The sequence below is a fragment of the Gossypium hirsutum genome, chromosome A05, assembly GCF_007990345.1.
Source record: "Gossypium hirsutum isolate 1008001.06 chromosome A05, Gossypium_hirsutum_v2.1, whole genome shotgun sequence".
Classification (NCBI taxonomy): Eukaryota; Viridiplantae; Streptophyta; class Magnoliopsida; order Malvales; family Malvaceae; genus Gossypium; species Gossypium hirsutum.
In genome coordinates this window covers 98,267,083-98,339,171 of record NC_053428.1, presented here as the reverse complement: position 1 = coordinate 98,339,171, position 72,089 = coordinate 98,267,083, and the positions used below count along the sequence as shown (strand labels likewise).

Sequence of the window (72,089 nt, the reverse complement as noted above, 5' to 3'; positions counted from 1 at the left end):
CAAAACACAAAATATTCAAAATTTCAAGGTACCCAGGTTTGGTCGAATATTCATAGTGTTCATACAAGCCCATATATTTCATTCATTTCACATTTTAGTCCCTCAAATTATTATTTTTTCAATTTAGTCCAATTACTCAAAATCATCAAAAACTCCAATACAAAATATGTTAACATCATCAAACAACAAAAATCACAAGCTATCAACAATGGCATAACTCAAAATATTCATCAAAATAAAAAATTAAAGCTTGGGTCTTGAAGATTACTAAGCAACAATCTCAAAAAAATGTAGAAATTATCAAAAACCGAACAAAATCGAACCTTGATTGAGCTTTACAAAGTGCCGAACCCTAGCCTTTGTTTTCTTTCTTTTTCTTTGTTTTATTTTCGGTGCAAGAACATGAAATAGAATGATTATGGCTTATTTTATGATATATTATCCTTAATGAAATAATAATAAAATTATATAACATATGTCCATTACCGTCCACCCATTTTCATAATGGCCTAATTATCTCTTAAAGGCTTCTATTTTAAAAGCCAAGTGCAAAATAGCCCCTTTTAGAAATAACCACCTAATTTTTATTTTATGCGATTAAATCCTTTTATTTAATCGGACACCTAAACAGAAAAATTAAATCACAAAAATTTCATAGATATAAATTCACACAAAATAAACACAGAAAATAATTTTAAAATATTTTTTGACTCGGATTCGTGGTCCCAAAACCACAGTTCCGATTAGGGTCTAAATCGGGCTATTGCACCGTGTGTCACACACGGCCTAGACACATGCCCGTGTGTTTATCCGTGTGGACAAAAATAAAGGCTATCTACCAAGCCAATTTGCCACCCTCATTTGCACACACATACACAACATCAAATGGCACAAATCATGGCATACTTAGACAACCAAAACATCTACAATCAAGGCTAAAATATGTCATTTCAATACCTAACATACTTACAACATCATATTTTATGACACCAAATTATACCACTCACATTCTACAAGCTTCAATATGGCTACCATTAATATGCTTTGTATCATATAGATTGTAACACCCCCTAACCCCGAACCATCATCGGAACAGGGTTACGAGGCATTACCGAACATATCAGACAACTTATGAATAATTCACAAATAAAATAACATTCATAGTATAATTTAATAACTAAGTCCCTATAATGAACTCTCGAAGTCTAAAACATGTATTAAAAGTGAAACGAGACTCATTCAAGTACTCCGAATTTTTTTTTTATAAATTTCGACGGCATTTCTGCTTATTTTTACATACTCATTTTTTATTCTAAATACCTTCTAATCAAACTCAATTAATATAATTTCAATTTAAATTTATCAATGTACTAATTAAATTGAAATGGATAAACTTCTTTCATTATAATTCTTAGACTTGTAATACTAACATTTTCAACCATTTATATTCAAAACATAAAAAAACTTTATACACATCCTATGTACATGCCACATTACCAAAAGAAAATATACATCACAAAAAGTTTGCTGAAGTCGGGTCTGGCTTTGGATGCTGGTTCAGTACTTGACTTCTACAGCCTGCGCACGGAAACAACCGTACTCTGAGTATGCATATACTCAGTGGTATCACTATAATTCAATTTATAATTAAATACATTAAATCACACTTATACTTTTATATTACAATTATCATCACTTAATGAAAAATTTAATCTTTTTATGTTATCATTTGATTATATATATACCATTCTTATTTCTTTATTTCAATTCTCACCTTTCACATATGTCATATCATTCAAATTTAATTTTATCAGTAAATTTATTTCATTTGTTCTTATTAACTTGACTCGGACTCGGCGGATACACGGATTACAACCAACACGCCAGTACGGAACATTGTACCTTAACGGTACATAGTACCTAAATAGTAATTAGTAACGGTAGCAGTAACAGTAACAGTAACAGTATTCAACACACAAAGTACTGAATCTATAATAGTAACGGTAATAGTATTCAACACACAAAGTGTCGAATCGGTAACAGTAATAGTAATAGTAATAGTAGTCGACACATAAGTGCTTGATCAGTAAGCCGACAAAAACCCATACTCTTCCATATCCTATGGCATGCCAACTATATCCGACTAGTCCGACTAGTTAATAGGGTATTCAAATCATTTTTCAGTATAATTTCCATTTCGATTCAATATTAATTATAATTTATTATTTCGATCAATTTTCACAGTAATATAGTAATTAGTTTCATCAGAAATTTTACAATTCAATGCAGTATACGTAACAATATTCAGTAATTTCACAGTTCAATTCGGTATTCAAAACAATATTCAGTACTCATAATTCAGTTCAGTATCAATCTCAATTTTAATACCCAATCACAAATTTTATCAGTTCATTAAATACTTATCTTAAAATACTTACCACACATACATATTAAATTAAACACATATTAATTATAAAGCTTGAGTTATAGTGATACAAACCAGAATTCTCTTCGTATTTAATTCTCGACGATCTTTTCTTTTCCTTTTTGGGCCGATGCTTCAGGCTCGATATTAGTAATTAAACTTCAAGCTTTAAAACCTCAATTTTCCCTATCTTCTTTCTTTCCTTTTTCTTTCCCACTTTCGAATAGCTTTCTCTGTTTCTTTCTTTCTTATTTATTTATTTATTTATACTTTCGTGCTTTATTTTATATTTATAATTAAGTTAATTTAATAATTACAAAATATCTATTTAATAACAATATAATTAATACATTTGTATACATGTATCTTTGTACATTTGTACACTATTATTACCATCCATTTGTCTTTCTTTTATTTATTTAACAAATAAAAATATTATAATATCAATATTTAATTAATAAATATCTTTAACTTAAAATTTAAGTAAATACATAATTATAATACAAATGTATATATTCATATTATTACAAATGTTATTATCTAATTTGTTTTTCATACCAAAAATCTTATAATTTTTAATTATTTATCTAATAAATATCTTTAACTTGTTAATAATAAATAATAAAGATCTAATTAATAAATAATACTTTTATTACAATTGTACATGATCCTACATTTGTCAACTTATTAATTTATTCACTAATATAATATCAATTAAATAATAATAATCAATAGATATCTTTTACTTATTATTTAAGAAAATATGAAAATATATTACAAGTGTATTTTCTTATATTTTACACATATATTTAATTATAACCATACAATTGGCATGTTTTGGTTTATTTACTTATTTAAGTTATAAATTCATAATACTATAAATTAACATACCATAATATAATATATATATATATAATAAAACAAAAATCTTAGATTTTAATGCATATATGCAGCATCATTTCATATAAATGGCTTAATTGCCATTTTAGCCCTTTTTACTTTCTTATAATCTATAATTAGACTTTCACTCTTTATTCAATTTGATCCTTTTTTCCTAATTACTTTAAATTAAGCTAAATTCACTAAATAAAAATCTAATTAAATACACTATTAGACTCATAATTACTCCTAATAATTATTTACTAACTCGATTTACTAAGATGGAGGCCGATAATATATTTTTCCAGTGCCCACAGATTTTGGGTCGTTACATAGATCTTCTAGCATACCAATGAACCAAGCTCAATCATTTAATAACAAAGCTATATAGCCATAAATAAACATATAGTGAACCATTACAAAACACAAAACAAAAGGCATTGGCACGTATACTTATATAAATAGGCTTACAACCATTTTAGTAAAAATAAGCCAATTACATGGCTAAATACCAAATCACCTTAAACAAATATAAGCCAACACATTTGGCCAAATTCATAATGAAACATATACCAAAATGACCAAGTCCCTATACATGCCATATACTCAAAATGTTTAAAATCATCGATACCCAAAATGACAGTTTGATAGTGTGATGCGATCTCCAATGATCTCCAATCCGAGCTAGCTTGGTAACACTATAAAACATGGGAAAATAAAATGGAGTAAGCTATATAGCTTAATAAGCTCGTATGAAAGAAATAAGCAAATCTTACCATACATTTTACCTTCAAGTAATATAATATAAGATAATGTAATTTACCATAATCTCGTGATCATAATTCATTCCATCACAAACTTACCTTGAAATCATTCATTTCACAAATTTAATAATCATAAGCTTTATGTACATACCTTACCATTTCATAATAATTTCCTACTTATTCTCATCGTTGGCATGCTTAATGAACCACTCGGAATAATAATACTGAATACTCGGGAAACTTTGCACATAAGGTGTCACATAGGTAGCCATTGCTACCTCTATCTCATAACACATATATGCTTGCTCTCGAGCCATCAACGGGCCTGCTCACACAAGCTGTCAGTCAAGAAGTAGCTACATGGTGCTGCTCACACAAGTTGTCAAGTAACCGCAACATATGCCGGTATACTCAGCCACCGATAGGACGTACAGGACCAACACATGGATCACATAACATAATACCCTAGTGACATGTCACTTGTATCCTAATCTATTCCTAAGGTTCGATTGGGATTTCCCGCTTGCCAAAACGTCGTCCAATGTGCCCGTAGATTCATTTACACAATTCATACGAAATTACCTCGAATGCAAAAACGACAAAAGGAATCTATTCGTTAATTATTTTATTTTTCCCCGATCTAAATCCGAACTTCGTTTTTCTTGATCTATAATGTCAAATTTAACTTATTTAATCATCACATTATTCAATGTAGTCCAAAAACACATTATGACAAAAATTACATTTTTACCCCTAATATTTCATCATTTTATAAATTAGTCCCTAGGCTCGTAAAATGAATTTTTGTCAATTTCTTCTCAACCCAAGCCTAGTCGAACCTTACCCTTACTCATAACAGCCACATTTTTCATTTATTCACATTTTTCTACACATTTTATAACCTTTTACAAATAAGTCTCTATTTGACCTTTTTACCAAAAATCACCCTACAAATGTTGTTTAACTAACAAATAACATGCATTTTCTACCATCAAACATCAAAATACAAACATATTCAACACGGGTAAAATTTTAGACTTTAAATTTCTCTCAAATTAGTTCTTGAAATGGGTAGATCAAGTTACCACGACCTCAAAAATATAGAAATCATTAAAAACGAAACAAGAACGGACATACAATCAAACTTAAAAGTTGGCCAAACCCTGGCTATGGTCTCCTTGAAATTTTCAACTATAGGGGATGAAATTGAAGAAGATGGACACTTTTATTTTAGTTAATTTTGTCTTTATTTACCAAATTACTAAAATTCCTTAATGCATAACTTCAAAATTTCACCTAACCATATCCATTTTAGTCCACCAATTTAAACAATGGTCTCATTACCACATAGGTACTTCCAATTAAAATTTCATAGCAATTAGACACATTTAATCTATAGAATTCAAGTTTTGCACCTATTACAATTTAGTCCTTCTAGTCAAATTGAGTACTCAATTGATAACATTTCTTAACGAAATTTTCACACAATTATTCTATCATGCTGTAGACCTTAAAATAGTAATAAAATAAATATTTTTACTTTAGATTTGTGGTCCTGAAACCACTGTTCCGATTTGACCCATAAATGACTGTTACAGGTGCTCAACCTTAACCTACTGACACATTAGATAATGCTAAACAAAGGTGATTACCTCCCGTTTTAGATTGGGCCACTAGTATAACTCTCGAATATCCCTACACATCTTATTTCCACTAGGATACATAACATAAGGGCTACCATACGCTTTTGGCTGAATCGATTGCCTCAACTCAGCATCGTTAGGTAGATAGACCTGACCTTGGAAAGATAAAACCCTGTCATTGCTAAGCCCAAAATCAGAATTCTTGCTATTCTCAACCTCTCAGAAATGCAAAATGAGAGACTCACCACTCAACTGTTTAGCTTTAATTTGATCAATCTGGATTGGTTTAACCTGTAACTCAGCCATCCTACTACCATCCTCAAACAAACTTAGACGAGCAAAAAGTTCTATCATATTGGTCATCACTCTACAACTAAGAGCATCGACCACAATATTGGCCTTACCAAGATGGTACTCTACAGTGCAATCATAATCTTTAAGCAAATCAATCCATTTACGTTGCCTAAGATTCAACTCTTTCTAAGTCAACAGATACTTGAGGCTCTTGTGATCGATGTAGATAATACACCTCTCACCATACAAATAATGCCTCCAGATTTTCAAAGTGAAGACAACTGTCGCCAATTGCAGATCGTACGTAGGATAGTTGCCTTGTGTAACTTAAGCTGCCGAGACGCATAAGCCACAAACTTACCATCCTGCATCAAAACGCAGCCCAATCCAACATGTGAACTACCTGTGTGAACTACCTGTGTGAATGGACACGGGCGTGTGAACTACCTGTGTGAAGAAGTCCAGGTCGTGTTGATTTCCCACGTTGACCCATTTTCTCTGTTTTTGGCCCGTTTCTCGCTCTTTTTACTCTCCTATGCTCACCTAAGTATAAAACATAAAATTAAATGATTAGGAGCATCGAATTCACCAAATCTAAGGATAATTCATCCAAAATTATGCTAAGCATGGGATAAAAATATGTATAAATTACGGTTTATCGAATACCCCACACTTAAGCGTTTGCTTGTCCTCAAGCAAAATCCTCAACTCACAATCAAAATAAATTCTTCTCATCTTATAATTCTAATTAATAGTTTCTCAAAATAATCCATAAGTAATCATACATTGAAAATTTAACTCGAAGAACATCAAAGTTTCAAACATTCCAAGTTGAGCATTTTATTGTGAAACCTAGGTGTCTTCCCTCATTTAAGTAATCACCTTTGATTCAAAATATCACAGAGTTTCACATCCTCACTAAAGATTCACTCAAATCACTCGAGGTGTTTAAGGACAAGAAATTTAGCACTCAACAGTCGATATGAAAAGTTATTACCATAAGCTTGTGTGAAAATCAAATCTCTACCACTATATATTGAGATGATACATCAATCAAAAGGTCTTTAGAGGGTTGTAATGTGGCTTTGGTTAAGGGGTGTGGTCATAAGCTGAAAGAGAAAGTTAGAATTGAGATTGAGTTGAAAAATTACCTGACTAGAAAAATACTACAATTGACAATTTACGTTCCTAATTGAGCTTTTCTTCATAGATAACATTGTTTTAATCTAAGCATTATATAATTTCATAATATATATTTTTTAAGAACAAGTCAAATAAAACATAGGTAAACAATTTATTCAAATCGAATCTCAACAAAAATAGGGATCAAATTAATTAAGGGGATTTCAACAATAATGGGTTATGGGTTAATATTGAGGGAAAATAAATGAATGGCTTGTTAGGCTCAAGGGGGTTCACTAAGGGTTAATTATGGAGGTAGGCTTTTTATGGAGTGAGTGGGTTAAACCTAAATGCCTTTATCATTTCAACATATCAAATCAAAGGTGTGGTCTTGACATGTATAATCAAGCAAGTTCTAGAATAACAATTCGATATTGACGCACTCAAAGCAACAATAAAAGTGAGCATGAAAGAAATAATATATGCTTTAAAAGCTCAAGATCTCACAAAAATTTTGGCTTTTTGATGTTTAACCTGTGAATTTCAACTCAAGATAATACCTAAACTTGGGGAAACAACCTAAAAATTTTTAATTCTCAAGAATCAACTTTTCATACTTGATTCCTTAATTCCTTAAAGTTTAAACATTCAATGCATAAATGCCTATATTTTAATTCAAGACATATCAATAAAAATCATAAATTAATCAAAATTCATTCTAATAGTGATATGAGTGATTCACGTGAGAATAAGACAAAATTCAAGGATTTTTCTGATAATGATATAAATAACCCCCCACACTTAAGATGTACATTATCCTCAATGTACAAAGATATAATTACTGAAAACTATAGATATAAGATCATAAGATAGGGAGAGAAGTGAAACTTCCTAAATGTTAATTGGAATCCTTGAATTGGATTAATAGAAAGTAGTCGGCTAAGGCAAGTATGAGATTGGAGGAGGATACTCTGGTGGTGTTAGAGGTTCGTTAGTCCATAAGTCTTGTGCCAAAAGAATATTATATCTGGTGGTAGCTATGGTCGTGGTCGAGCAGGACATGGTAGTCGTGGAGAACCTTTTCCAGTGGAGTTGCAATTTCCTAAGTAATAGTGAGCTTTGGGACTCTTTAGAACTGCGGTAGAACCAATAATTCTTTAAGAAATATAAAGTAGCATGATTACTTGTAAAGAAATACCCGAAAGTAAAAATTGTTTAATATAAATAATAAAACCTAAGGATGTAGTAAGAATAAAATTAAAGAAAAATAAAAAAAGTAGTTTTAAAAAGATAAAAATAAAAACATAAAAATAATAAATAACAGTCTTTAAACATCTTCATCGCTAGATGGTTCGCAAGGTGGGCGCGGCGATGAGATGTGAAGGTGCTAAAAAATCTGATGTAGAGTTGCATCAATGTGATCAAAGCACTGAAAATATTGCTGCCCGAATCGAGTGAGGCACTCAGAAATGCCCTCGTGAGGTGGAGGGGCATATTTGGCAACGTCCTCTGAGTCCTCCTGCTCAGCTAACTGGACGGGGCGGTACTGGGGAGGATCAAATCCACGTCGTCACTCGATCATCCTCATATGCAGCATACTCGAAATACCCTGTGGGGACATCTTACCGATGAGAGTGAGGGAGGATGCTTGTGCCACCGTGTTGAGGAGACCAAAGTACCGTGCCAGACGAGTCACATAAAGGGCGATGGATATGACTCTTTTCCTATGCCGCTCCGTCTGATGGCGAATGGCGAGGGCGATGAAATAGGCAAGGTCGAACACGTGCTCATTCACCATGCTCCATAAAAAGGAGGCGTCATTGGTGTTGACGACGTTGGTGCTCTCTCTCCTCCCTGTCAAGGTGTGGGCTAGGATGGCATGTAGATACCTCAGGGATGGGGCGAGAACCGATGCCTTAGAGCGGCTGGGGTCATAAGTAGCCAAAACAGGGATAAGGGCCCTCCAGTAGCTTGACGAAGAGTAGTGGATGTGGCAATGGAGGCTGGTGAAGTCATCGCCGTCCATGAATTCCTCCGTGTATAGTCCCAGTGCGACTCCAAACTCAGGCACACTCAGCTGGTGAACTAAACCCCTGAGACGAAACTGGACCATTCCAGGATCATCGAACTCTGTCATAACGACTTAGAGGTGAAAAATGGAACAGAGTTCGAGTATGAGTTTGAGGTACGTCGACTCAATGATCTCGAAGAATAGCCCCCACGGGTCAGTCGTCAGAAGGGCCCGAACTGCGTCAGCTAGTTGGATCTGCTCTAAAGCGGTCCAGTCGATGCAACGGCCCACATCTAGGGGTCGTGCCTGTAATATCTTCAAAAGTTCCTCCTATGGTCCCGGTGGAAATTGGAAGAATGGGTGCCTAATCTCAGCGGTAGGACTCGAGGAAGATGCTGCTCCTTTCTTCTTCTTCGAGGAGGGGACAGCGGCTTTCTTGTCTCGTGGATTTGACATGATATACTTGCAAGAAACATATATTAACAAATTCAAAAAGGAATTAACCATGAATTAAACTAACAAATGCAATAAAAAATTACTAACATTAACAAGATTCAACCAAAAGCAATCAAACTTGACAGAGATTTTATGGCAAATGGCAAAATGATAGCATAACTAAATTAAAAACAAACTAGATGGAAGTAGCTAAGCATGGTAAGAATATGGTACAAACTATGTGAACTAAATCCTAAGAATGAGGATGATAATATATACAATCAGTAGAAATATAAAAGAATAAAAATTAGGACTATCATGTTAGTAAGCATCCAAAGAAAGTAAAAGAGAAGAGAAAATTGTTAGAAGAGGACAGGTGGTCGGAGGAGCGATGACGTGAAGGTTGGGTACGGTTGGGGTTGGCCACAGGAGTGGGTGGTGGGGTCGTATAAGTCACGCAAAGGGAGAAGGGGGGAGAAGGGAAACAGAGTGGAGAAAAATAGGAGAAGAGAAAAGGGCTAGGGGTGGCCAGTCGGTGGTGGGGAAGAGGATTTCAACGGATAGGGTTAGGTTTTGGGGATGAGGATGATGAATAGTGAGGGGTTTATATAGATTTTGAGGCACACTGTCGTGAGGCACGCCCGTGTATCCTTAATTCAGCCCGTGTGTTTCGTGATTTTTAAATTTGGGCGCGTCTGAAATTTGGCCCACGCCCGTGTTCTTTGGGCATGTTGGTGCATACGGTCGTGTCGCACGACCGTGTCCTACTTCGTTCGCTTCTCCCACGCCCGTGTATGGATGCACACACCTATGTTAATTTCACATTCTTAAGCACGGGTGGTGGGCACGGGCATGTCGCATGCTCGTGTTAATTTCTCAGTTTCAACCATGGCTTCTAAACACGGACGTGGTGTAACGCCCCAATTTTTGGGTTTTCTGTATTTCTGTGATTTTTAAAATTTGTGTGTGTTTTGGTTCGTTAAAATATATTTTTTAGTAGGTTAGTGGGCCTTTGGAAGGCCCAAACTTAAGTTAAATCCGTGGTAGTCTTCGGAATTTTAATTTTATGAACAGGTGATGCAATTGGCGTTTTGGCTTTTAAGAGTAAAGGGGTAAAAGATGACACAAAAAGGAGTGCGGTGTAGTTGCAAGGTGGCGCCACTTAGGGGACAAGGAAATGATGCCATAGAGGAAGCAAGGGGTCTAAGGTTCAAGTCTTGGCTCTTGCAATATATTTTGATTTTTCTTTTCAATAAATCTGGAAGCAAGTAGGTGCGCTTTAAAGTTTAATGTGTTGGGTTTATGACACAAATGAGTTGATGGCCTAGTGGTGGTGGCATGAGTTGGCATGTGAGAGGACTTTGGTTCGAATCCCTTGGCACGCAAAGGTTGATTATTTTGCTATGTTGGGACGGCAAGAGTTGGTGTTGGTTTTAAATTCAGGTGATGGAGGGATCCCACATCGGGAAGCTAATATAAGAGTAGATGGAGAGCTGGCTTTAAATAGAGCAAACCATGAGGAGAGTAGGCATACCCTTCTTCGCTGATCCATTTCGCTTTGTAACGTGCTCGTTTGGGTTGGGCGTTAGCTAAGAGTGTTTGGAGCGCAGATTAACTGCAGTCTCCTAACAGGTGTATATTTCTCATTACTCTAGCACTAGGACGGCTATTTCGGGCCGCGATGAGCTGAAATGGGCCATGTGGTCCCAATGGGTCCGTAGGCCCAAGTGGATAAGTTGTAGAATTACTAAAATACCCCTGTAGGGTAGGACTACCGGTTTACCCCTGGAGGGTAAAATGACTATTTTGCCTCTCGTACGTAAATGGCTAACTTGTGTGATGATTGGGTTAGTTGACATGGATTTATATTAGTTATCGTTAATTCGTAAGTCTAATGTGTTAGTGATCGATTGTAGGATTATTGCGTGGGAGATATCGTCATCAATCGTCATCAACTAGATGTGTAAACAGCACCCTCCCTTAGACTGAATTGGTAAAAGCCGAAATACCGAAACGTTGGTATTTTGAGAACTCACGAGCGTGCGAGTGCTCGTGAGACAGTTATTAATGAATATGGTGCATTTGGATGATTAGAGTGCAGAGTGTGCATATTCGTGCACAATGGTATTTTTGGGCTTAATGGGCCGAAAACTAGCCAATGGGCCAACAGGCCCACTTTGGTAAAAAGATGAGGTAAGTACTTCTGATTACTTGGTAAATGTTAGAATAAGCATGAAACCTTAGCAATAGGTAATAATTATTGAAATACCCTTATGCATGCAAAATTATGATTTTACCTCTAGGGTTATTTTATTTCCGAAAAGCATGATGTTCTGTTTCTGTATACGTATGCTATGACATATTATTTATGTTGCATGGGACATGGGTTTATATTGATGGAGGAAGAGTTCTGGCAGCCTCACTGTAATCTGGTGGCCTCGCCACATATATCTGTTCTGGTGACTTCGTCACAATATCTGGCAGCCTCGCTGCAATCTGGTGGCTTCGCCACATATATATATATCTTTTCTGGTGGCCTAGCCACAATATCTGTATTAGGTGACTTCGTCACAATATCTGGCAACTTCGTTGTAATTTCTGTGGTGTGTAGCGGTTGGGTGGGTCGAGTAGTCTCCCCACATGGTGTAAGGCTGGTACGGGGGTGTTATGGATGGCTTTGGGTTGGGATTTCTGCATTCATGATATATTTGTTCTGTATTAGCTATGGGCCTATGGGTTTCATTCTGATTTCTGTACTGGGCCAAGGCCCAGATAAGTCTAACTCTGAGGTTTGATCTGTTTTGGGCTATGGTTGGGTTATGTTACACACTGAGTTTACCGAACTCACCCTTTATTTTCATCTCTGTAGGAAATCCCCAACCACAGTGGGCTTGGAGTTGTGAGGGATTCGGAGTAGCCACATCATCTACAAAGTTGGTTTTTCTAAGTTAGTTTATTTTTATTATTTTTATATTCTGATTTAATTTTGGGTTTTAAGTTGTAATAAAACTGCTATTTAAATTTCTTTTTCCGCTATGGTTTTAATTTCTAATTATATTTATACTATGTCGAAACTGCTAGTATTAGGCTGCGCGGGTTTTCAAAATTAATGAACGTTTCTAAGACTCAACAAGCACAACAAATGGATAGCCTAAAGATTGATAAACCGGCTTTTCATTCAACCGCTATTTTTATAAAGACCTCCTCAATCATTTAAACCAACGAATGCATACTAAGTCGTAAGTCCATGTGACACGTCAAATCTGGCATAACGTCTCGACCGGGTTTGGGGTGTTACATTTAGTGGTATCAAAGCCAAGTTGCAACAACTCTGCTGTGGAACGGGTCTAAAAACGGGAGTTTGTAAAGAAACACTGAATAAAGGTTTTCGAAAATTGTTTTTTCGGAACTTGATTATAAATTGTTTTCGAGAATGTTTCCAATATTTTCTCTTTACAAATAGATGATTTTAAAGATTAAAATCGGTTTTCTAAAATTAGGTTTTTTAGAAGGTGGCACACCGAATCTCCAGCCCAAGTTTGTAAGTTTTCTGAGCCTTTGTGATTGTTTTTGAAATATCTGTTATATGCTTGTACAAAACCTTATCATGGTACTTTAGTTAGGGTAACACTGGAACTATAGAAACTCTGATAAGTAGACTGAGACTGTAGCTAGGCTACCGCAAAAGGAAACAAACTCAAACTCTGAATTACTGTTATTCATAAGACATCTGTACTAAACACTGAAATATTAAATTGATTCATAAAATTCTTAATCAGATAATACGAAATGAGTACACGAGCAGCTCGTGGAAGAGGCTGTGGATGTGGCCGAGGTAATGCTCAGGCTGAATCTTCGTCTTCAGGACATGTGCTGGAAGCAGATGCACCGGTACCACCGGCAACGGAGGTAGAGTCTCATGATCGAGGTGCCGGGGACAATACTCTGTCCTAGACAATGCTCTGAGTTTTGGAAAGGTTTGCTGGGGCAAGTACGGGAAACGGAATTCGGAGGTCTATTTCTGAGCAGCTCTGGGCCAATGGAGAAGAGATATTTAAGGGCGTATCTGGTGTAGCTCCAAATGTGGCTGAGTAGTGGTTAGAAGCCACTGAGCGGATTATGGATGATCTGGACTACTCTGTGGAGCAGAAGCTGAAGGGAGCCATATCGTTACTCAGGGATGAGGCTTATCAGTGGTGGCTCACGGTGAGGGATGGAACTCCTGCTGACAGTGTGACTTGGGAGCTGTTTAAGACAGCCTTCAAAGGAAAGTATGTTGGGGCTAGTTACGTGGACGCTCGCCGGAAAGAATTTCTGAACCTGGTCCAAGGGAGTAAGTCAGTGGCTAAGTATGAGTCTGAGTTTTTGAGGCTGAGCCGGTATGCTTCTGGGATTGTCACTACAGAGTATGAGCGTAGCGTATGCTTTGAGGATGGTCTGAGAGATCAACATAGGGTGCTGATTGCTTCACAGAGGGAGCGTAACTTTACTGCTTTAGTGGAGAAAGCTAAGATAGCTGAGGAAGTGAAGGATACAGAAAGACAGAATCGTGAGAAAGATCAGAACTATTTTAGGAGAGATTCAGGACTTTCAGGTGGTATGAACAGGAATGTTAAGAGAGCAAGGGTAATGGAGCCAGTTCGAGCAGTACCGATGAATGTTGTTAGACCGCAGGGTTGTAGGAATTACGGGAAGATGCATATGGACGAGTGTCGGAAAACGTTCTGGTGCTTGTTCTCGATGCGGATCTATGGAGCATAGGGTTAAGAATTGTCCCCAGGAACCAGATCAGGTTCAAGTTTTAGAGCAGAGGGTCGCTCAATTAGTGAGGGGTGGACCACAATTTTCGAGAGGACGTGGGCAAGGTAGAGGTGGTAATGGAAACGGTTGAGGAAGAGGAGCGCCTGGCAGGGGTGCTGGATTTCCTGAGGCTCATCAGCCGGCGTTGGTGTATGCAGCTCGTCGCCGAGAGGAGGGTGATGCACCTGACATCATAACTGGTACGTTTCTGATTTCCAGTATGCCGTACATTACGTTGATAGATGTTGGATCTACCCATTCATATGTTGCATGTGCTATATCTGGGTCACTGGGTGTGCGCTCTGAGGAGACTGGGAGTGGGGTATCTGTACTAAGTCCTTTGGGTCACTCGGTTAGGGTAGATAAACTGTATAGAGATGTGCCTATAGAAACTTAAGGAAAAGTTTTCTTTGGAGATCTGATGGAGCTACCTTTCGGAGAATTCGATCTCATTTTGGGAATGGATTGGCTTGTTAAGCATAGGGCTACTCTGGATTGTACTGCTAAGCGAATGATGTTAAAGACCACAAAAGATGAGGAGGTTTTGGTGATAGACGAGCGTAGGGATTATCTGTCTAATGTGGTGTCGGTATTGAAAGCCAAGAAGTGGATTCGAAAGGGATGTGAGGCATATTTGGTATTTGTAAGCTAATCTAAAACTGAGGATCTGACAGTGGATAAAGTTAGAACCGTCAAGGATTTTCAAGATGTTTTTTCAGAGGAGCTTCCGGGTTTGCCCCCGAACCGAGAGGTTGAGTTTGGAATCGAATTATTGCCAGAAACGGGACCGGTGTCCATTGCATCTTATAGGATGGCACCGAAGGAGTTGGTGGAGCTGAAAGCCCAAATTCAAGAGTTATTGGATAGAGGTTTCATTAGACCAAGTGTGTCTCTGTGGGGAGCACCAGTATTGTTCGTAAAGAAGAAAGATGGGTCGATGCGAATGTGCATCGATTATCGGCAGTTGAACAAACTGACGATTAAGAACAAGTACCCACTACCGAGAATCGATGACTTATTCGACCAACTTAGAGGAGCTTCAGTATTTTCCAAGATTGACCTTCGATCTGGGTATCATCAGTTGAGGGTTAAGGAGGTGGATATTCACAAGACGGCATTCAGAATTCGATATGGTCACTATGAGTTCTTGGTTATGCCATTTGGGTTGACGAATGCACCTACGGCACTTATGGATCTGATGAATCGAGTGTTCTAGCCATACTTGGATCGATTTATGGTTGTCTTTATCGATGATATTCTGGTTTATTCTGAAACTGAGGAGAAGCATGATGAGCACCTTCATATTGTACTGCAAGTGCTGAGGGAGAATGAGCTTTATGCAAAATTCAGTAAGTGTGAGTTCTGGTTGAGAGAGGTAACATTCTTGGGGCATGTTGTCTCTGCTGAAGGGATCAAGGTGGACCCTCGAAAGATTGAAGCGATTCTGGAATAGAAGCCACCGAGGTCAGTGTCGAAAATTAGAAATTTTCTAGGTTTAGCTGGGTACAATAGAAGGTTTATGGAAGGATTTTCTATAATGGCAACGCCTTTGACAAAGCTTATAAGGAAGGGAGTACCGTTTGTTTAGACTGAGAAACAATAGGAATCTTTTGAGAAGCTGAAAAAAGTTTTGACCGAGGCACCTGTACTGATTTAGCCAGAGTCTGGAAAAGATTTTACCGTATGCAGTGATGCATCACATGTAGGGTTGGGCTGTGTGCTGATGCAAGAGGGTAAAGTGGTTGCTTATGCATCACGACAGCTTAAACCACATGAAGTTAACTATCCTACTCATGATCTAGAGTTGGCAGCGGTAATTTTTGCACTTAAGATTTGGAGACATTACCTGTACGGAGAAAGGTGTATTATATACACAGATCATAAGAGTCTTAAGTACTTGCTGACTCAGAAGGAGCTGAACCTTAGGCAACGGAGATGGATAGAGTTGCTTAAGGATTATGACTGCGCGGTTGAGTATCACCCAGGCAAAGCTAATGTGGTGGCTGATGCCCTAAGCCGTAGAACTGTATCTGATCTGAGAGCCATGTTTGCTCGTTTGAGTCTGTATGACGACGGTAGTCTATTAGCAGAACTGCAAGTTAGGCCGACCTGGGTGGATGAGATTAAGGAAAAATAGTTGAGGGATGAGTCCCTGGTTTCTCGATTCCGGTAGGTTAAGAATGGGGATACTTCTGAGTTCAGACTGAATAGTAAGGGAGTTTTGTGTTACCGAGGTAGAGTTTGTATTCCGAAGGACTCTGACTTGAGGCAAGCAATTCTGAAAGAAGCTCATGGAGGTCTGTGTGCTATGCATCCTGGAAGGATTAAAATGTATCGCGACTTAAAGAAGTTGTATTGGTGGCCTGGATTGAAGCGAGAGGTAACGGAAGTTGTGGGAAAATGTCTGACTTGTCAGCAAGTGAAAGCTGAACATCAATTACCTTCCGGACTTTTATAGCCAGTGAAAGTACCACTTTGGAAGTGGGAGAGGGTAACCATGGATTTTGTGAGTGGGTTACCCTTGACACCGTCGAAGAAGGACTCGATTTGGGTAATTGTGGATAGGTTGACCAAATCTGCTCATTTCATACCCGTCCGCACTGATTATTCACTTCAGAAGTTAGCCAAATTGTATGTGGTGGAAATAGTGCGACTTTACAGAGTGCCAATGTCGATTATTTCTGATCGAGATCCTAGATTCACATATCAGTTTTGGCAAAAGTTGCATGAGGCGTTGGGTACGCGGTTGCACTTTAGTACAGCCTTTCATCCTCAGACTGATGGTTAGTCGGAAAGGGTTATTCAGATTCTGGAAGACATGTTGAGGGGATGCGTTATCGACTTTCAAGGCAGTTGGGAGGATTACTTACCGTTGACAGAGTTTGCATACAACAATAGTTATCAGGCAAGTATTCGAATGGCTCCTTATGAGGCACTGTATGGGCGAAGATGTCGTACACCTAGTTGTTGGACCGAGTTGGGTGAACGACAGGTTCTTGGACCTGAGTTGGTGGCAGATACTGAGGATAAGGTCAAGTTGATTAGAGATCGGTTGAAAGAAGCATCTGATAGACAGAAGTCATATGCAGATTTGAAGCACAAGGAAATTGAGTACTCTGAGGGTGATATGGTCTTCTTGAAGGTTTCACATTGGAAGAAAATATTAAGGTTTGGGAGGAAAGGCAAGTTAAGTCCACAGTTCATTGGGCCTTATCGGATTCTTAAGCGAGTGGGTCCAGTGGCTTATCAGTTGGAGCTACCTCTAGAATTGGATAGGATTCATGATGTCTTTCACGTCTCCATGTTAAGGCGGTATTGTTCTGACCCTACTCATGTTGTGCCGGTTGCAGAGATCGAGGTCCAAATAGACTTGACTTTTGAAGAAGAGCCTGTGCAGATTTTGGATCGAGATGTTAAGATTTTGAGGAGGAAATCAGTTCCACTAGTAAAGGTGTTGTGGCGTAATCATGGCAGAGAGGAAGCTACTTAGGAGCCAGAAGTGGCGATGCGTCAACAATATCCTCATCTGTTTGATTCAGGTAAAATTTCAAGGACGAAATTTCTTTAAGGAGGGTGGAGTTGTAATGCCCCAATTTTCAGGTTTTCTGTGTTTCTGTAATTTTTAAAATTTGTGTGTGTTCTAGTTGGTTAAAATATATATTTTAGTACGTTAGTGGACCTTTGGAAGGCCCAAACTTAAGTTAAATCCGTGGTAGTCTTCGGAATTTTAATTTTATGAACAGGTGATGCAATTGGCGTTTGGGCTTTTAAGAGTAAAGGGGTAAAAGATGACATAAAAAGGAGTGTGGTGTAGTGGCAAGGTGGCGCCACTTAGGGGATAAGGAAGTGACGCCATAGAGGAAGCAAGGGGTCCAAGGTTCAAGTCTTGGCTCTTGCAATATATTTTGGTTTTTCTTTTCAATAAATCTGGAAGCAAGTAGGTGCGCTTTAAAGTTTAATGTGTTGGGTTTATGACACAAATGAGTTGATGGCCTAGTGGTGGTGGCATGAGTTGGAATATGAGAGGACTTTGGTTCGAATCCCTTGGCACGCAGAGGTTGATTATTTTGCTATGTTGGGACGGCAAGAGTTGATGTTGGTTTTAAACTCTGGTGATGGAGGGATCCCACATCGGGAAGCTAACATAAGAGTAGATGGAGAGCTAGCTTTAAATAGAGCAAACCATAAGGAGAGTAGGCATACCCTTCTTGGTTGATCCCTTTCGCTTTGTGACGTGCTCGTTTGGGTTGGGCGTCAGCTAAGAGTGTTTGGAGCGCGGATTAACTGCAGTCTCCTAACAGGTGTGTATTTCTCATTACTTTAGCACTAGGACGGCTATTTCGAACCGCGATGGGCTGAAATGGGCCATGTGGTCCCAATGGGTCCGTAGGCCCAAGTGGATAAGTTGTAGAATTACTAAAATACCCTTGTAGGGTAGACTACCGATTTACCCCTGGAGGGTAAAATGAGTATTTTGCCCCTCGTGCGTAAATGGCTAACTTGTGTGATGATTGGGTTAGTTGACGAGGATTTATGTTAGTTATCGTTAATTCGTAAGTCTAATGTGTTAGTGATCGATTGTAGGATTATTGCATGGGAGATATCGTCATCAATCGTCATCAACCAGGTGTGTAAACGACACCCTCCCTTAGACTGAATCGGTAAAAGCCGAAATACCAAAACGTTGGTATTTTGAGAACTCGCGAGCGTGCGAGTGCTCGTGAGACAGTTGTTAATGAATATGGTGCATTTGGATGATTAGAGTGCAGAGTGTGCATTTTCGTGCACAATGGTATTTTTGGGCTTAATGGGCCGAAAATGGGCCAATGGGCCAACGGGCCCACTTTGGTAAAAAGACGAGGTAAGTACTTCTAATTACTTGGTAAATGTTAGAATAAGCATGAAACCTTAGCAATAGGTTATAATTACTGAAATACCCTTATGCATGCAAAATTACGATTTTACCCTTAGGTTTATTTTTTCTCTGAAAAGCATGATGTTCTGTTTTTGTATACGTATGCCATAACATACTATTTCTATTGCATGGGACATGGGTTTATATTGATGGAGGAAGCGTTCTAGTAGCCTCGCTGCAATCTGGTGGCCTCGCCACATATATCTGTTCTGGTGACTTCGTCACAATATCTGGCATCCTCGCTACAATCTGGTGGCTTCGCCACACATATATATATATCTGTTCTGGTGGCCTAGCTACAATATCTGTATCTGGTGACTTCGTCACAATATCTGGCAGCTCCGTTGCAATTTCTGTGGTGTAAGGCTGGTACAGGGGTGTTATGGATGGCTCTGGGTTGGGATTTCTGCATTCATGATATATTTGTTCTGTATCAGCTATGGGCCTATGGGTTTCATTCTGATTTCTGTACTGGGCCAAGGCCCAGATAAGTCTGGCTCTGAGGTTTGATCTGTTTTGGGCAATGGTTGGGTTATGCTACACACTGAGTTTACCGAACTCACCCTTTATTTTCATCTCTGCAGGAAATCCCCAACATAGTGGGCTTGGAGCTGTGAGGGATTCGGAGTGGTCACATCATCTGCAAAGTTGGTTTTTCTAGGTTAGTTTATTTTTATTATTTTTATATTCTAATTTAATTTTGGGTTTTAAGTTGTAATAAGGCCGTTATTTAAATTTCTTTTTCCACTATGGTTTTATTTTCTGATTATATTTATACTATGTCGAAATTGCTAGTATTAGGCTGTGCGGGTTTTCAAAATTAATGAACGTTTCCAAGACTCAACAAGCACAACAAATGGATAGCCTAAAGATTGATAAACCGGCTTTTCATTCAACCGCTGTTTTTATAAAGACCACCCAAATCACTTAAACCAACGAATGCATACTAAGTCGTAAGTCCATGTGACATGTCAGATCTGGCCATAACGTCTGGGCTAGGTTTGGGGTGTTACACGTGGCGTACGCCCGTGTTGTTTTGACAGTTTCATCCACAGCCATGCCGCACAGTCGTGGCAACATATCGAATCCTGTGTTGGGGAAAACTTTCGCTCTATTTTCACACGGCCATATCGCACATTCGTGTCGACACTCATTGTATGAGCACGGCCTAAGGCACGCCCGTGTGCCTGACCGTGTGGATTTGGACAACCTGTGTTTAAGGACACGGTTAGAGAATTAGATGTTAAAAACTAAAATTCAAAGAAGTTAACCCTGTTAGTGCTCGGGTTGCCTCCTAAGAAGCGCTTATTTATAGTCTAAGCTCGACTTACCCCTCTGTTTTGTGGTCATAGTGGTGCGAGGAGTTTACACTCCTCATTCCTGGTATCAAACTCAAAAAAGTAAGGTTTTAGATGGGTACGATTTACCTTAAAGGTGCTGAATTTAGGGTGAATTACCTCGACTGTCCCATATGGAAAAATGCTGAGTATCGTAAGAAAGATTGCTCCATTAGGTTTAGAAGTGGCAATACGAGGGTCTGCTGCATCTAGTAGTACTTTGTCTCCAACCTTAAGTTGATTTGGTGAAACATTGAGCTCATCATGGCATGGTTTTGGTCTATCGTGTGCTCTCGATTTCTGTGTCAGCCATTCATCTAGTTCCTCGATTTATAGCCTTCGTTCTTTATAGATGGGTTCTATGTTGTTACTTGAACAAGGCTCATGTATGCTTTTCGAGCGTATTTATTGCAAAGAAGGTTGTACCACATGATCAGTATTAGTAGAATTTCGAGCTTGAAGAGTGATTGTTTCATCACCCATACGAAGTTTGAGTTCACCTATACCAACATCAATTATAGTTCCAGCAGTTGCTAAAAAGGGCCTTCCTAAAATTAAAGCACATCACTATCCTCTTCTATGTCTAGAACAATAAAATCTATTGGAAATATAAATTTGTCAATTTTAATGAGTACATCTTCAATAATGCCTCTAGGAAATCTAATTGTTTTATCTGCTAACTGAATGTTCATCCTAGTTTTTTTTGGTTTCCCAAGACCTAGTTGTTTAAACATTTTATAGGGCATGACATTAATACTAGCCCCTAAATCAGCCAAAGCATTACTAACGTCTAAGCTACCAACTAAACAAGGAATCGTAAAACTCCTTGGATCTTTCAATTTGTTGGCCAACTTATTCTGCAGAATGGCTGAGCAAACTACATTCATCTCCACATGCGACGCCTCATCCAACTTCCACTTATTTGCTAAAAGCTTTTTTAAAAATTTGACTGCGTTTGGCATCTGCAAAAGAGCTTCGATAAACAGTAAGTTAATATGCAATTTCTTTAATAGTTTAAGGAATTTACCAAATTGTTCATCTGTACGGTCTTTACTTGTCGCATTAGGGTATGGCACCTGTGGTTGGTACTCTTTACTTACCGATTTTTTATCACTGTGGACTACCTCACCTTTACCTTTACTTACCACAACTCCTTGCCTCTATTCTAGTTCAGGTTCAACTAACCCTTCCTTATCTTGAACGGTAATCGCGCTGAGTTGTTCCCTTGGTTTAGATTAAGTGTTACTCGGTAGGCTACCTTGTGGTCGTTCAGAAATTAGTTTAGTGAGCTATCCTATTTGAGTTTCGAGCCCTTGGATTGATGCTTATTGATTCTTAAGTGCTGTTTCGGTATTCTAAAAGTGAGTTTCTAACACCGAGATAAACTTTGTTAGCATCTCCTCAAGGTTTGGCTTCTTTTCCTGTTGGTAAGGTGGTTGTTGAAAACCCGGAGGATGTTGTGGCCTTTGATTCCCTTGACCACCCTACGAAAAATTGAGATGGTTCCTCCATCTTGCATTATATGTGTTACTATATGGGTTATTTTAAGATCTAGAATTATTGTTACCAATGTATTGGACTTGTTCCTCCTCGATGCTAGGGTTGAAAGATTGATATTCTGTGTGTACTCCTCCATTAGAATCGTACCTCATCACGGGATGTACCTGAGTAAAACCACATAAACCGTCAATCTTTTTATTTAAAAGTTTTACCTGGTTAGATAGCATAGTAACCGCATCGAGGTTGAAAACACCGGCTACTTTTGTCGGGTTTGTTCTCATGACTTGCCACTAATAGTTATTCAGTGACATCTCTTCAATAAATTCGTAAGCCACTTCTGGTGTTTTGTTATTGATAGTCCCACCAGCAGCTGCGTTGATAAGTTGCCTTGTTGAAGGGTTCACACCGTTGTAAAACGTTTGAACCTGCAACCATAAAGGTAACCCATGGTGAGGGAACCTTCTCAATAGATCCTTGTATCTTTCCCATGCATCATAGAGTGTTTCTAGATCCATCTGCACAAAAGAAGAGATATCATTCCTCAACTTAGCCATTTTAGCCGGTAAAAAATATTTAAGTAAAAAATTTTCGGTCATTTGTTTCCAAGTAGTGATTGACCCTCGTGGTAACGAGTTCAACCACTGTTTACCTTTGTTCCTAAACTAAAAGGGAAATAACCAAAGGTGAATGGCATCATCAGAAACGCCATTGATTTTAAATGTGTCACAGAATTCCAGAAAATTTGCTAAGTGAGTGTTTGGATCCTCTTCCTGCAAACCATCAAACTGAACAAACTGTTGGATCATTTGAATTATGTTAGGCTTCAGTTCAAAATTGTTTGCAACAATAGCAGGCCTAACTATACTCGACTCAATTCCTGTTAAAGTAGGTTTAGTATAATCATACATAGTGTGTGGATTAGGATTCTGATTTACTGGATCAGTAGCAATCGCGAGAGGTAGTGGATTTTCCTGATTTTCAGCCATCTCCTCGGCTGAGGTGTGAATATCGTCCTCTTGCCCTTCCTCTATGTATCTTAAGCTTTGCCTTATTTCTCTTCGGTTTCTATGAGCTGTATGTTCAATCTCACTATCAAAAAGTAATGGTCTTGACGGGTTTCTTCTAGTCATAAATTGTAAAAACCTACCAGAAGGAAAAAGAAAATTTAGTAAGAAAAATCAAAATAAAATTTAAATTGCAATAAAATAAATGGCTAAAGTAATAAAAATTAAGTGTTCCTAATATCTTAGTTACCCGGTAACGGCGCCAAAAACTTGATGTGATGTAAATCGTGAAAAGTTTTATAATTTATGAATGTCCGTTCTTGAAAACTAACTATTATCATGACAAAGGAAAGCGCCTTATCGAACAGTAGTATGGCTTATGGCAAGACCGGGATGTCGAACCCAAAGGAACTAAAAGTACTAGTATTAACTTTCTTTTTATTATCTAGCCTAAAAATAAAGGGGTTTGTTTTATCTAAACTAATTACTAAACTAAGAATGCACAGAAAGTAAATTGGGGAAATAACTTTTGGGAAAACTGAATGATTTGGACAATACCTAAGGGAAAAATCCACCTAGACTTCACTTATTATTTGACTCTGAATCATACGATTTATTCACTTGACTTGATCCGTAGAAATCCCTAAGTTATATTATTATCTCTCTCGAGACTAAAAACGTCTAACCCTAGGTTGATTAATTGAAATCTCTTTCTAATTAAAACCCCTAGCATTGCATTAACTCGATCTATAGATTCCTTTATTAGGTTTCACCCTAATCCGACAAAATTATGGCACCCTATGTCTGGGCGTACAATCAACTTCGCTTAATTATGCTAGATCTACTCCTAGACAGGGACTTTTGCTCCTTTGAATAAGCACATCAATACTTGAACCAATATCCTAGAATATTAAAGCAAGAATTAAGAACTCATAATTAAGAACAAGTCAAATATTTATCATATAATTCAGAAAATAATAACAAGATCCGTCTTATGTTTCATTCCCCTTAGGTATTTAGGGGATTTAGTTCGTAAGTATAAAAGAAAACATCTCAGAAGAATAATGATAACAAAACATAAAGAAAACCCAAAAACCCCTGAAGGAAATTGAAGGGAGATCTTCAGTCTTGAAGGAGAATCTGGCTTCTGAGATTGATCAATCAACTTTCTTCGAGTAATTCCTTGCCTCCTACTCCATGTGTCTCTTTTTAGTACCTCCTAGGGTGTTTATATAGGCTCTAGAATGCTTCTAAACCCTCAAAAGTGGCCTTTTCTGAATAGGACTAGACTTGGTCTCGACAGGGACACGCCCGTGTGCGATTTCTTCAAACCGTGTTCGAGTCTATTGAATGGACACGAGCATGTGAACTACCCGTGTGAGGAAGTCCAGGCCGTGTTTATTTCTCACGTTGACCCATTTTCTCCGTTTTTGGCCCATTTTTCGCTCCTTTTACTCTCCTATGCTCACCTAAGTATAAAACATGAAATTAAAGGATTAGGAGCATCGAATTCACCAAATCTAAGGATAATTCATCCAAAATTATGCTAACATGGGCTAAAAATATGTATAAATTATGGTTTATCAGCTCTAAAGTGACCAATTTCTTCAAACCCTTAAATGGTTTATTCTCCCTTCAATTTCGGCAATAACAAAGAAAGATGAACAAAATTTTAACTTTGGTTTTACTTATTATTAATTTATTACTAAATTACTTATTTAACCTTAAATATTACTATTAAAAGCACTTAATCTCTTGTCCATTTTTGTCCATTTAATATAACAATGGTACAATTACAACATAAACCCTTCAAACATTTAATTTCATAGCTATTAAACCCTTTTAACTTATAGAACTATACTTTTACATTTTACGCAATTTAGTCATTTTTCTCAAATTGACCATTTAAAGAATAAAATTACTTCACAAAATTTTCACACAATCATATATTCATGCTATTTAACTTAAAATAATAATAAAATAAACATTTCAACCTCGAATTTGTGGTCCCGAAATCACTTTTCTGATTTGACTAAAAACAGGCTGTTACAACTCTCCCCCCTTAGGGATTTTCGTCCTCGAAAATCTTACCAGTGAATAGGTTCGGGTATTGTTTTCTCATAGCATCCTCGGGTTCCCATGTAGCTTCTTCAACCCCATGACGATGCCATAATACTTTCACTAATGCGATTCTTTTATTTCTCAGCTTTTTGATCTCACGAGCTAAAATTTGAATCGATTCTTTATCATATGATATATCGGACTAAATTTCAACCTCAGTCGGGGAAAGGACATGTGAATGGCAGATCGGTATTGTCGAAGCATAAACACATGAAACACATTAAGTATTTTCTCTAACTCAGACAGCAAAGATAACTTATATGCCACTAGCCCAACTCGCTTAGTAATCTCATACGGTCCGATGAATCGTGGACTCAATTTCCCTTTCCGACCAAACCGCAATATCTTTTTCCACGGCGACACCTTTAGCAACACTCGATCCCCGACTTGGAACTCAATATCTTTTCGTTTCAAGTCTGGGTATGATTTTTGTTTATCCGAAGCTTCTCTCAAACTATCGCGAATTACTTTCACTTTTTCTTCAGTCTCTCTGATCAAATAAACCCCGTGAATCTTATTTTCACTGAGCTCACTTTAGTACAACGGTGTTCGACACTTACGACCGTATAGAGCTTCGTAGGGTGCCATAGTTACTCTATTCCATTTCTACTCAGGAATCATAATAAGCTGTAATAAAGCTGACGGCACTTGATGCTCAGCTTTGACTTGCTGACAAATTCTGAGATATCTCGTTTCATGTCGTGCCACCAATATAGCTATTTCAAATCGTTATGCATTTTCGTGCTTCCAAGATGTACTGAAAAACAACTACTGTGTGCTTCGTTTAGAATATTCCAAATGAGCTCAGAATTTCTTAGTACAAATATTCTATCATGAAACATCAAACAGTCATCAGGCCTTATTTGAAACTCTGAATCAGAATTCGGCTCACATTGAGCTCGTTTTGCTTATAATTCATTATTAAATTTTTGAGCCTCACAAATCTGCTGTAGAAATAATGGTCTCGCTTTCAACTCAACTACTATCGAATCGTCATCAGACAAAGCTAATTGTGTGTTCAAAGCACGTAAAGAAAATAAGGACTTTCGACTCAAAGCATCAGCAACTACGTTCACTTTCCCTGGATGATAGTCAAACACTAATTCATAGCCTTTTAGCAATTCTAACCATCTCCACTATCGTAAATTCAAATCTTTCTGAGTTATCAGATATTTCAACCTTTTGTGGTCGGTATAAATATGGCATTTCTCACCAAACAAGTAATGACGCCAAATTTTCAATGCGAACACTATCGAGGCTAACTCTAGACCGTGCGTCGGATAATTCTTTTCGTGTGGCTTCAATTGTCTCGAGGCATAAGCTACAACTTTGCCTTTCTGCATCAAAATACAACCCAGTCCATTTAACGATGCATTACTAAAAACTACAAATTCTTTACCCGACTTAGGTTGAACTAATACTGGTGCCTCTGTCAATAATGCTTTCAATTGCTCGAAGCTCTGCTGACACTTTTTTAACCACTCAAATTTAACATCTTTTTGAAGCAATTGTGTCATCGAGTAGCAACCATCGAGAAGCCTTTCAAAAATCGTCCATAATAGCTGGCTAGTCCCAGAAAACTACGGACTTCAGATACATTTCTCAGAGGCTTCTAATCTATAATCGCAGAAATTTTGCTCGAGTCATCTTGGATACCCTTGGCTAAAACTATATGTCATAGAAAACTAACCTCTCGTAGCCAAAACTCACATTTGCTGAACTTTGCAAACAACTACTTATCTCTCAAAGTTTGTAACACGATTCTCAAATGTTCGGCATGCTCAGATTCATAACGAGAGTAAATCAGAATATCATCCATAAATACAACCACGAATTTGTCTAAATACGGTCTGAAAATCTTATTCATCAAATCCATAAAAATTGCAAGAGCATTAGTCAATCCAAAAGGCATAACAAGGAATTCATAATGTTCGTACCTTGTTCTGAATGCTGTCTACGGTACATCTGAGTCTTTAACTCGCAACTGATAATAACCAGATCTCAAATCAATCTTTGAAAATACTGTTGCACCTTTCAACTAATCAAATAAATCATCAATTTTCAGTAGAGGATATTTATTCTTGATTGTCACTTTGCTGAGTTGTCGTTAGTCTATACACATTCTCATAGAACCATCATTTTCTTTACAAACAACACCGGTGCACCCTAGGGCAAGAAACTCAGTCTTGTAAATCCTCTATCAGTTAATTCTTACAACTAAGCTTTCAACTCTTTTAACTCTGTCGAAGCCATTCTGTACAGAGCTATCGATATTGGTGAAGTTCCCAGTACTAAATCAATAGCAAATTCAACCTCTCTGATTGGTGTCAAACTCGGTAACTCTTTTGGAAACACATCTGAATACTCGCAAACAGTTGGTACTGTTTCAATCTTTTTTTCTGGCACTTTTGTATCAAGTACATATGCAAGATATGCACTACATCCCTTTTTTACATATTTCAGATCTAAATCGACGAGATTACAGCTGGTAAACCCTTCAAATCATTTGATTCGATTCAGACAGTTTCATTATTCTGACATTTCAACTCAACTGTCTTTCGTCTACAATTTACCACTGCATCATGCAACGTCAGCTAGTCCATACCTAGAATAACATCAAACTCGTCAAACGATAACAACATCAATCAGCCATAAAACAGTAACCCCAAGTCATTAACGGATAATTCTTGCAAACTTTGTTAACCAAGACATATTTGCCTAAGGGGTTCGACACTTATATAACAAACTCAATAGAATTAACAAGTAAATTCTTACTAGATGCTAAGTTCACACATATATATGAATGAGTTGATTCGGGATCTATCAATGCAATTACATTAGTGTCATAAAGTGAGAATGTGCCGGTAATTACATCTGGAGATAACACTTCTTCACGAGTGCGAATAGCATAAGTTTTGGTAGGTGCTATAACCTCTGATCTCTTAATAGAATCTCGTGTTGTACCTCTACCACCACTCACATTTCTAGCATTACAGAATGCTCTTCCTCTCACATTCGTGTTGGTTTTTCTTGCACTCTGAGATTTATTTTTCTCATCTAACTCAGTGCAATCGCGACTGAAGTGTTCGTGTGAACCACATTTAAAACAAGCTTTATCATTCAGTCTACACTCTCTAAAATGCCATTTTCCACATCGTCCACATTCAGGTTTATTCGGTCTAGCATTACCTACACTTGCCATTGATACGATTAGAGTTTTTGAACCCATAAATTTCTTCCCACGATCTCTATTAGAGTACTCCACTGACACATTTGATCGACTATATGAATCTCGAAATTTCTTTGATGAAGAGTGATAAGGCTTATTCATCGATCTCTTTCTCGAATCTCTAGCTTTAGAATCAACCTTTCTATTTTCTTTTCCCAATTCTTTAGCTTTACAAGCACGCTCAACTAATAAAATGAATTCCTTTAAATCCAATATTCCGACCAAAAGTTTAATATCTTTGTTCAGCCTGTCAACAAACCGCTTGCACATTATCTCTTCAGTCAAAACATACTCTCAAGCATATTTACTTAACCGTACAAATTCTCTCTCATACTTAATTACTGTCATATGACCTTGTTTCAATTCTAAAAACTCTTTATGCTCTTAATCTAAAAACCGTTGACTGATGTACCTTTTCCAGAACTTTGTCTGAAAGAACTCCCAGGTAACTCTCTCTCTCGGCACCACAGAAATTAATGTATTCCACCACTAGTATGCAGTGTCTCTCAAAAGAGATATAGCACACTTTAAACATTTATCCGGTGTGCAGAAAAGTTCATCAAACGCTCGGATCATATTCTCAAGCCAAAACTCGGCTCTCTCAGGATCATCATCAACATTAGCCCTGAACTCTTCAGCCCTATGCTTTCAAATTTTATTGACTAGCTGCTTATTCAATCATATTGGGTCAATAACTTAAGGAACTACGGGAATTGATTGAGGATTTGGTGGGGGTAGAGGTTGTTGATCAGCCAGATTTGTCCAAACATATTGAGTGAACCACTCGTTCATCATCTGGAAAAAGGCTTCTTTAGGCTCACCTCCGTGACTACTCGACACAGGTCCAGATTCGGAAGGTACTGTGTCTTGAGCGGGAGCTGGCCCATTACTCTCAACATCATCTACTACAACTCGTTCAAGATCCATTACTATATGAAAACATAGTTTATAATGTCAGGATTCATCACACTATCACAGGTTATATATGTTATGTATAGCTAGACTCTTATATACGCTACATTAGTCTTAGAATCGACTAAACTGTAGCTCTGATACCAATAAAATGTAACACTCTTAACCCATATCCCTCATCGGCATAGGGTTACGAGGTATTTCTGATCAATACACATCATTTAACATACATAACTCATACATAAAGCATTCATTCTCATAAATCATTCAACACAATCACATTATTCCTTATAAGGGCCTACAAGGCCTTAAACATGCTTCAGAAGTGGTTCGGGACTAAACCAATAACATATGAAAATTTTGAAAACTTAGAAAAGTTTCAACCATATAGGGCTCACATGCCTGTGCGAATGGGCCGTGTGCCTCACATGGCTCCAGATACGCCTGTGTCACTAGCCGTGTGGAAACAGGGCATACATACTAAATTGGGTCACACGGCCAACCACAGGCCTGCGTGTCTAGCCCGTGTGCCTTTCAAAGTGGCCACACACGCTCGTGTGCTAGGCTGTGCCAAACTTGTAGGGTATACTGACTTATGCAACACGACCAAGTCACACGCCCATGTGCTAGGTCATGTGTCAATTAGGGGGTATACTAACTTGTACCACACGACCAATCAAACGTCCGTGTGTAAGACTGTTTGAAGCATGCTGACTTCAATTAAATTTCAACACCAGGGGACACACGGCAATGCAACATAACAGTGTGTCACACACGGCTAAGACACACGCCCGTGTCTCTGCCCATGTGGACAAAAATATGTCATTTACCAAGCCATTTTGCCACCCATTTTGCACATACCTATACAAGATCAATTGGTACCATTTTAAGACACAAATATGCAGCCAAAAGTCATCATCCAATACACAATCATACTATATCCATTTCAACCAATTCAATACTCAATTCAATGTCATTTACCTATTCAAATACCTATCAATTCAACTTACCTTACTATACATAATTCACATATATATTTCATTTAGTTAAACCATTCCAAACATGCATTATTAATTCAACCTCATTTACTCAATATAGGTCAATTACCTAACTTAAAACAAAGCCATTTACACATCTTTATACTTAATAAATTCATCATCACAAGCCAACTCAAGTGGCCTAATTACATGTTCATCAAACATACCAAAATGACACAAGCCTATACATGTCATATACCATATTTACACAACTCAAAAGTACCAAATAGATGTCCGATAGTGCGATGAAGTCTCTGACAATCCACGGATCCGAGCTAGATTCGTAAAACTATAAAACATAAAAAATTAAACAAAGTAAGCTATAAAGCTTAGTAAGTTCGTATGTAAATATGAAATAATCACAACATTCATTAACATTTTAAAATGGATAACATAATTAACATTTAAGCATCAAACAATGAGCTAACATAAAGTTTATCCATATCATAACTCATAAGTTCTCAACTTCATCTATCTTATTACATGAATTAGTTTTCCGTACATTCCTGTACCGATACTTATCTATTTCTCAAACATTCTCTTACCAAACCACTCCGGCTTATAAATGTTTATGATAAAAATACTTTGATTTTCCAATGCCATAGTCCAACTATGGTCTTACACATACATTGCCAAGGCCTTGCTGAGGTTTTACGTTCATGTGCCATAACCTGGTTATGGTCTTATTATCCAATTTTGCCATGGCCTAGCTATGGTTTTATTCAGCATCTTATTTAATTTAACCGTACATTAAATTTAATATCTCCACATTTATCTATTAGAATAAATACTATCTCAATTTCATCCATCAAATAAATAGATACACATTTAAGTTCAATTATATGAACTTACCTCGTATATAGAAATAACGGAACGGACTCACTATTCAATTACTTTGCTTTTTTCCCTGATCTAAGTCCGAATTCCTCTTTTCTTAATTTGCAAATGATCAAAATTAACTTATTCAATATACTATTCATTCAATTTAGTCCAAAACATACATTAAGGCATTTTTACACTTTTGCCACACATATTTCACATTTTTCACAATTTAGTCCTTATTTCATAAAATCACAAATTAATAAAAATTCAAAATAGACTTATGCTACCCAAATTACCATAATGCCCTTAGCAACATACAAATTTCATTTATTTCACATTTTAACTACTAACTTTACTCTTTTCTCAATTTAATCCCTATTTTGCATTTTTACTAAAAATCACTTAACAGAACTTGTATATCTATCAACAAGCATTCATAATCTATCAAGAAACTTCAAATACACATGTATTCATCAATGCAATCATTCAAAATCTTTAACAGTTTTGCAAAATAGTCCCCAGGCTAGCTAGAATATGGAACAACGATCTCAAAAACATAAAAATCATTAAAAATCGAGCAAAAATGAACTCACAATTGAGCTTTAAAGTGACTGATTGCTTCAAACCCTTAAATGGTTTATTCTCCCTTCAATTTTTCCAATAACAAAGAAAGATGAACAAAATTGTAACTTTGGTTTTACTTATTATTAATTTATTACTAAATTACTTATTTAACCTTAAATATTATTATTTAAAACACTTAATCTCTTGTCCATCTTTATCCATTTAATATAAAAATGGTACAATTACAACATAAACCCTTCAAACATTTAATTTCATAGCTATTAAACCCTTTTAACTTATAGAATAGTATTTTACATTTTACACGATTTAGTCCTTTTTCTCAAATTGACCATTTAAAAATAAAATTACTTCATGAAATTTTCACACAACCATATATTCATGCTATAGACCTTAAAATAATAATAAAATAAATATTTTTACCTCAAATTTGTGGTCCCAAAACCACTGTTCTGATTTGACTAAAAATGGGTTGTTATATGATGTATATATATAAGTAGTTAGATGTGAATGAAATGTTTGAGTAGTTCTAAATATATGCAATTAGGGTGATAGCTAAAATTGTAGTTATGGTTGATTGGCAAATTGGTTATGTTATTAGTTTTCTTTTGATGAATCTAAATATCATTTGGTTTGATGTTTGATTAGTGTTTGTTCTTGGTTCATTTTGGCTTACAAATTGTGATATCAATGAAGGCACATTGGTTAGACACCTAGGTTGATTGATTTTTGGTATGTTTTGATGTCTTTGAATGTGTTTTAACCATATGAAATTATCTTCAATTGGTTTGGTTTGGTGCCCAAGCCTTTGGGTTTGAATTAGCTTGCATTAGGGGTAATTTTTGGTGCACATGGCTTGGGACACGAACAGTCACACGGCCGTGTCTTACACACGTTCACCTTACACGGCGGTGCAATCTAAGTCAATATGTTACATGGTCTGTACACGGCTTACGACACGACCGTGTGAACTAACATTGAATCAAACATGGTCTAACACATGGCCTATGACATAGTCGTGTGAGAGTATTTTGAATGTTACACAGCTTGGCATGTGTCAATCCATTTTTTAGTGGTGTCGAAAATAGTGTTTTTGGGGCCACAAATCTGACGAGTGAGTCCGTAAATATTACTATTTAAATTTATGAGTCAAATATAAAATTATGTTAAAATTTGATTTAATGATTTTTGTTAATTGAAAAAATAATTAGGTTCAAGTGGAATGTCCTTAAAGTCAAGTAGTTTTAGAAAATGAGGTATCGAGACATCGTTTCTATAAATGAGCCAGTAAATATTTTATTAGATTTTTAGAGTGTTATTAGGGTCATACCAAACTTTGGTTAAGAAATTTTAGTGTTTATTTGGTTAATTAATTAAAAAGAACTAAATCATAAAGGTTACAAAAGTGGGTTTCTATTAGTTAAATGGGTTAAATGGTTAAAGAAATATAAAAAATGGACTTAGATAGTAATTAAACCATATAGATGTATAGTGGACATTTGTGGACAAAGACTTATTGTTTATTAACTAAATTATTAAGGTTAAAAAGGTAATTTAATAATAAATAAAACAAACAAATAAGAAAAGATGACTATCATCTTCTCAAAGTGGTTTTGTTCTAGCCGAAACACCATGGAATTAAGCTTAGAAATTTTGGTTCTTACTATTTCTTGCATGTAACTGATTTTAATTTCATTTTTAGTATTTTTTATATTTTTGTGATCGATTTAGCTTAATCTGGCTAACCCGGGGTCAATTTATAAAACTATTAAAGTTTATGGGCTTACCATGAATAAGTTTTGTTGTGTTTTGAATTTGATTAATATAATAATAAGTTTGGTTGTTGAATAAAGTTATTTTGATTTTTGATGATTTTAAGGTTTTGGGACTTATTTATGAAAATGGTAAAATTCAAGGAAATATTACGAATTGATGATAAATATGGGCTGTTATAAGACTAGGTAAAATCTCCTAACATGAATTTGAGCTAAAAATTGTAAATTTGCATGTTTTGGGTTTAGGGACTAAATTTTATAAAAGTTAAAAGGTTGGGGGTAAATTTGTAAATTGATAATAGAAGGGTTTAATTGCATAAAACTACTTGTTAGAATGCTGGAAATGTATTAATTAGGTTGAATTATTATTTAGATCAAGGAAACAATGTAATCGGATTTAAAACAAGGAAAAGCTAAGTGTTGGATTAGTCGTTGGCTTCGTTTTTACAACTGTATTTATCGAGGTAAGTTCGTATAAGGATTGAAACCATTATTTACATTTTGGATGAATAGAAATAGATATTTATGCTATGTTTAAATTATTATTATGGATCAACTAGAGAAACTAATCAAATTAAAGGATATGTGAACAATTACTAATGTGATTGGTGAAATTGTATTTGGTGATTAAGAATTATAGATTGTCTTTTTAAATGTTTACTTTGTTTAAGGTAAATTCATAGTGTTTTGATATGCAAATGTAAATATCTTGTTATTATATCATTGTTTGTTAGTTAGTTGATTATATTTTTAAGAAATATCATTTATTATTATTGGAAATTGATTATTACAAAGTGCTGTCTTTCAAACAGTTGATTGGTCTCCTATTATTCTCATGTCAGGGTTTTGTGATACAACCTCCATGAAGAGTCGTGTATGGTTTACGAAAGGAGAGTGCTTCGATCGGTGGAGAAACAATCTATAAGAGCTCACTTGAACCACCATCCTATGGCACACTTGAGCCAGAGACAAAACCCCGACATGGGGACAATACCTTCACTTGTTGAAGGATCGATCCATTATCAAACAGACACACTTCAAAAAATTCTCAAAAATATCAACCCTTAAAAAATCTTGAATTATATTTTCATTATAATTTAAACTATTCAATTATCCTATAAACAATTTTTTATTATTTTTAGTTATTTAATTGAGCAAAAATCCAAACATTCAACCAATTACAACATTAAAATAAATATATAAAAATAAATTTATTTATCCAACAATAAAATTATCTCCAATAAATTACTAGATATTTTTACACATTTAGTATTTCTACAAGCCTTTATAAGTTTTAAATAAGTAAATTCCAATACATATTGAATTAAATTTGAATTCATATTGATTTATACTTTTATTTTAATATAAAATTTATTAATAAATAATATTTTATTATTTTAAAATATTTTTAAAACATTGTAAAAATAGAATTTTTAATATTATTTAATTATTTTATTTTAGAATTGTCTATTATTAAGAGGATTTAGTTAAATATCATACCAACCTGAATATAATTAATATTAAGTAGTAAAATAAATAAAAGCACCTGTTTAATTGTTGCAAGGCTAAATAAGCATAAAAAGGAAAGGAAAAAAGACGGATGTTCATATTCTAAATTATTTTCAAATTCGTTCCATACTAAGGTCATCAGTATATTCTGGTTAGCCAATAGTAGTTTTTATTGGGTTTGATTAAAATCAATTAAAGCAGGTTAAACACCAGAGCAGCAGGGTCCCAAGCAAAATAAAATAAAGTGAGAAGAGGTGGGACATGAAGAACAGTTAAAGTAAAGGCTTCTTATTGACAAACTAGCAATTTAATTGGATATGAAGCAAGGAAGTTGATTCAATTGAGCTTTATTCTCTTTGAAATGACTATAAATAGGCTTGGTTCATGGGAATAAACACACAAGCCTCTGTCTTTCAATATATAAATATTGCCTTTGTTTTTCTGTAACTTATCCAATGGATCAGCACAAAACAACCGCAGGGGCTCTTCAGACACCAATGACTGGACCTATCAACAATCCCGCTGCTGTTGCTCAGGCACTCCTCCATAACCCCGGTGCTACTCAAGCACTCAATAATAATCCAACTGCTGCTACTGCTGCTCAGGCACTCCTTGGCAACCATGGTGTTACTCATAAGCCACACCTCAATAACCCTGGGGTTGGTCAGCAACTCATCAGCTATCCCGGAGTTGGTCAGCAACACATCAACAATCCTGGTGTTGGTCAGCAACTAATTAGCTATCCCGGAGTTGGTCAGCAACACATCAGCAATCCTGGTGTTGGTCAGCTCATGGGTGTTCCTGGATCTGGTCAGGGATCCATCAACAAACCTAGTACTGCTCAAGCACTGATGAGGAGTCCTAGTGATTCTCGGGCACTCATCCGGGGTGACCGTGGGAGCATGTTAAGCATGTCGGATGACAATGTGATGATGAACCAAATTTTGGCAACTCATGCTCCTGATGGTCGAGAATTTGATGTCAGACCTCTTCTCTATTTGGTTGAGGACATCCTCAACCGCGCCACCCAACATGTTGATTTCCTTGTTAAGGTATAACATGTATTGCATCTATCTTGTTAAATCAATGGTGTAAAATGTCATACTTCCTGATGCTTACTGCAGGGTACTCTAGATCAGGTTGAACTGGAAGAGAGAGCCCAAGCAGCAAATCATATAGCTATGCTTGAAGCTCTTACATATACTATTGATCGAATTGCATGCGAGGTTCTGCCATTTTATTATAAGAAACTGTCTTTGTTGATTAGTACAATCTAGGCGTATTTGTTATTCATGTATGCTAACATGTCGACATTATAAACATTTTTACATGCCAGCTATCATACAAGGCTTTGGGAGGTTCTGATGCACACGCAACAACAACTGCAATTTTCAACTTGCTATCAAGTTATACGTGGGATGCTAAGCTAGTGATATCCCTATCAGCCTTTGCCTTGAACTATGGAGAATTTTGGCTTCTTGCTCAGATTTACTCCACAAACCAACTTGCCAAATCAATGGCAGTCTTGAGGCAACTGCCATCTTTGCTAGAGCACGCTGCTCCTCTGAAACCTCGGTTTGATGCACTAAACAGTTTGATTCGGACAATGATGGACGTGACTAGATGTGTCGTGCAGTTCAAAGAGCTGCCATTAAAGTACATTTCTCCGGATGCACCGGCATTGGCCACTGCCATGACCCACATCCCAACTGCTGTATATTGGACCATCAGGAGCATGGTGGCTTGTGCAACTCAAATTTCCAGCCTTACTAATGCGGGTCATGAGTATGTTTTACTTCATTTATGTCCGATATTGTGAATTTTGAAAGTTAAAAATAGTTGGATTAACAGTTGACATTAATTTCAGGTTTGGAGTATCAACCACAGAGTCATGGGAGTTGTCAACCTTGGCTCACAAACTCAGAAACATATATGAACATCTGAAGCAGCAGCTGAGCTACTGCTACAAACATATAGGTTCATAAATAACCATTAAATATTATCTAGTACAAAAAAAAAAGGATTTAAAAGACTTACGGATGATATAATCATTGTTAATTGCAGATGAAAGGATGGATGTTGAGATTTATCAGATGCTTCTGGCTATCTTTGACCCGAACGTGTTGCACATTGACAACATGAAAGCTCTCAAGGCCTTGATTTATGACAAGGATGATAAACAGCCCCTCCTTGATGGTGCTACAAAGAGACAAGTATTCCATTCTTACAAAAATTATAATAGTTCGTTTGTTAATCATTTAGTTTGTAGGATATATTTCATAATGTTGTGCGACATTGAACAGGTTAGCCTGGACGTGCTAAGAAGGAAAAATGTGCTCTTGCTCATTTCAAGCCTCGAATTCGCCAACGATGAGCTAGCAATTCTTGAGCAGATATATAATGAATCAAGGATCCATGCAACGAGGCTCGAGAGTCAGTATGAAGTCGTTTGGATCCTAATTGTGGATCATTCCATCATCCCATTGCCTGAAGAAATGCAAACCAAATTCGAGAACCTACAAAGTACCATGCCATGGTACTCAGTGCAGGACCCTTTGTTCATAAAGAAGCCGGTCATCAGGTTCATCAAGGAGGTTTGGCATTTCAGGACAAAGCCAATCCTTGTGGTGCTTGATCCTCAAGGGAAGGTGGTTTCCCCTAATGCAATTCATATGATGTGGATTTGGGGAAGCACTGCTTTCCCCTTCACTAGTTTGAGAGAAGAAGCTCTTTGGAGGGAAGAAACATGGAGGCTTGATCTTCTGGTTGATGGAATTGACCCGACGGTCCTCACTTGGGTATATATTTTAGATTCAAGCTTACCAGTTTTCTCCATTGACCTGTTAGAAATATTGTTACATAAATGTTCACTTTTACCATAAGTCCATGCATCTAATAAGATATTTTGAACTTGTATGTGTTCAGATTAAAGAAGAAAAATACATTTTCTTGTATGGAGGGGACGATATCGAGTGGATAAGAAGATTTGCAAATTCAGCACGCAGTGTTGCATCTGCGTCTCGCATTCCTCTTGAGATGGTGTATGTGGGGAAAAGCAACAAAAGGGAGCAAGTGAAGAAAGTGACAGGAATTATCAATGCGGAGAAGCTTAGCTATGCTTGGCAAGATCAAGCCATGATATGGTTCTTCTGGAGCAGGTTAGAGAGCATGCTATTTTCAAAGATTCAGTTAGGCAGAGGTGATGACCAAGACCCAATGCTGCAACAAATAAAGAAGCTGCTTAGCTATGGCAGAGAAGGTGGATGGGCAGTGCTTAGTAGAGGGTCTAATATAGCGGTGAATGGCCATTCCAGCACAGTTTTGCCTGCTTTGGGTGGTTATGATGAATGGAAGATAAATGTGGCTGAAAAAGGTTTTGATGGGGCATTCAAGGAGTACCATGACAAGCTTCATGATGCTGCTCACCCTTGCTGCCGGTTCGAGTTTCCGAATACCATAAGAATCCCAGAGACGATGAGGTGCCCAGAGTGCCCCAGGCTCATGGAGAAATACACCGCTTTCCTTTGCTGCCATGATGAGCAAGGCATTCCAGGCTCACTATTTTAAGCGGGGATCAGCCCTTCACTGTTTTTCCTACTACTATTGCTGCTAAATAATGATGTTCCTATGGGACTCAAAATCAATAATTTTCTTCTAAAATTTCACTTTGCGTGTTAAGGTTGTGTCTGAGATGTATCACCAATAGCCACTATGGCCTAGTTGGCAACCTATCTATAACAGTTAAGAGTAAAATAATCATGTTTGATTTCCACATTATTGTCAGGGATATGAATATAATAAAGAATAAAGTTTATTTAACGATGACTCTTTGGGCTTTGCTTTTCATCCTGATTTCTGCATGTCTTCAGAAAAATGTAGCTTTTTCCCGGTTTCAACTTCAATAATTTCTCATCATGAAGTGAGCCAACCCATCAAAACAAACTATAATCTCAATTCCAAAATCCATATAAGTATTACAATTTCGAGTTTAAAATTCAATTATGAGTGATGAATAATAAAACAACTCAAAATTTATCAAAAGAAGTACGAAACTTTTACGACTCATCAGCGATATAACGTTTTTTTCATTTTGCTTGATAGAACAGAAAGAAAATTAAAAAGATAAAAAGTATTTGAATTGGAAATATATAAAATAAAAAAAGTCCCAATTAAAAAAAATAAAAAAACAAAATCACAAGGTAGGCTTTAACTAAATAAAAAAAATCAATGGTTTTTAACATAGGTTGGGCCCACAAAGCATCCACAACAATGAGTTTTGTTTGATATTTGGTAAAGTGTTTACTTGTAAACGGGTCTCCCAAACAAGGTTCGCTGTCACAAAAGAAATGCATTCCAAGAGACTTCAAATCAGGCATGGTTCAGAAACGTATCGTTATAAGCTGAAGTTCTTAAAGGTCAGTTTCAGCTTTGCAATAGTTGGTTTCAGTCTATTTGGTCAAGTTCCTTTTTTTGTGTTAAGTGGTAAGAAATTTAAAGTCTCTTGTCGAATTTGAATATTATACATCAAAAGATAAAATTAAGAGAATTTGCTCTAGTTTAAAATTTTGATTCAATTTCACGTCAAATCTAATCGAGATATAATATAATTACCAGATATCAAAAAATCTCAAAGAGAAAAAAGAAGAAAAAAAACTTTATATGTGTCTAGTAATGTGCCTTAAGCGGGTAAATTCAATTTTCTTTGATGCGTTTAGGGGATATTTGTTCTTTTCTGATTTTTTTTCCCTTTCATTTGGCCCATTGTTCTTAATAAAGGGGACAGCATCTCCTATAATGGACCAATTTAAATCACTCCAATGCTCACTTTGTTTATTGATGAAGTGTTTATTTTTCTTAGAAATAATTTAGATTTGAATTATTATATAGTTTTCTTTTTTTAAAATAGCTTAAAAGAAACTTTAATTTTTAAAACTTTTTTTGACTCATTTTAATTCCTAACATTATTAAACATTTCTAATTTAGTCCTTTGAATAATGGCTGGGACATTACAATAAAATTATTAAAAAAAAAGTTTGCATTAAATTTGTTTTTTTAATGAACCGGAACCGATTTGCTGAACCCAGTATAAGAGCATAACATCGTTGATTGCTGAAAATAGAAGCATATCAAAACTGAGAACCATCCAAATATATTAGTTGAATTCAAACTCGAAGTTGAACTGGATTCATGGTTTTGTTTTCTATTTGAAACTTATTTGCAACAGACGTGTCCATCATCTCATTAGAGTAACGATAATAAGATGGGGTTAAAGATGACTTGGGACCCTGGTGGCCCACTGCTTCTGTTTCCATTTTGCTTAATATTATGAACACCCTAATGAAACAAGCATCCCTTTATTCTTTTCATTAGTCTCATCTCTCATTATCCTTTTGATTATAATATATGAGTTGTTATCGAGTCATTTTCTCTCCGACAAAGTTAGAATATTTGGGTCCTAAGGTTAATGGTTTTTGCAGTTGTTCTTTGAAGGCAGGGTCTCCCATGGCCCAACTTGCAGCATTTCTAGACCAGATCAACATGACTTGTTTTGAGTTTTTACCAAATTAGCATTTTTCCTTGAATCTCAAATCAACTGAAAAGATTTCTCTACCCGGTTCATTATGAACACGATATCAAATCAAATTAAATCATCATTTGCTTTATTTGCTCCAGTGTTGGACTTAATAGGAAAAATGATTGCAGAGGCTAAGAATTGATTAGATTTTGTTCCGAAGAAGCTACTTTTAACACAGGGTTTAAAGTGCTGGAGAAAGCAACCCTCTTTGACATCATGAATCTTTTCCAGGGTTGAGGTCACTACTTTTTTTTTTTCCTTTCTTGGTAAACAAGCCAAAGTTCTTGATCCATTTATGGAGCTAGAATTGTTATATGAGGATTTCACGTGGTAGCCAGGTTTCAACACACATCGGGGTTGAAGCAATGCACAGAAAGAAGTGATATTTTTCTATTGATACACAATTATGTCCTTCCATTTAAGCAGGAAGAATTTAAAAAAAAAAAGCAGCTTTTGTGCCCATGTGACTTAAAAAAGTTTACTGATAAGGGTTCCTCTGTCACCTTGCTGGTAATCCAAGTCTCATTTGTGGATTAAAAAGTCATAGACCTTTCTTCTGCACTTTTTGTTGGCTTAATATGGCTAAAACATGTTGTGCGAACCCCACCTTCGACATTTAAGTTACTGCTCCATTGTTAAACTAACCATTACTGTAACTTATAACAATGAATCTAGCAAAATTTTTATGACGGTAGCATTCCAATCTAGGTTTGCTAGTTTTGGAAGTTCTGAGAGATTGGTCCTATTGACTATCTATCATTCTCACCTTGAATATTAGTTGCCATTTCAAATCAGCCACTGAAGCTGCAAGGGAAAATAAACACACACACTATCTTGTCCAAAACAATCCTTAAAAGTGTTTGTGTTTGTAGAATTTATTCAAATATATAATACTATTCTTTTTATCGGGTCATAATTATTTTATGATTCAAGATTTGTGACTGTCATTTCTAAAAATATTATCTTCAAGGTTTGAATCTGTATCTCTTCTTTAAGAATGCAACATGCTTTACGTTTATACTCAACACTTGATGGTATATAATACTAATTTTCATGGCATGTGTTGTATACATTACCTTATCCAATCATAATATATTAAATTTATTTAATAATTTTTATAGAAATATAAAGCGTTAATTGCACTAGACATCTCCAAACTATGATCCTTATTCTAAATAGACCCTCAAACTTTAAAATATTCTAATCTCATCCCTAAACTATCGTTATTATGTCAATCATGTCCTTCTATTATTAAAATTATTAATTCAACCATTAAATGACATGTAAAACCTTATGTGATATAATTTAAAATGAAAATTTTAAAGAAAAGTACACATAGCTGTTAAAATTAAAAGCTAAAATAAAGTAAAATCGGAAAAAAAAAAAGAAGAAGAGAATGAACGATAATTTCTATGAAAGATACAAAAACCTCAAAACCAAGATTTTTACAAAAGATTCAAAAACCTCAAAACTAAGATTTTTACAACATTCATTTTTGTAATAGTCATTTTCTTTAAATTTTTTATTTTAAATTAAGTTACAAAAGATTTATCGTCTTATTTAACAGTTAAATTAATAATTTTAGTAACAAATGGACCTTATTGATATAACATCAATAGTTTAAGGATATAATTAAAATGTTTTAAAATTTAACTATCAATTTAGAATAAAGATTATAATTTGAGAATGCTTGGTGGAATTAACTCAAATATATATAAATAAAGTAACCATCATTATATTACATCAATATAAAATATAAATTTGAATTCAAAATATAAATAAATATAACAAAAATTCAAAGTGTAAATCAACCAAATAAATAAATATATAATCTTTATCTATTTTTATATTTTATATGCATTTACAGTGAATTGTTTAAAACATGAATATTAGAATATTTTACAATAAAATTATATTAATTAATTTGGTCTGACAATTTTAAAAACATATAATCATTAATTTAATTATAAGTTAATCTTTTAAAGAATAATTTTTAATGTAAGTATATATCTTTAATTAGTAACAAATATTATGGTATTAATATAAATATATAATTGATTTTACTTAGTTAATAAATATTACCGCAACCGATAGATGTTACATTTTCATGTAACCTAACTATTAGTGAATAGTAATTGAGTTATAAAATCTTGAATGTATAGATGTTACATTTTCATGTAACCTAACTATTAGTGAATAGTAATTGAGTTATAAAATCTTGAATGTCATTAAATTTATACTTAAATTGATGTGAAATCAAATCTCTAAAATAATATTGTGATCATAATTATAATTTACGTTTTAATTATAAATTATATACTACTATTTTATTGATGGTTTATTACTTTTAGTATTCATTATTATTTTACAGTTACTAATCTTTATATTTACAATCAATTTTTGCTTTTATTTTTCAATTAATTATAAAAGGAATTATTAAATTTATTTTCAATAGGTTTGCAATTATACAAACATGCAATGTAATGGTATATACTTGCTAGCTAACTTAAAAACTTGATATAATTTAAAATATAAAATTGAATGTTACAATAATGATGGCATTTGTAAAGGAATAAAAAATAATACTTACAAATTGTTTATCCAAATTTTAAAATTTTAATCATGAAATTTATAATTATTTTCTTATTTATCATAATTATTAAATTTTTCATTATTACTGTAGTATTTGTTATAATAGACGTCGATAATGGCAATAGAATGATCTCAAAAATAAAAAAAATACGCAGATTTTACGTGAACACCCTTTCGAAAAAAGCTACGAGCAGAGAAGAAGAAATTCACTGATGTTGAAAAACAAATGATACAAGAGGAGTTTCGATTAAATTTATTTAAAGGTTGAAAAACCTTATTCTAATTAATATCAAATAGAAAAAGTGTATTTCTATACGGATTCTACTTGTGCATATTGTCAAATACAAGAGGAGTTTCAGCCCTCGGCCTTAAGCGCTACACAGATCCTCTTGTTTTGCCACTGTATTTTATTTCTTTAACAATGATTCGGGTCACACAACTTTAATAATCTCCACCTTGACACAAATTCTCAAAGAAGAAGTTCTTCACCTCTTCCATGAAACCCCTAAAGGGGTATTCTTCAACAATGAACACCAACCGAGTCCAAGCAATGCTCAAACATGGTTATAGGAAGTGACTTAGTCATCATATCTTCAGGATTATCATGAGTACTAACTTTGCTCACAACAATATCACCACGAGCAATAATATCACGCACAAAATGATACTAAACATCAATGTGTTTTGTTCTCTTATGAAACATTTTATCCTTCGTAAGGAAGATGGCACTTTGACTATCACAAAACATTGTATTGATTTGAAGGTTTGTACTGTAACAACCCGGTTTTAGCTAAATTAGAATAGTAGTTTTGGAACCACTAATCCGAGGTCATAAAATTATTTTAATATGATTTTTTGTGTTTATAGCATGTGAATATCTATGTTTGAAAGTTTCGTGAAATAATTTTATCGTTTGAGTGTTTAATTTGATAAAATGACCAAATCGCGTAAAATGCAAAAGTAGCATGCTAATAGTTAAAGGTGTTTAGTGGTTATCAAATTGAATTGTGGAGGTCCTTATGTTGTTATTAGACCATTGGTAGTGGAATTTGACATAGGTAGCCTTATACTTGATGATTTAAATGTGTATTAATAAGGTTATTTAGGTAATTTGTTAATTAAATGATAATTAAAGTAAAACAAAACCAAATGTTCATCTTTATTCATCTTTTTGACAGAAACTAAGGAAAGAAATAAGGTTTGGGAAGCTTTCATGCATTCGACCATCTTCAAGCTTGATGGTAAGTCTGTTTTAGCTCGGTTTTTTTATGATTTCTATATTTTTATGATCGTTGCATCGAGTACTAGCTAGTCCGTACCTTTAATTTTAAAATTATTAATTATTTTGTGAGATTCCATTGATGAATATTCAAGATTTTTTATGTTTGATGATAAAATATGGAAGTTTGATGATAGTTTTATATGTTTTACATAGTGGTTTTTGGGTAAAAATCCAATTTAGGGATTAAATTGTGAAATATGTAAATTTCGGGGTTAAATTGTGAAATAAATAAAATTTTTGGGCTGTTGGGGACCTACTTGAAATTCGGCTAGGCATAGGTGTAATGAAATTTTGTGAATTTTGTGATATTATGCAATAAGGACTAAATTGTACAAATGTGAAATGTTAGGGGCAATTGTGTAAATGTGCCTTAAATAGTGTTTTGGACTAAATTGAATAAATATGTGATTGAATAAGTTAATTTTGAATACATTTAGATCAAGAAAGGATGAATTCGGATCTAGATCGAGGGAAAACTAAAGTTATTGACTGAACGATTCGATTTGTCGTTTTAGTATCCAAGGTAAGTTCGTACGTGATAAACATTGTTACAATTATGTTTTAATGCTTTATTATTGCATAAATTGTATATATGAGACTACGGTTGTGTACGATGATAAATCAACTATGATTGGCACTTAGTGTGCGTTTCGAGATAGCTTCAGCTATATATATAGCACTTAGTGTGCATATTGGAATAACTTCGGATATATATGGCACTTAGTGTGCGAGATTGAGATAGCTTCGACTATGAAAGGCACTTAGTGTGCGAGATTATAATACCTTCGATATGTTTTGGCACTTAGTGTACGAGATATCGAGTATTCGACAGTATCATGTAAAGGTATGAATTCGATATGAATTTGTATAGGTATGTACATATAAAGCATGAAATCCAAATAGAAGAAGTTATGAACTTGTTCATAAACACGTGAGTAAGTATGAGGAAAGTTTGTTGGTTACCATGATTTAGACATTAATTAGTTCAAATTGATGATTTGTATTTTATGAACTATTGTGTATATTTAGTACAAACTTACTAACCTTTATAGCTTATCTTGTTTGTTTCTTCCATGTTTTATAGTGATTTCAAAGCTAGCTCGGACTCAGGGATCGTCGGGAAATGTCATCACACTATGGATCATTTTGTTGGTACTTTTGAAGCTTATATATATATATGGTATATGGCATGTATAAGCTAGTGTTATCTTGATATGTTTTGAGTTATGATTTTGAGCCATGAGATTTGGCTTGTAAATGTTGGTAAGTATTTGGCCATTTAAGTTAGCTCAAATTATGTGTTTGATAAGTGATAAATATGATGTATATAATGCCTTATATGTTGGTTTGTTTGGTATGGTTATATGATTGCTCTTTTGGATAGTTGTAAGTTGGAGTATTATTGCTTGGAAGTTGGTATATTGGGGTTTGATTTTGAGGTGATGATATGGTATGTTTTTGAATATGGAATTGAGTAGTTGAAATGGTTGTGGATAGATGGCATGATATGTGTATGACTTGGCTGCCTCTATATGTATTAAATTGGTACTATTTGGGTTACTTTGTGTGCATGAGAGTAGGATGGCAAAATTGGCTTTTCAAATGGCCTATTTTTGTCCACACGGGTAGAGACACGGGCGTGTGTTTCAGCCGTGTGCGACACACGGTTATGCTACACGGCCGTGTGTCCTATAACAACCCGATTTAAGGCCAAAATGGAATAGTGGTTTTGAAACCACAAATTCGAGATAGAAATAATAGTTTTATTATCATTTTAAGGTCTATGGCATGATTTCATGATTGTGTGAAAATTTTGTTTAGAAATTTTATCGATAGAGGGTCCAATTTGGCATTTAGGACTAAATTGCAAAAGTTGTAAAATGTGTGTTCTAGTTCACAAAGGTACTAAGTACTTGTGAGTAATGGGTTTTTAAAGTGGAGGTCCTTGTATAGTAATTAGACCATTATACTAGTTTGGACAAAAATACCTAAATGAAGATAAAACATCATAGTTTTTAATTAAGGGTAATTTAGTCATTTGGTAAATAAAATAATAAAATGGGAAAACAAAGCCAAAATTTGGTATCATCTTCATCAAGTTGGCCGAAACTCTCATAGACACCATAGCTAGGGTTTTTCCAAGCTTTCAAGCTCAATAGTAAGTGCATTAAAGCCCCGTTTTTAATGTTCTTTACATTTTTGAAATCCTCGTAGCTCGGTTTACCTATTTCTACGATTATTTCGAGTTAGGGTTTATGTTTAAAAATTTACCCATGAATGATATGCATGTATTTTGATGTTTTATGGTAGAATATGAATGTTTGAGGTTAGGAGAATGATCTTTTCTAAGTGATTTTTAGCGAAAACGAGCAAAACGGTATAATCGGTAAAAATACCTAATGCTCATAAGTACATGTTAGACTGAGAATTTGATGTTGTTATAGAAGAGAAAAATGTTCATCATGTCATAAAACATAAGAATAAGGGCTGAAATTAAATTTCCGAGCCTAGGGGCAAAATCATAATTTTGTAAAAGTTAGGGGGAAAAAATGTAATTTTTTCATAATGTGATTTTTGGATTGAAATAAATAGTGTGAGTGTTAAATGAGCTAAATGTGTTGTTATAGATCAAGAAAGGCGTGGAATCGACCTCGAACGGAAGAAGGAAAAGGTTTTGGACTAAATTGCAAAATTTCCATAGTTTGCACCGAGGTAAGTTTGTATGTAAATAATACATTAACTTCATTTACATTTTTTTATTTCAGCCTATTTTATATATTTTAGTTGATTGTGAATCATAAATCGACTATTGGAAGAATGGAAATAAGTAATAGTGAGAGAAATCGCGGTTGAACTTTTGGAAAGGTTGAATAATATAGATGAAATGTAGCTAGATCACATGTATGGTGCTGAGTGCACATAATGTGTACAAGAGAGCTACGAGATACTATGTAGTAGCTAGGTCACATGTGTGATACGGGATGTATCCCATGTAGACAAGAGAGCTACGGGAGAGGATAAATGTAGCTAGGTCGCATGTGTGATTCCAAGTGAAGGACACCATGTAGACAAGAGAGCTACGAGATAAATCGGCTAGGTCACATAGGTGGTACTAAGTGTTCACCATGTGTACAAGAGAGACGAATTATATGAAATATGATGGTGGAGCTGTGTGCTGAAACCACCAAGTATCGAGGATTGATCCGAATTGTTCAACGGGATGATTTTATAGTGACATTGTAATCATGAACCTACACTTGTGATGTATGAAATGTGGTGAAAGTGAATTGCGATATGTAGGCTAAATGAGGTAAATACAAAGAAAGTGTGAAAGAGTGAATTAGTAATAATACTGTTTTGGACAGTTGCAGTAACATGAATTTGAAAAATCACCAAAAATAGTAGAAATTTAATTAGAGGCTGAATGAGATATGAATATAAATCTTAATGAGTCTATTTTCATGTAAAAGAAACAGATCAACTAAAGGAACTCTATGTTTTGAGATATTTATATTTGTGTGTGACTTGCTCAGAATGACTATGTGATCCCCTGTTCTAACTTTGAAAATCATTAAAAATTTTACAAAACTAATTAAGAAATATAGTTTATATGTATATATTCCTTATTGAGTCTAGTTTTAAATGAAACAAATCCCATGGCTATTTGAATTGTGTACTAGGAGAAATTAAATTCGTAGTGAACAGAGGTCAGATCAATCGAGTTGTATAACAGGGGAAATTTTAACTTAAGTAATATGAGTCTAGTTTCAGGAAAATTTTATGGATTTGAATTTCGAGTTTTGTAACTCAAGTTATGATTTATTTAGTGAGTATGATGCAGTAGAGACAGCTTGACCAAAGTGGAGTAAATAGTGAAATTAAAATTAGATACACTTGAGTTATTGTGTAAACATATTAGATTCTTTATTCATTATTTACATACTTGCTTACTAAGCTATAAGCTTACCTTCTTTTCTCTCTTCTGTCTTATAGTGCCGTCCAGCTTGCACAGGAGTCAAGGATCATTGTAGATCTGCCTGCACTATCAATATTTTTGGGTATTTGAACTAAACATTTTGAATTATGGCATGTATAGTAGACTTAGTTATTTTGTTACGTGTCATAATTGTCTAGGTTTTAAAATATTAAGTATAGTATTTGACCAATTATTTTGTACGAAGCCTTTGAAATTTGCTAATATTATTAAAGGAATATGTTATAATGATTCATGATCTAATTGTATGCCATATTTTTGCCTTGGTTTTATTTAATGTTATGTACTATGATTCGGTAATACCTCGTACCATGTTCCGGCGACGGATACGGGTAAGGGGTGTTACATGTCCCCTGGGATGCCCTTCAAATTAAAGTCAGTATACCCTACAAGTTTGGCATGGCCTAGACACATGGGCGTGTCTACTAGTCGTGTGTGGCACATGGGCTGGTACACGGGTGTGTGGCCAAGTCAGTAACCCCTTCTAGATTTCACACGACCTAACACACGGGCGTGTCCTCGGCCATGTGGTACAAGTCAGTATGTATGCCCTGTTTTCGCATGGCCTGTGATACGGGCGTGTCTGGTGGCCGTGTGAGGCACATGGCTTGTTCACACGGGCGTGTGACCCTTAAATGTTTGAAAATTTTCTAAGTTTTTCAAAGTTTGCATATGTGATCGGTTTAGTCCCGAACCTTATTTAAAGCATGTTTAAGGTCTTGTAGACCTAATTAAAGGATATTTTGTATGTGAATGAATGTTATTTGATAATGAATATTTACTGAGTTGTGAAATGTTAGTTAAATGTTGAGTTTGATTGGTAATACCTCTTCACCCTAATTCGGTGACAGACACGGGTTAAGGGTGTTACATGTACTGAGTTTACCAAAGAGTCCCTTTTACTAAATAGCTTCTTTAGAAGCCTTAGTAATCGTCAAGTACTCAACTTCAGTAGTAAACAAAGCAACTGCAGTTTGCAAAGTGGCTTTCCAACTAATCGCACAACCCCTAATAGTAAAGACATACCCTGTGAGAGATTTTCTTTTATCAACATCTCCAACAAAATTAGAATCAACATACCCAATTACTCCATCTCTATTTCTTCCAAACTATAAGAAAACATTAGTAGCACCTCGTAAGTATAGGAAAATCCACTGAACTGCTTTCTAATGTTCTTTACTAGGATTCGCCATATATCTACTAGCTACACTAACTGTATATGATAAATCTGAACGTGAGCAAACCATAGCATACATAAGAGATTCCATTGCACTAGAATATGGAACATGTGACATGTAGTCAATCTCATCATCTGATTGCGAAGACAAAGCCGATGAAAGTCTAAAGTGGGCTGCTAATGGAGTACTAATAGGACTGACACTCTACATATTGAACCCACAAAGAACTTTCTCAATGTACTCTTTCTGACTTAGATACAATTTACATACTTTTCTATCTCTGAGAATCTCCACCCTGAGTAACTTCTTTGCTGCTCCCAAATCTTTCATCTCAAATTCTTTACTAAGTTAGGCTTCAACCTTTCTTATCTTTCCTTTATCTTTGGCTGCTATCAACATGTCATCAACATAGATGAGTAAATATACAAATGATTTCTTAAAATAAACGCAACAGTCAAAGCTACTTCTTTTGAAATCATGAGTGGTCATAAATGAATCAAACCTCTTGTACGACTGCCTAGGTGACTATTTCATAGGGACTTTTTCAGCAAGCAAACATACTCCTCCTTTTCTGAGATATAAAACCCTCTAGTTGTTGTATATAAATATCTTCCTCAAGTTCTCCATGCAATAACGCTGTTTTTACATCTAACTTCTCTAGCTCAAAATCATACAAGGCCACAATACTAAGCAAGCCTCAAATCGAACTGTGCTTAACAACTGGAGAAAACACATATGTAAAGTCTACACTTGGAATCTAATTATAGCCTTTTGCAACCAAACTTGCTTTATATCTAGGTTCTTTAAATCTTAAAGTCCTTTCTTTCTTCTTGAACACCCATTTACAACGAACAATCTTTTTATCTTTAGGAAGCTTCACTAGGTCCCATTTTTCATTCTTTTGGAGCAATTCCATCTTTTCTTGCATGGAAAACATTCACTTTCCTGAATCTTCACAATTACCTGCCTTAGAATAAGTACATGATTCTTGATTTGCATATATATATTTTCATCTACGTTTAAAGCATAAACAACTAGATCAACCTCGGTGAACCTTTTTGGAGGTTTAATTTCTTTTCTAGATCTGTTCTTGACAATAGAATATTATTGTGAAGAAGCAACTCTACTTTGAGTTTCCGTACTAACCTGAGGAGTAAACTCTATTGTAGATCCTAAGTCAATTTGAAGTTTCACCTGCTTCACATGTGTGTTTGAACTTTGCTGGTATTTATTGGAAGAGTCTTTAAGAGGTAAGTTAGGTAACATAGCAGTTTCATCAAAAATAACATATATGTTAATTACAACTTTCCTTGTTTTAGGACACCAAAACTTATACCTTTTAACACCAACTTTATAACCAAGAAAAACACATTTAATAGATCTAGACTCCAATTTACCATTATAAACATGAGCATACGCAGGATACTCAAATATGTTCAAATTAGAATAAATAACAAGAGTACTAAACCATATCTCTTATGGAGTCTTTTTCTCAATGGCAACGAACGAAGATCGGTTAATGAGAAAACATGTAGTAGAGGTCACTCTGACCCGAAAAAACTTTGGTAAACAAGCATTCGAAAACATACATCAAACAATCTTCGAGAATACTGTTACCCTTTTCAACTGATCAAACAAGTCATCTATTATAACTTTATTAAGTTGTCGATAGCCAATACACATTCTCATTGATCCACCTTTCTTCTTCACAAATAACACTGGCGCACCCAAGGACGAAAAACTAGGTCGTACAAAACCTCTATCAATTAACTCTTGCAACTGAGATTTCAACTCTTTCATCTCTGTCAAAGCCATTCTATACGGAGCTATCGATATTGGTGATGTTCCCGATACCAATTCAATAGCAAACTCAACCTCTTTGATTGGTGGTAACCTAGGAAAATCTTCTGAAAACACATCCAAAAATTCACAAACTATCGATACTTATTCATTCTTCGATTCAGACAATTTTGTATAAAAAAATATAAGCAAGATAAGCTTCACAACCTTTTCTCACATATCTCTGAGCTGACATCAATGAAATCACAACTGGAAACCCACTCAACTCATCTGATTCAATTCAAATGATTTTACTATTCTAACATTTCAATTCAATAGTCTTTCGTCTACAATTCACAACAGCATCATGTAACGTCAACCAATCTATACCCAGAATTACATCGAACTCATCAAATGGCAAAAGTATTAAATCAGCTGAAAAATAGTAACCTCGGGTCATTAAAGGATAGTTCTTGCAAACTTTATCAACTAGAACATGCTTGCCTCAGGGGTTTGATACTTTAATCACAAACTCTGTAGACTCAACATGCAAATTCTTACTAAACACTAAAATACGAATGAGTCGATCCAAAATCAATCAATGCAATAACATTAATGTCATAAAGAGAAAATGTACCGGTGATAACATCTGGTGATGAAGCCTCTTCACGAGCGCGAATAGCGTAAGCTCTAGCAAGTGATATCGCCTCGGATCTCAAAGTAGAGTCTTTTTTTGTACCTTTACTACTTGTCACGTTTCCAGCATTTCTCAGTGGCCTCCTAATAAACCATAATTTATACATATTTTTACCCCATGTTTAACGCATTTTATGGATGATTTCCATTAGAATTGGTGAATTCGATGCTCCTAATGCTTTAATTTCATGTTTTATACTTAGGAGAGCATAGGAGAGCGAAAAGAACTAGAAATGGGCCAAAACGGAGAAAATGGGCCAAAGTATGAAATCAACACGGCCTGGACTTCTTCACACGGGCAAACCACACGGCCGTGTCAATTTGACAAGCTCGAGCACGGCCTGAAGTAATCACACACGGGCGTGTCCCTATCGAGCCCAAGTTGAGTCCAATTCGGAAAAGGCTAATTTTGAGGGCTCTTAGGCATTCCAAAGCCTATAAATACACCCTAGAGGAGGAAGAAAAGGGGACACACAGGGAGGGAGTAAGAAATTACTCGAAGGAAGCCAATTGATCCATCTCAGAAGCTGGATTCATCATCAAGACTAAAGATCTCTCCTCAATTTCCCTTCAAGAGTTTTGGGTTTTCTTTATGTTTTTTATTCTTTATTATTCTGAGATGTTTTCGTATTTAGTTATGAACTAAAACCCCTAAATACCTAAGGGGAATGAAACTTAAAACGAATCTTGTTATTATTTTCTGAATTGTATGATAAATATTTAACTTATTCTTAATTATGTGTTCTTAATTCTTGTTTTGATATCCCTGAATATTGATTCAAGATAAGCTCTTATTCAGAGGAGGAATAGACCCTGTCAAGAGTACATTTGTCATAATTAAGCGGAGTTGTTTGCATATCTAGACATAGGGTGACAAGATTTTGCCGGATTAGGGTGAAACCTAATAAGGGGATCCATAGATCGAGTTAATGCAACCCTAGGGTGTTAATTAGAGAAAAGTCTCAATTATTCAATCTAGGGATTAGACATTATTAGTCTTGAATAGGGATAATAACATAACTTAGGGATCTCCACGGAACAAGTTAAATGAATAAATCGTCCGATTCGGAGCCAGAATAACAAGTACAGTCTAAGTGGATTTTTCCTTAGGTATTGTCTTAATTCAATTGATTTTCCCAAAAGCAATTCCCCAATTTCATTCTCCGTGAGTTTTTAGTTTAGATAATTAGTTAGTTAAAACAAAACCTCTTTATTCTTAGGCTAGATAATAAAAAGACAGTCATTAGTAGTACTTTTAGTTCCTTTGGGTTCGACAATCCGGTCTTGCTAAAACTATAATACTATTCGATAGGTACACTTGCCTACATAGCGATAATAATTAGTTTCAAGAACGATTAATTATAAATATTTAAAACCTATCACAAAATAACGCGATCAAGTTTTTGGTGCCATTGCCGGGGAATTAAGATATTAGGAACGCTCAATTTTTATTTCTTTAGCCATTTATTTTTCTTGCAATTTAAATTTTTTATTTTTTTTATTTTTATTATTATTTATTAATTTACTTTTTCTTTCTCTTGGAAAGTTTTTATAGTTTATGACTAGAAAAAACCCGTCAGGACCACTACTTTTTGACAAAAAAATCGATCGTACAGTTTGTAGAAACCAAAGAGAAATAAGGCGAAGCTTAAGATACATAGAGAACGAGCAAGAGGACGATACTCAACCCCCAACCAAAGAGATGGCTGAAAAACAAGACAATCAGCTACCTCCTGTAATTGCAGTTAATCAAAATCCTGCTCCACGCACTATGTATGATTATGCTAAACCTTCTTTAACAGGAACTGAATCGAGCATAGTTAGACCTGTTGTAGCTGCAAATACTTTTGAAGTAAAATCTAACACTATTCAAATGATACAACAATTTGTTCAGTTTGATGGTTTGCAGGATAAGGATCCCAATGTTCACTTAGCAAACTTCTTGGAACTATGCGATACATTTAAAATCAATGGCGTTTCTGATGATGCCATACATTATGCGATACATTTAAAATCAATGGTGTTTCTGATGATGCCATACGTCTTTTGTTGTTTCCGTTTTCATTGAGGAACAAAGCTAAACAGTGGTTGAACTCGTTACCACGAGGGTCAATCACTACTTGGGAACAAATTACTGAAAAATTTCTATTAAAATATTTCCAGCCGGCTAAAACGGCCAAATTACATAATGATATCTCTTCATTTGTGCAGATGGACTTAGAAACTTTTTACGATGCATGGGAGAGATACAAGGACTTACTGAGAAGGTGTCATCACCATACAACTTTGGCTTCGGGTTCAAACGTTTCATAATGGCCTGAATCCTTCGACTCGGCAAATGGTTGACGCAGCTACTAGCGGAACCATCAATAATAAAACACCTAAAAATGTCTATAAGTTTATAGAGGAGATGTCACTGAATAACTATTAGTGGCAAGTCATAATGACAAAACCAACGAAAATAGCCGGTGTTTATAACGTCGATTTGGTCACCATGCTCTCTAATCAGGTAGAACTCTTGAATAAGAAATTTGATGGTTTTCTTAGTTCTTCTCAGGTACATCCAGTAATGAGGTGCAAGACGAATAGAGGAGGAGCATGCACAGAGTATCAACCCTTCAACCCTAGCATCGAGGAGGAACAAGTCCAATATATGGGTAACAATAACTCTCGATGCCAAAATAACCCATATAGTAACACTTATAATGCAAGTTGGAGGAACCATCCCAATTTCTCGTGGGGCGATCAAGGACATCAAAGACCACAACATCCTCCGGGTTTTTAACAACCACCCTATCAACAGGAAAAGAAGCCGAACCTTGAAGAAATGCTCTCAAAGTTTATCTCGATGTCAAAAACCCATTTCCAGAACACCGAGATAGCACTTAAAAATCAACAAGCGTCAATCCAAGGGCTCAAAACTCAAATAGGTCAACTTTCTAAACTAATCTCCGAACGACCACAAGGTAGCTAGCCAAGTAATACTGAACCTAACCCAAGGGAACAGCTCAACGCAATTAATATTCAAGATAACAAAGGAGTCGTTGAGCCTGAGCTAGAACCGAGGCAAGAAATCATGGTAAGCAAAGGTCAAAGTAAGGTAGGTCATAATAAAAACAAATCAGTGAATGTTGAATATAAACCTTGTGTGCCATACCCCAACGCGACAAGGAAAGACCACTCAGATGAACAATTTGGTAAATTCCTTAAACTCTTAAAAAAATTACATATTAACTTACCGTTTATTGAAGCTCTATCACAGATGCCAAACATAATGAAATTTTTCAAGGAGCTTCTAGCAAATAAGGGGAAGTTGGATGAGGTGTCGCATGTGGAGCTAAATGCAGTGTGTTTAGCTATTCTGCAAAATAAGCTACCGAACAAATTAAAAGATCCAGGGAGTTTTACAATTCCTTGCTTAATTGGTAATTTAGATGTTAATAATGTATTAGCTGATTTAGGGGCTAGTATTAACGTCATGCCTTACAAAATATTCAAACAATTAGGTCTTCGGAAACCCAAACAGACTAGGATGAGCATTCAGTTAGCAGATAAAACTATAAGATTTCCTAGAGGTATTATTGAAGATGTGCTAGTTAAAATCGATAAATTTATATTTCCCGTGGACTTCATTGTTGTAGACATAAAAGAGAATAGCAACATTCCTTTAATTCTAGGAAGGCTCTTTTTAGCAACTGCTAAAACGATTATTGATGTTGGCGCAGGTGAACTCACACTCCGTGTGAGGGACAAAACAATCACTCTTCAAGCTCGCAATTTTGGCAACACATCAGAAATTGAAGGTGATCGTTTCACCCATTCTACTAAAATTGGCAATATGGTACAACCTACTTTGCAGGAGATGAGTCTGAAGGAAGCACATGAGTCATTCTCAAGCAATAGTAGAGGACCTGTTCATGAAGATCGAAGGTTACAAATCGAGGAGCTAGATGAATGGTGGACGCATAAACCAAGAACACACGATAAACCAAAACTACGCCAGGGAGAGCTCAATACCTTTCCAAATCAACTTAAGGTTGGAGATAGAGTCTTATTAGATGCCGCAGATCCCCACATTGTCACTACCACATCGAGCTTAGACTATAAATAAGCACTTCTCGGGAGGCAACCCGAGCACTAACTGTATTAACTTCTTTAAAATTTAGTCTTCAACACCTAACTTACTAACGGAGCTCTTGAATACAGGTTTTCCATAGAGACACGGCCAAGAGCACGGGCGTGTTTAGGGCTGTGTGAAAACAGGGTAATGATTTTCACAAACACGGGCTACAATAAAACGCCACGACCGTGTGACATGGCCGTGGTTGAACTTGGCAAAACAACACTGGCCTGTGACACGCCAGTGTGGAAGAACCGTGAGTGAACCTGTTAAAACAGCATGGGCGTGCAACACGCCCTTATCCAGCACCCCCGGTCAAACCTGTTAGATTGACACAAGTGTGGGTCTACATACACGGGCGTGGGAGAAGTGAACAATGCCAGACATGGCCGTGCGACACGACCATATGCACCCACACGCCCAAGGAACACAGGCGTGTACTAAATGTCAGACGAGCCCAAATTCAAAATTCGCGAATCACACGGGCTGAAATTGGGGAACACGGGCGTGTTTCCTAGCCGTGTGCCCCAAAATCTATAAATACCCTGCACTATTCATTGTCTTCCCTACTCAAAAACCCTAACCCTAGCCGTTACAAGTCCACACGGCCTCCCTGCCATGCCCGTGCACCGCTTCCAACTTCATTCCTGACACTTATTCTTCAATCCTGTAGTGTTTGTTCACTCTTTTACCTTTAACTCCACTCATTTTTAATGCTATAATCTTTATGTATCTCACACTATGCTATCATTCAAGTTTCATTTCGTTTAGATTAGTTATCATTCATTCCACATGACATGCTTTTATGAAACTCTCATGCCTTATTCACTTATTCTAAATCAAAATTCATAATTTTCAATTGCTTCTTGTCATTTACCATTACAACTCATACCATGTGCTAAATTTATGCTCTTTATATTTTTATTAAATTCTTTACCATTTTTACTCATATCACCATCTAGTGCCACAAAAGTATGCCATTGAACTTATTGTTTTAGTTAGTTTTAGTAGTTGTGGTCTGAAATTATGATTTTTATTTAAAATTTGTCTTTGTTTTACTTTGACCACTCATCAAGATGACTTGATGATTCTAATCGCAAGTACCATGTCATATTCACGTGGTAAAAAGGACGCTGTCCCTGCTTCAAAGAAAAGGAAGGGAGCGTTATCTTCCTTGGGTCCTACTGTGGAAGTTCGTCACCCTTTCCTAAGGTTCCTCATCGGGCCCTAAGAAGAACTATTCCAAATACTCTGGGCCCGACCTTTAATTGCGGGCCGCTACATTAACTGGACGGTAGTAGAACAAGTTCAGTTGGCTAAAGCGATTCGGGCCCTCCTATCACCGACCCTTGGGAGCTGTTCTTTGGGATCATCGAGCCAACATACCTCAAGATCACGATGGAACTATGCTCAACATTCCATCTTCAGGCCGTAATGACGAACTACGATGATCCCAGCACGGTCTAATTTCGCCTATGCGGGTTAGTCCACCAGCTCAGCGTCCCAGAATTTGGTACGGCGCTGGGTTTATATTCAGAAGAATTCAATGAGGAGAATGACTTACATACTCTCAACCGCTACATCCATCGTTCTCCTTCACGGTGCTGGGACGTACTAGTACAAGGTGGGGCCACCTACAATCCTAGCCGCTCCAAGGCATCAGCTCTCCATCCATCTCTGAGGTACCTACACACCATTTTGGCTCACATGATTACAGGAAGGCGAGAGAGCACCGACGTCGTCAACACTCACGACGCTTACTTTTTATGGTGTATGTAGCATGGACACGTCATCGACCTTGCCTATTTCATCGCCCTCGTGATTCAGCACCAGACGGAGCGGCATAGGAAGGGGGTCATCTCCATTGGCCCCTATGTTACTCGGTTGGCTCGACACTTCGGGCTCCTTAGCACCGCAGCCCAAGAATCATCTTTAACCCTCATTGGCCAGATGTCTCCACAAGGCATCTTGAGCATGCTTAGTATGAGGACGATCGAAAAGCGCCGAGGAACCTACCCTTCTCAATATCGTCTCGCCCAATCTACTGAGGAGGAGGCCTACAAGGACATTCCTAATGATGTCCCTCCACAGCACGAGGACCCACCGACTCAACGACCACCACCCTCTCCTCCAGTTCATGTGGCGGCTTCATATGCTGACATCTCTAAGCGCCTCACTCGATTTGAGTAGCAGTGTTTTCAATGATTTGACAGCATTGATGCTACTCTACAACAGATTTGTCAGCACCTCCACATCTCATTGCCAGTCCCACCTCGCGAACCATCCAATGATGAAGATGTTTAAAAATATTTATTTATTATTTTATGTTTTTAATTTTTAATAAAACTACTTTTTATTTTTACTAAGATTTTAGAATTTTATTTTATTATAAATTTCGGTTATTTCATAAAGAGTAATTATTCTTACTAATATCCCCTAAAAATTTCCTGATTTTATCACAGTTATATAGAGCCCCTAAGCTTATCATCGCATAGGAACTAAAAACTCCACCGGGAAAGGTTCTCCACGACTACTATGTCCTGATCGACCACGACCATAGCTACCACTGGATATAAATATTATTTTGGCGCAGGACTTATGGACTAATGAACCTCTACCACTACCGGAGTATCCTCCTCCACTCTCGCACCGATTACTCTCCAAAACTCTAGTTTGAGGAATTCATCATACAGGAAGTTTCACTTCTCTCCCTATCTTCTTTCTATATTCTTATATCTATTTTTGTACATTGAGGGCAATGTACATCTTAAGTGTGGGGGGTATTTACTTCATTTCCCTATCAGAAAAATCCCTGAATGACTGTCTTGTTCTCTTGAAAAGCTCTCATATCATATTTAGGATAAATTTTGATTGATTTATGATTTTTATTGATATATCTTGAATTAAAACATAGGCATTTATGCATTGATTGTTTAAACCTTAAGACATTAGAGAATCAAGCATGATAAGTTGATTTTTAAGAATTTAAAATCTTAGGTTGTTTCCCCAAAGTTTAGGTATTACTTTGAGTCAGAATTAACAAGTTTTAAACATCAAAAAGCCATAATTTTTGTGAGATTTTTGAGCCTTTTGAACATCTACTAATTCTTTCATGCTCACTTTTAATGTCTATGGAATATTAGTAAGGTTGTATTAAAATTTTGTTAAGAAATTTTGATGTTTGCATGATTAATTAGGTAAAAATGACTAAATCGTAAAAAAGTATAAAAGTGGAGTTTTATTAGTTAAAAGGGCTAAAATGATATGGAAATGAAACCAAATAGACTTAAATGGTAAATAGACCATTTGTATGGGATAGTGGAATGGGCAAGTATTAATGAAATTATGATGTTAATTAAAGGTTAAAAGGTAATTTAATAATTAAATAATAGTAAAATAAAGTAAATGATGGTCACTAAACTAACTATAATTACGACAAAGGCAAGCACACCTACCAAACAATAGTATAGCTATGGTGAGTAGGGAATATCGTATCCATGAGGACTAAAAGTACTATTAAATATCATTTTTTTGTTATTTAGCTGATAAATTGAAGTGATTGTTTTTAATCTAAATTTAATAATCTAATTTAACTACGAACGCAATAGAGAATAAAATGGGATAATAATCGAAGACAACCAATGAGAAAGACAATACCCAGGGAATAATCCACCTAGACCTCACCTATTATTTTGAATCTGAATTAAACGATTTATTCACTTGTGTCTTGATCCGTAGAAATCCCTAGATTATGTTAATATCTCTTTCGAGAGTAAGAACAACTAACTCTAGGTTGATTAACTGAAATCTCTTTCTAATTAAAACCACTATCGTCGCTTTAACTTGATCTATGGATTCCCCTGTTAGATTTGACTCTAATCCGGTAGATTTATGTCATCCTATTTCTAGGATTGCATGCAATTCCACTCAATTATGTTAGATCCACTCTTAAACAGGGACTTTTACTCCACTGAAATAAGTACATTAGACTTGAATTAATACCTCAGAAATATTAAAACAAGAAATAAGCATTCATAATTGAGAACAAGAATCAAGTATTTATTGCGTAAATCAGAAATTAAATAATAAGATTCATCATAGGTTTCATCTTCGCTAGGTATCTAGTGAATTTAGTTCATAATCCTGAATAGAAACATCTCAAAATTAGGATAACAACAAGACATAAAGAAACTTAATAAAACTTTGAAGGAAATTAAATGGAGATCTTCGATCTTGAGGAGATCCACTTCCGAGTTGATTCCAATGGCGTTCTTCGAGTGTTCTCTTCAATCTTCTCTGGGTGCCCCCTTAGATCTTCTCTTAATTGGTATTTATAGACTTTAGAATGCTCAAAAAGCCTAAAAATTGGGTTTTTCTATGTATTCGGGAAATAGGGTGCAATACTAACACAGGCTGGCATATGGGCATGTGGTCAGCCCGTGTGGAAATGCCCAGGCCGTGTGGATCCTAGAAACAGCTCTATTCGTCCAATTTTGGCTCTTTTTTGCTCCTTTTGCTCCCAAATGCTCTCCTAAGTATAGAAACATGAATTTAAAGGATTAGGAGCATCAAATTCACTAATTTACATCATTAATCATCCAAAAATGCATTAAGAATGGGATTAAAATATGTTTGTTTTACAGCTTATCACATATCCCCACACTTAAGCATTTGCTTGTCCTCAAGCAAAATCCTCAACTCACATTAAAATTAATTTTTCTCAACTTATAATTCTTATAAATAATGTTTCGTCATAATTCACAAATAATCATACATTGATAATTCAACTAAAAGAGTAGTAAAGATTCAAACAATCTAAGTCAAACTTTTTTAAAGCATGAAAACATAGGTATTTCCCCTTATCTAAGTAATTACCTTTAATTCAAAATCGACAAGAATCGACATTCTCACTAAATATTTGCTTAAATCACTCAAAGTGTGTAAGGTTCAAGAATAAGCACTGAATTGTCAAACATGAAAAGTTATTACCATAGGCTTGCATGAAAATCAAATCTCCACCAGTATAAAGTGATATGATACACAAATCAAAAGGTCTTTAAGAGATTGTAATGGGGCTTAGGTTAAGGGTGTGGAGAAAGACTGAAAAAGTTAATTAAAATCGAGATCAAATTGATAAATTACCAAACTAGAATAAACAAATGCTGAATTAAAAACAATTACATTAATCGAAAACTGTTCAAGAATAAAAACGAGCTTCTTTTAAAAATATGAATTTAACTGTTAAAGCTCAATTAACATAGAACTAAATAATAATCAATATATATATTTTTCTATTTTCTTTATTTTTTTTAGAACAAGAAATGATTCAGCAAATTAAACAAAAGATCATAGTTAGGCAACTATCCAAATCACGTCTTAACAAAAAGGGAGTTAGTAAAATGGGAAAAATTCTCAACGAACAAAAAATGAGTTATGGGTTAACATTAATGGGTAAATCAAGAAACGGAGTGTTAGGCTTAATGGGGTTCACTAAGGGTTAATTATGTAGGTAGGCTTTTTATGGGATAAGTGGATTAAAACCTAAGTGCATTTATCATCTTAGTATATCAAATCAAAAGGTGTGGTCTTGGCATGTATAATCAATGCAAGTTCTAGAATAACAAATCAAATTGACACACTCATAACCAATAACAAAATGAGCAAGAAAAATGTATGCTCTTCAGGCTTAAAATCTCACAAAAAATCATGGTTTTTGATGTCAATCTTGCAAATTTAAACTTCAAGGTACTACCTCAATTTAGGGGAACAACCTAAAAATTTTAATTACTAAAAAATAATTTATCATGGTTGATTCTCTCATGTCTTAAAGTTTAAATCAACCAATACACAATTATCGGAAAATTAATCTAAAACACATAAAAAACACAAATCGATAAAAAATCATTCTAATAGAAGTATGAGAAAATTACTTAAACACAAGACATAATTCAAGGATTTTCTAATAAATACATAAGTGATCTCCCCACACTTAAAATGTGCATTTTCCTCAATGTACAAACATATATCATCACAGTATAAATAGAATATCATAAGAGAGGGAGAAAACTAAAACTACCCAGAATATTGGATGAAATTGTTAGAATAGTGAAAAGCGAAATTGTAGACAAATGAAGACGTACTGCATGATTCTGAGCAAACTAATAAGAAAAAAAATACAAATAATGAAGAAGAATAAGAGGCTATAACTCGAGTAGAAACAACCATAAAAATATAGTTCAAAAGATAATAATTAAAAGAAGTACAAGAAAATAAAAATAAAATAGAACAACTAAAAAGAGAAATAAAATAAAATAAAATCAAAAAGAAAACAAATAAAATCAATGATCCTCATCGTTGGAGGCATCAATAGGGTGAGTCGCCGATGTCGAAGAAGAGATGTAGAGGTGCTGACAGATCTACTGTGACAGCCCTAATTTGACCCTAGTCGAAAAGTGGTTTTGGGACCACAAAACCAAGTCACAAAAATAATTAACCGATATATTCTATGTTTATTATATGTGTAAATCTATGTGTGAAAGTTTCATGCTTTAATTTTGTCATTTGCATGTGAAATTTATTAAATAGGGCTTATATGAGACATTTTAAAATATGATAGGTTATTTTTGTAGTGGCCAAATAATTGATAGTGTAAATAAATGGGTTTGCATGTCTAATACCCCACTTTAGTAGTAGTGGCCAGCCATGATAATGATGGTAAGTAAAATATGTGTTGTATAATAATATTATATGATAATGGTTTAATTTATGAAATAAAATAAGAAAGAGTAATAGAAAAAGGAAAAGAAAAACAAAATATTGGTTTTCATCTTCTTCCTTAGGAGCCGAATGTTAAAGAAGAAAGGGGGATATAGCATTCGGTCATCTTAAGCTCAAAACAAGCTCAAGAGCATAGAGGGGCAAATTTGGATAAGGGAAAAGAGAAAGTAGTAGAATAGCCGATCCGAGACTGTTCGAAAATATTCGAGGTAAGTTTTAAGTACTTATATATAAAATATTATTCGAAAATGACATGATTGATTATGAGAATTTAGTGCTACTTGTTAATTATGTACATGGCCGAACGGAAATCTGTATTGGAAGTAAAAAAGAAAAAGTGATATGATTTCATGATCAAATGGTAGTGTTAGATGAAAATGAGAAAGATTTTACGTGTAAACTATTATGTATTTAATCGTGAGTGATGAAATGCGATAAAAGTGAATGAGGTATAGAATGATTTATTTAAATGATGATTATACCTAAATAGGTGTGATGGTGTTGTGTAAAACTTGTTGATTTGAATGTTGTACAGTATTATTCGGGCCTTGGAGCCTAGCAGGCTATAATGCTGGTGAGACATTATTCGGGCCTTTGAGCCTAGCAGGCAAAATGCCGGTGAATAAATTCGGGTTTTTAAAACCTAGCAGGCTGAATGTGGTGAATTAATAAAAGTCTAAAACTAAAATACCTCATGTTAGAACGACGAATGAATTCATTCAATACGTTAAGTTGGCAAGGTACGTATTATGTATTTATATGAGAGTATGATTAAATTGAACCATAAGAGTATGGTTTGATACATATGTGAATACATGTTATGTTTATATCTATGATTATGATATATTCGGTCACAGTGTGAAGGTACGTGGAAATGTTCGATTTATTTATGCCATATGAATTCAGTTTGAGTGAAATTAGAATGCTACATATGCATTATATGCTTGTGAATATTCAGTCAATGATAATAAGTATATAAGAAATGACCTTTTGAAAAATTGAATAATTGATGTATAATTGAGTTTATCTGTAGTATTACTTAAAACTTACTAAGCTTATGAAAGCTTACTCCGTTTACTATATTTCTCTGTTTATAGATTGTTGATTCCAGTTACCTGCTCGGGGAGAGGATTGTCAGCAACTCGTCACACTATCTATTTTTTTTGGTACTGCTATATTTTGGTGTTGGTATGGCATGTATAAAATAGACTTAGGTGAATGCTATTTTGAGATGTTTTGTATATATTTGCCATGTGAATATGGCAACTTTTGAATATCGTTATAAGTTGAATTTTCTATCTTTGATGGTGTTGGCTATAAGTATAATTGCTAATTGAATTAGGCAAAGGTGTATGTACTACTGTTGAAATTCGAATTAATAATTCTTCATAACCCATTCCGGCGACAGACACAGGTCATAGGGGTGTTACATCTTATTGGTATCAGAGCTACGGTTTAGTCAATTCTAGAACTAACGTAGCGTGTGTGAGTCTAGCTATACATGCCATAGAGTGTTAATTCGATAGTGTGATGATTTTTGACAGTTGAAATGTGTTTTTCGTATAGTAATGGATTCTGATCCTGATCGAGCAGTAGCTGACGATATTGAGAGTGTAGCGCCTGCTCCCGCGCACGGGACAGCACCGTTTGACTCTTAATTAAAAGCAAGTAATCAAAATGATGAGGCAAAACAAGCCTTTTATGCTATGATGAACGACTGGTTTACCCAATATGTTCGAACTAATCCGGCTGTTGCACAACCCTCACCCCCGACTAATACAAACCCTGCACCTGTAGTATCTCCTGTAGTTGACCCGTTGAGGTTGAACAAGCCCCCGATTGATAGGATTCGAAAGCATGGGGCTCCTGAGTTCAAGGCTACTGACAGTGATGATGCCGAGCAGGCTGAGTTTTGGCTTGATAATACCGTTCGTGTGTTCAATGAATTATCGTGCACACCTGATGAATGTTTAAAATGTGCTATATCTCTGTTACGTGATTCTGCCTACTATTGGTGGAATACTTTGGTTTCTGTCGTGCCGAGAGAATGGGTTACTTGGGAATTCTTTCAAACCGAGTTCCGCAAGAAATATATCAGTCAAAGATTCATCGATCAGAAACGGAAAGAATTTCTTGAGCTTAAGCAGGGTTCTATGTCAGTTACTGAGTATGAGCGAAAGTTTGTCAGACTTAGTAGATACGCTCGGGAATGTGTTTCGTCCAAGGCTATCATGTGTAAACACTTCGAGGACGGGTTGAATGAAGATATCAAACTGTTGGTGGGTATTCTAGAAATCAAAGAGTTTGTAGTGCTTGTCGAGCGAGCTTGTAAAGCTGAAGAGCTCGGTGAAGAGAAAAGAAAAACTGATGATGGAGCTAGAGAGTTCCGTAAAAGATCTTCGGGAAAATATTTTCATCAGTCATCGAAGAAATTTAGAGATGACTTAGGCCGATCTAAGAATGCTTCGGGTTTTTTTGGACAAGATCGTGATCGACCCCCTGTGAGTACACGAGCTACCTCTGTTGCCAGTGTTGGCAATGATCGTCAGGACAGATCTGAGTGCAAGCATTGTGGCAAATGGCATTCGGGAAGCTGTAGATTTCGGGACCGCTCCTATTTCAAATGTGGATCAGCTGATCATTTTATCCGAGATTGTCCGAAATTAGCTGAACAGAATACTGATCCGAGTGGGAGACCTAGTAACACTGTAACACGAGGCAGACCACCTAGACCTGCGGCTAATACTAGTGGAAATCAGAGAGGGACTAAAAATACTACTGTACGTTTTGAGGCTCGTGCTCCTGCCAGAGCCTATGCTATACGAGCGCGTGAGGATGCTTCTTCGCCAGATGTTATTACCAGTATTTTCACTCTTTTTGATACTGATATTATTGCTTTAATTGACCCCGGTTCTACTTATTCATATGTGTGTGAAACTTTGGCATCCAGTAAGACTCTACCTGTTGAGTCTACTGAGTTTGTGATTCGGGTGTCAAATCCTTTGGGCCGTTATGTGTTAGTTGACAAAGTGTGTAAGAAATGTCCCCTGATGATTCGAGGTTCTTGCTTTCTGGCTGATTTAATGTTATTACCGTTTGACAAATTTGATGTCATTCTCGGTATGGACTGGTTAACTGTGCATGATGCAGTGGTGAATTGTAAGCGAAAGACAATTGACTTGAGATGTTCAAATGATGAGATAATACGAGTTGAGTCTACTGATTTAAATGGATTACCGGCAATGATATCTTTGATGTTAGATCAGAAATATATGAAAAAGGGGTGTGAAGCTTATCTTACGTATGTTCTGGATAATAAAGAATCAGAAAGGAAACTCGAGACTGTGCCCGTGGTTTGTGAATATCCGAATGTGTTTCCCGAGGAATTACCTGGATTACCACCTATTCGGGAGGTAGAGTTTGGTATTGAACTAGTACCAGGGACTACACCTATTTCGATAGCTCCGTACCGCATGGCACCAACCGAATTAAAAGAATTGAAAACTCAGTTGCAATAGTTGACAGATAGAGGTTTTGCTCGATCGAGTTTTTCTCCTTGGGGTGCACCAGTGCTGTTTGTGAAAAAGAAAGATGGAACTATGAGAATATGTATTGATTATCGTTAGTTGAATAAGGTAACAATAAAGAATAAATATCTGTTACCACGAATCGACGATTTGTTTGATCAACTGAAAGGAGCCTCAGTATTTTCGAAGATAGACTTGAGATCGGGTTATTATCAGTTGCGAGTTAGAGACTCTGATGTGCCTAAAACTGCTTTCAGAACGAGGTATGGACACTATGAGTTCCTAGTGATGCCGTTTGGGCTCACTAATGCCCTTGCTGTTTTTATGGATTTGATGAATCGAATTTTCAGACAGTATTTGGATCGATTTGTAGTCGTGTTTATAGATGACATTTTGATCTATTCACACGATGAAACCGAGCATGCCGAACACTTGAAGTTAGTATTGCAGATTTTGCGAGACAAGCAATTATATGCGAAGTTCAGTAAATGTGAGTTCTGGTTGAGGGAAGTCAGCTTTTTTGGGCATGTTGTATCCGTATCAGGTATCCGAGTTGATCCTAGTAAAATTTCAGCTATATTCGATTGGAAGCCTCCAAGAAATGTTTCAGAAGTTCGAAGTTTTCTGGGACTAGCCGGGTACTACAAACGATTTGTGAAAGGTTTCTCAATGATAGCAACACCGATGACAATGTTGCTTCAGAAAGATATCAAATTCGAATGGTCAGAAAAGTGCCAGAAAAGTTTTGATCAATTGAAAACTCTTTTGACCGAAGCTCCAGTGTTAGTTCAGCCAGAATCCGGTAAAGAATTTGTGATTTACAGTGATGCGTCTCTGAATGGTTTGGGCTGTGTATTGATGCAAGAGGGTAGAGTAGTAGCGTACGCTTCGAGACAATTGAAGCCACATGAGAAAAATTATCCGACTCATGATCTTGAGTTAGCTGCTATTGTTTTTGCTTTAAAAATTTGGCGCCATTACTTGTTCGGGGAAAAATGTCATGTGTATTCCGATCACAAAAGTCTCAAGTACTTGATGACTCAGAGAGAATTGAATTTGAGACAAAGACGTTGGCTAGAATTATTGAAAGATTACAAGCTTGTCATTGATTACCATCTGGGAAAAGCTAACGTAGTTGCTGATGCATTAAGCCGTAAATCGCTGTTTGTTTTGCGAGCAATGAATGTGCACCTGTCTGTGTCCGTTGATGATGTATTAGTAGTGGAGTTAAAAGCAAAACCGTTATTGATGCAACAAATCCGTGAAGCTCAAAAAGTTAATGATGAATTAGTTACAAAACGAGCATTATGTGTTTCAAAAGAGGATGCAGTGTTTTTGATTGATAGCAATGATTGTTTGAGGTTTAGAAATCGATTATGTGTTCCGAGAAATTCAAAGCTTATTCCAATGATTTTGAACGAGGCTCATACCAGCCGAATGTCAATTCACCCGGGTAGTACAAAAATGTACAATGATCTAAAATGTCAGTATTGGTGGCATGGTATGAAACGAGACATTTCTAACTTTGTTTCGAAATGTTTGATATGTCAACAAGTGAAAGCGGAACATCAAGTGTCTTCTGGATTACTTCAGCCGATCATGATACTAGAGTGGAAATGGGATCGAATCACGATGGATTTTGTATCTGGGTTGCCATTGTCTCCGAGCAAGAAAGATGCGATCTGGGTGGTGGTTGATAGATTGACAAAGTCGGCTCATTTTATTCCCGTACGTACAGATTATTCACTTGATAAGTTAGCCGAACTGTATGTTTCTCAGATTGTAAGATTACATGGGGTACCTACTTCTATTGTGTCGAATAGAGATCCGAGATTCACATCGCGGTTCTAGAAGAAATTGCAAGAAGCATTTGGCACTAAGTTACATTTTAGCACTACTTTTCATCCCCAGACCGATGGTCAATCCGAGTGAATTATTCAAATACTCGAGGATATGTTGAGATGTTGCATTCTTGAGTTTAGTACTTCGTGGGAACGATATTTTCCTTTGATTGAATTTGTATATAACAATAGTTTTCAATCGAGCATCAAGATGGCACCTTATGAGGCTTTGTACGATCGTAAATGTCGTACGCCCTTGTTTTGGACCGAACTCACTGAGAATAAGATTTACGGAGTTGATTTGATTAAAGAAGCCGAACAGAAAGTAAAAGTGATCCGTGAAAATATAAAAGCAGCATCAGACCGTCAGAAATCGTATACAGATTTGAAACGGAAGGATATAGAGTATCAGGTCAAGACAAAGTGTTTCTTAAAGTTTCACCGTGGAAAAAGATACTCAGATTTCGCCGTAAAGGCAAATTGAGCCCGAGATTTATCGGACCATACAAAATTTCAGAGCGGATTGGACCGGTTGCCTATAGACTACTTTTGCCAACTGAACTTGAAAAGATTCACAACGTTTTTCATGTTTCGATGCTTCGTCGGTACAGATCCGATCCTTGTCATGTGATTAATCCAGCAGAGATTGAAATTCAGTCTGATTTAAGTTATGAAGAGGAACCAGTTCGTATTTTGGCTCACGAAGTAAAAGAATTACAGAATAAGACAATTTCGTTAGTAAAAGTGATGTGGGTCAAACACGGGGTTGAAGAAGCTACTTGGGAGCTTGAAGACTCCATGAAAGAACGATATCCTAATTTATTCGCTGGTAAGATTTTCGGGGACGAAAATTTCTAAGGGGGAGAGAGTTGTGACAGCCCTAATTTGACCCTAGTCGAAAAGTGGTTTCGGGACCACAAAACTGAGTCACAAAAATAATTAACCGATATATTCTATGTTTATTATATGTGTAAATGTATGTGTGAAAGTTTCATGCTTTAATTTTGTCATTTGCATGTGAAATTTATTAAATAGGGCTTATATGAGACATTTTGAAATATGATAGGTTATTTTTGTAGTGGCCAAATAATTGATAGTGTAAATAAATGGGTTTGCATGTCTAATACCCCACTTTAGTAGTAGTGGCCGGCTATGATAATGATAGTAAGCAAAATATGTGTTGTATAATAATATTATATGATAATGGTTTAATTTATGAAATAAAATAAGAAAGAGTAATAGAAAAAGGAAAAGAAAAAAAAATATTGGTTTTCATCTTCTTCCTTAGGAGCCGAATGTTAAAGAAGAAAGGGGGATATAGCATTCGGTCATCTTAAGCTCAAAACAAGCTTAAGAGCATAGAGGGGCAAATTCGGATAAGGGAAAAGAGAAAGTAGTAGAATAGCCGATCCGAGACTGTTCGAAAATATTCAAGGTAAGTTTTAAGTACTTATATATATAATATTATTCGAAAATGACATGACTGATTATGAGAATTTAGTGCTACTTATTAATTATGTACATGGCCGAACGGAAATCTGTATTGGAAGTAAAAAAAAGTGATATGATTTCATGATCAAATGGTAGTGTTAGATGAAAATGAGAAAGATTTTACGTGTAAACTATTATGTATTTAATCGTGAGTGATGAAATGCGATAAAAGTGAATGGGGTATAGAATGATTTATTTAAATGATGATTATACCTAAATAGGTGTGATGGTGTTGTGTAAAACTTGTTGATTTGAATGTTGTACAGTATTATTCGGGCCTTGGAGCCTAGCAGGCTATAATGCTGGTGAGACATTATTCGGGCCTTTGAGCCTAGCAAGCTATAATGCCAGTGAGATATTTTTCGGGCCTCGAGCCTAGCAGGCAAAATGCCGGTAAATAAATTTGGGTTTTTAAAACCTAGCAGGCTGAATGCCGGTGAATTAATAAAAGTCTAAAACTAAAATACCTCATGTTAGAACGACGAATGAATCCATTCAATACGTTAAGTTGGCAAGGTACGTATTATGTAATTATATGAGAGTTTGATTAAATTGAACCATAAGAGTATGGTTTGATACATATGTGAATACATGTTATGTTTATATCTATGATTATGATATATTCGGTCACAGTGTGAAGGTACGTGGAAATGTTCGATTTATTTATTCCATATGAATTCGGTTTGAGTGAAATTAGAATGCTACGTATGCATTATATGCTTGTGAATATTCAGTCAATGATAATAAGTATATAAGAAATGACCTTTTGAGAAATTCAATAATTGATGTATAATTGAGTTTATCTGTAGTATTACTTAAAACTTACTAAGCTTATGAAAGCTTTCTCCGTTTACTATATTTCTCTGTTTATAGATTGTTGATTCCAGTTACCTGCTCGGGAGAGGATTGTCAGCAACTCGTCACACTATCTATTTTTTTTTGGTACTGCTATATTTTGGTGTTGGTATGGCATGTATAGAATAGACTTAGGTGAATGCTATTTTGAGATGTTTTGTATATATTTGCCATGTGAATATGGCAACTTTTGAATATCGTTATAAGTTGAATTTTCTATCTTTGATGGTGTTGGCTATAAGTATAATTGCTAATTGAATTAGGCAAAGGTGTATGTACTACTGTTGAAATTCGGATTAATAATTCTTCATAACCCATTCCGGCGACGGACACGGGTCATAGGGGTGTTACATCTATTGTAGTGTCGTGTCAATACTATCGAAACTCTGAAAGCAATGCTGGTCGAACCGAGTGAACCACTCATAGAGGTCCTTTAATGTAGCAGTAGAAGAAACAGGACGGTGACGTGAAGGTGGAGGATGGAGTGGCTCCTCGTGATGGAAAGGGACATCATCAGTGAAGTTCTTGGGTTCATTCTGAGAGTCAGAATGAAATAATCAGTACTGAGGAGGATCAATTCCATGAAGCCACTCGGTCATCCTCATATGGGTCATGCTCGATATCCCTTGTGGGGACATTTGGCCGGTGAGTGTAAGCATAGAAGACTACTCTAGAGTGTCAAGGAGACCGAAGTGTCGAGCAAGTTGAGTCACATAAGCACCTAAACATATAGGACCATTCCTGTTGTGATATGTCTGATAGCGGAAGGCGAGGGCGATGAAGTAGGCTAAATCAAAAATATGTTCGGTGGTCATATTCTATAAAAAAATATGCATTGGTGGTACTGGCGACTCCGATGCTCTCTCCCCTACCGATTAAAGTATGAGCTAAAAGGGCATGAATATACTGTAAAGCTGAAGTGAGAGAAGTCACTTTTGAGCAACTCGCATCATAAGGTGTTGTACTCACCTTAAGATCTACCCAACAACTACATGGTGAATAGTGGATGTGCCGATATAGGCGTTGAAATTTCTTGGCACCCATAAACTCCTCAGTGTATAGTCCCAAAATTGCGTCGAAATCAGGGACACTCATATGGTGCACCAGGCCACCGAGCCGGAAAATGATGGTGTCTGACTCACCATGAGTCGTCATCACATGCTGAAGAGTAAATATAGAGTAGAACTCCAAAGTTAGCTCCGTGTATGTGGGCTCGATGATGGAGAAAAATCAATTCCACGGGGCAGTAGTAATAAAGGCTCGAAC

At 35.9% G+C, this 72,089-nt stretch overlaps 1 protein-coding gene and 2 non-coding genes across 3 annotated transcripts; 2 read left to right on the top strand and 1 right to left on the bottom strand.

The window, feature by feature from the left end:
- The first annotated feature begins 22,566 nt into the window (after positions 1-22,566).
- On the top strand, positions 22,567-22,673 carry LOC121229778 (small nucleolar RNA R71). The gene has a single exon (XR_005927734.1). It is a non-coding gene; the product is annotated as a small nucleolar RNA R71 (small nucleolar RNA).
- Positions 22,674-35,499: 12,826 nt separating this feature from the next.
- LOC107959905 (protein SIEVE ELEMENT OCCLUSION B) lies at positions 35,500-38,935 on the top strand. The gene is made up of 7 exons (XM_016896078.2): positions 35,500-36,168; positions 36,241-36,342; positions 36,453-36,901; positions 36,984-37,093; positions 37,181-37,329; positions 37,420-37,914; positions 38,042-38,935. The coding sequence occupies exons 1-7, from the start codon at positions 35,572-35,574 to the stop codon at positions 38,681-38,683; spliced, it is 2,544 nt and encodes an 847-aa protein (XP_016751567.2). The 5' UTR covers positions 35,500-35,571; the 3' UTR covers positions 38,684-38,935.
- A 15,455-nt stretch (positions 38,936-54,390) lies between these two features.
- Positions 54,391-54,499, bottom strand: LOC121230115 (small nucleolar RNA R71). Its single transcript, XR_005928067.1, has one exon. It is a non-coding gene; the product is annotated as a small nucleolar RNA R71 (small nucleolar RNA).
- Positions 54,500-72,089: the final 17,590 nt, after the last annotated feature.

Bases quoted from the DNA above. Each gene is read 5' to 3' on its own strand.
- LOC107959905 (XM_016896078.2), top strand. From the start codon at position 35,572: ATGGATCAGCACAAAACAACCGCAGGGGCTCTTCAGACACCAATGACT. The intron at 36,169-36,240 runs GTATAACATGTA...TGCTTACTGCAG, and splicing joins ATGTTGATTTCCTTGTTAAG to GGTACTCTAGATCAGGTTGA. The intron at 37,915-38,041 runs GTATATATTTTA...GTATGTGTTCAG, and splicing joins ACCCGACGGTCCTCACTTGG to ATTAAAGAAGAAAAATACAT.